The sequence below is a fragment of the Anoplopoma fimbria genome, chromosome 11 (assembly GCF_027596085.1).
Source record: "Anoplopoma fimbria isolate UVic2021 breed Golden Eagle Sablefish chromosome 11, Afim_UVic_2022, whole genome shotgun sequence".
In the NCBI taxonomy this organism is placed as follows: Eukaryota; Metazoa; Chordata; class Actinopteri; order Perciformes; family Anoplopomatidae; genus Anoplopoma; species Anoplopoma fimbria.
The window spans coordinates 23,470,384-23,541,421 of NC_072459.1; the positions used below are offsets into that span (position 1 = coordinate 23,470,384).

The window sequence follows — 71,038 nt, forward strand, 5'->3', positions numbered from 1 at the left end:
CTTTGTTCAGCATGTCTATTGAAATGGAGTGAGTTGTGTTTCTACTTCACTGTTACTTTGCCTCATTTCTGCCTTCTATTGACAAAAGTCCCGTACATTAAAAATAAAGAATTCATGACAAGGATTCAACATGACCATAAAGATTGAATTGGTTGCTTAGCCTGCTGTTGTTTAGTAATGTTTTCTTTGTAATGAAAAAGGAATCACTGATAGTTCAAAAGTTCAAATGTGCAGTGAATTCTTATCTCAAATGCTTTGTCTTGTGAGCTATGTTGTTGACTCTGTAATGCATTAAGAAAAGTGTGAGAGGGAGTGAACAGGAAGTTAATTTACAAGTTACAGTTCTCAGATATGAAACACGTATATGTGCTCACAGTCTGAAACTGTCAGACAATGTCTCGAACCAATAGTGACACGCTTATCACACATCACGATCAGATATCATTATTCATGACAGTTAGCTGTCATTGCAGTCAGATAGTCACTTGACTGTAAGTAGTGCAGAGACACACACACCCTCACCATAAAGACCTGGCAGGGTTTCCAGTGTTTTGCCACGTCGCAGCAGCAGATCCTTGTAAACTGAGTGAGTGCATGTTGTATTTTGGAGTCATACGTAATGGTCAGGGTGTACTGACCTCAACCACAGTTTGCTGGTTCCGTGCTGTAAAAGGCTCTCCGGTCCGGTAGAGGAAGCAACCTTAGAGGTGACCCACTGCGACACAGCCCTTTGTTTGTGTGCAAGTCCATGTACTAGCACACAGATGTGTCTCACTCTGAGCCACTGTGATTGAACGGCCCGTCAAATGTCAATGGTTCTGCAATTTGTGGCTCTGTGGTACCAGATGTTTGACTAACACATAAAATCTGCCTGCAACAAGGAGAGTGACAGAGAAGGGAACATGATGGTGTGTGTATGTGTGTGTTTGTGACAGAGAGAAAAACAGAGAGATAAAAGACTGAAGATTGAGAGCTGAAAATAGAAGTCTGGTAAAAAACAAAAAAGGAAAAAAACACATAAAGACATGAGGATAAAATGTGTTTCTCATCAGCGACCTCGGATCCTTTATTTGATGGCCATAATAGATGGTGTCCGTTCTGCTCTCCCCATTGCAAGCTGTTCCCATTTTACTTCACTACTGCAATCAGTCAAGCAGTTTACGCAAACGATTCAATTTACGGATAAATAACATGTTCAGCAGATCTAAACGTCTTTCTGTGTATCCTTAATGAGGCCAATTTTCTGAATGAAGTCCCCGGAGTGAACTTCTGCGCTGGCATTTACACTTAATCGTACATGAAGAGATCTGTGTTGAGCTGCGTCAACTGCTCACAAAGCCGTAAGGAAAGACGGAAAACCATATAAAAGGCTTATATGGCGGTAAAATAAATTGGCAGCTATAAAGGCAGGAGAAAACAAGTTAATTACACCATGAAAAGCTGTGAATTATGACAGACGATAGAGAAAAAAATGTATTAATGGATTTAGGAATGGACTTTTTATTTAAAGGTATACATCAATCTGGGAGCTAACATTTCTGATATGATTTGATTTTTTTCCAAACTCTGTGTTGACAGTGGCAGTGGAGGTTTGTCTCCTTCGCTAATGTTTATCTGCCTCTCACCTTCCCCCCGAGCCCAACAGGCACTAATCACTCCCTTAAGCTAAATGTTACTGAGCTGAAGGATCAGAAGCGGTCTGGCAATACAACCATTTATTCCCTCCTTTCCTATTTCTAACTGACAGACAGTGAATGATCCCTGGGATGGCCACCCCTGAACACTTGTACCGTTTGAAAAACTGGGATTAGTTGAAGATTAAGGGAAGGTAATCTGAGCCCAGGACAGTACCCAGTTAGAGTGGCACCATCACCTCGGCAGACTGGCCTGGCAGTAGTTCAGCTAGTAACTCCTGCGTCATTAATCCAACACGGACACATGTTTGTAGTTTAGCAGTGCTTGCCTTGCCCTGGAGTCATTTCTGCAGCAGACAGGAAGAAGGTGCTCAGAATGTATCCAGGAAAGACAGAAAGGCTGCTTAGAATACATTTCTGTATTTGGAGTAGTGGATTTCTGTTTTTTATATTGTGTATAAATCTGTTAGATAGACCTGACATAGATACAGCTCAGTGTGGTTGAACATGTGCAGACATGAGACTCTTGTTTTTATGTCACATCACATGTGATTTGTTTTCATTTTAATATTAATTCATTTTCATTTGTAAAATGTAATATAAAGAATTGGATTAAAATAAATATCACATTTGGAAGATCCATACTTTAGAATGTACACCAAATAGGGATTTGTTTCATGGCCATTTAGTCTGATATTTTAATTGATTCATTAGGTAGTCTATAAAACATCATGACATAGTGAAAAATGACATGGTCTTTAAATAGCATTTTCTATTCAACAATTAGTCCAAAACCAGATTATACATTTTTTTTAGAATTTGTTCTCTAAAGATAGAAAAATTGATTATCAAAATAGTTAAATATTTTCTTTTGATTGACTAATCGCTTTATTGCGTCAGTGCTAGAGTAAATAGAAATGTAAACTGTATAATGATAAAAAAAAAGGCACTGTTCACTCAGGAGATTAATGGAAAGTGCTTGTTTTGAAATTAATATTTATCATATGAGTCAGACATAGAAAGTACACAAAAGACTACTCTGCATTTATTTGTCAAGTTCAGTCCCTGGACAAATTCTTAGGAACCTGCTGACTCCTCATGCAACCGAGAGAGATAATTACATTCCCAGCACGCATTAGTCAATCCAAAGTTTTAGTTGCCTGATACATTTATGTGCGCCTGAACGCTTCTGCTGTAGTCTTTCATCACACTGACATTTCTCTCCTTTTCTCTCTGTCTGTTCTTCCAGCTGGCCCTAAGTGAACTGAATGAAAACCCAGAAGACCCCTAACTGGAAACCATCGGGGAACTAAGTGGATTGAAGAAGGCAGAGAGCAAGTGAGGGAGTCAAAGAAGGAGGGAAGACAGAAGGGATTAGCAGCTAATCCAGTGCATGGACAATCCTGGATGAGCCTTATTTTTTCCTCCTGAGTGCTGCAGGCAAAACAGTCACTGGATTACGGCACTCTAAATTTATTACCCTTTTCTAGAAATCATCACCCTTCTTTTTCATTTGCTCTGATTGTTTGCATTGCCGCTCAAAGGTCTGACGTCGCGGGTGCTGAGGGACCAGGGGAACGGAGGACAAACAAAGAAGCGGGGAGACAGGCCTGCTGAAAGGATGTCACATGGACAGTTTGGTGCCACACATGGATAAACGTCTTTAGTGGGAGCGACGGTGCATGGCAGTGGACTCCAAGCTCTCTCTGTCTGGACTTGAGACACACAAGATCCTCCCAAAAGTTGAGATGTATTGAAGACACATGGAAAAAGGACTCGCTGCCAGTAAGCTACCGAGTGGTGATACTGCGGTGTTGACATTTGGCTGGCTTTTTCTTCAAAAGTGCAGGATTACAGAGTAACACCTCAGACATACATTTATTTACTATACCTTGTAGGATAATCTGAAACCTAAATAATAGTGAGAAGGGAAGCAACATTCTGTTGGAAATGGGCCTATAAAGAGTAATTTATATTTGTATGCTGGTGCACGATGTTGTCCAGTGTCACTTTGGTTAAACAAGGCTTCCTGGTGAGTTGATCCTCTTAGTGTTGCGAGTAAGATGTAAGTTGAGACTGACAACAAGACAGTTCTCCAAATCCTAAAAGACATAAAATGAAGTGGACACAGTGTACAACATCAGTCTATTTCATTACTATTATCTCACAAACCAGCTGAGATGTTTGGCTGAAATCACGTCTCCATTTATTTGCAGTTGTGGCTGGATTCTGTGTTTCTTAACTGTCATCGCTAAACCAAATCTGAAGAAGAGGCCAGCCAGTCCCAAATTCTCCAACCACATGAACTGTGGTAACCAGAGGAAACAAACTTTGGTCTTGTCATTCATCTTCTGTGTTATTTTGTCATCTGCTGTGCAGTTGAAGTGAGGTGAGGGTTTGGCCATGTGCAGTACTAGCTGTGCTTAAGAGGGAGAGAGACTGGCATCGTTCATTGTCGATCCGAAAGGGAAACCGTAGGCCCTCAGTGGATGAATAGTTGGCTCTGGCCGTGTGGAGAATGGATTATACACACATTCTCTGCCGACTGAGCAACCACATATTTGTGTTTTCTGGTCTCACTGTCCTCACATTTAATTTCTTTTTTCCCTTTCTGGTTTTACAGTGGACTCTGAACTGAAACTTAAACTTCACTGACATGTGGTCAGAGCTCAGACACTCTCAATCAAAGTAAAGGGAAATTACACAACTTTCTGCCACCATGAGTCTGGGAAAACTGCCAGGGATTAAAGGCCTTGTGTCTGGCTCTCAGGGGAAACGCCGTTTCAAGAGTGAACTCTCTGTGGACATGATCAGTCCGCCGCTGGGCGACTTCCGACATACTATGCACGTTGGCCGTGGCGGGGAAGTGTTTGGGGACACTTCCTTCCTAAGCAACTACGGGGGCGTCAGGGAGCCAGGCAGTCCGGACTCGGCAAACAGCTCCAGGACAACAGGGTTTTTCACACGCACCTTTCGGCATGTGCGGAAAACCTCTGTGCCAAGACCGCGGGGGGGCTCCCGTGACCTGTCGTCCCAACCACCAGACGTCTCGCCCATCATCAAGAATGCCATCTCCCTGCCCCAGCTGAACGTGGACTCCCCTAATGGAGGCCTACAGAGGGTGCTATTCTCCAGCTCCATCAGCTCAACAGATGACTCACTCTGCACATATGGTGAGATATTATAGATAATCCCTTCCTGCATGAGACAAGGTTTACGGGAAGCCTTTGAGCAGCAAGATCATTTTCACTAAAAGAGAGTTTAGAAAAAAGTAATGGTCTCAGAAAGTGAAGCAAAGAGGGACCATACTCAAGTATAATGGTTTATTAAGTAGACAATAGGCCATGGTGTTATGAGTGTCACAGTGTGTGTGTGTGTGTGTGTGTGTGTGTGTGTGTGTGTGTGTGTGTGTGTGTGTGTGTGTGTGTGTGTGTGTGTGTGTGTGTGTGTGTGTGTGTGTGTGTGTGTGTGCCAATAATTAAGTATGAGGTAAAAGGGTTCTGTGATAGTTTTTTTGTGTGGACACAATTTTTAATTTGACAGCATACAAAATCTGTCTTGTATTATCATAAAGAGCATATAGCTAAACCAAGACTGACTCTATAGTATAATTTACTAGCAAAGTGTTAACACCAAGATCGCATGAGACAAAATTCCTTTGAAACAGCTAAAGACTGTATATATCAATGATTAGTATTGACAGGAGGGAGATGGAACAAAACAAATGTGTAAGTTAGGTCCAGTTTTTCCTCAATTTGTTTTTGGGATCAAAACCGACATTTGAACTCACTTATATATGTAGAATTTGCAAACGAGATAAAAAGCTTCAGAGAAACAATTCAAACAAGTGGTTTCTGGATGTTAATGTAAAAGTTATTTTTTTTTATGCAAAAAAAGAGATGAGATTTGGTAAGATCATAATCATTAGTAAGAAGCTCAGAACACCACTCTCACGTATGGAGCATTTGTGTCTGAATGATCAATGACCGATGGGCTGCAGCTGAATGGTAGACCAGCACTTCATTAGTTACCATGAATTAGGGGGGAAATGGTGGTGTATACATCATTACAGTTTCAGTTCTCACTCTTCACTCTCCAGCAGACTAAACAGCATAAAGAGCTGCTAAGCTGACTTGGTCCAAACAGGACTATAAATGTCAGTGAACACACCAACTGAGAGAGCGAGGTTGCCCTCCTTTCAACATCACTCCCACATTCTTTCAAGACAACCAGAAAACATGCAGCCTTCTTCTGAGTCATCTGGAATCACCAAGGCAACACCTGTACACAATTAGGTCTATAAACACAAAAACACACACAGCTGGTTTAGGAGAAGGAAAGATACTTGGTGGGCATTTACCTGTCGTCTCTGTGTGCATGTGTCACTGCCTCAGAATAAACACACCATTCATTATATCTGCTAACCAATCAAAGCTTATCAGGCAGCAGTGTTCAGAGCCTGGACTGGAAATCCCCTCTTCTGTCTCCAGATTACTTACCCAATTCATAAGGAATTTGCCCAAACTGAGTGATGTGGAGCTGGCATAGAGTCAGTGAACTGAAGGATGATGAGTGCTTTTTGTCATCAGCGTTTCTCAGTTTGCCTGCATATCATTATTTCCATCCATCTTTTTGTATTCACTCAGTTGTTTGTCACATATTTTGTCATTATCCACTGCTCTTTATTTCTTGAAAATAAAGTTCATCAATATTGAAAAATCAAATAGGAGTATTCCAAAGGAAGGTATACTGTATACCTATTGGGTATAAATTAGAGGAAAAGCTTTAATTTAGACCATGATGCTGCAAAGAAAATTTGTAAATTAAAGTAAGTATATGTATTGTACATGGGTTCATTTGGCATTTGTGTATAGATTGAAATACACATTTGTACCTAAAATGATGCACAAATCGCACACATTTGTCATTCTTATTTTTCATTTGTAGTTAATGTAAAAACACATTTGTGACCATTTCATTTCAATCATTTTTACTTTTTGGCAACAGCTCCAGCAACACTTAGTATATAGAACAACTTTATTATCATACATGTTACAGCTTTAGGCCTTCATCAGGGTCTTAAATGGACTCCCATCGTGAAACATCATGACAAGATTCCAGTTACTTCACATTCGTTTCTCTGTCCCTCTTGTTCTTCTCCCTTTCCGCTCTTTTCAGTGGCACCATACCTCGCTTACAGGTCCTCCTGTTTTCTACTCTCTGTTACATTTAGTCTGGCAAGGAGACAGAAACTCTGTCCTTGCAGGGAAGTTTCAGCATTGAGTTACTGGGTTGTCAAATACTGCCACCCTGTGGTGAAAGGATTTAATCCCTGGACATAGTTCTATTTAACTGTGTGTACTTAGTTAATTTCCTCTTGATTAGTTTCCTTTTTTGAATGTATTATGTCTCTGCTCAAAAATGATACGATTCAGTATGTTCAAAAGGAAAGTGTGATATTTGCAGTAACGGTCAAATTTGCGAAAATGCAGTTCCAAACATGAGTGAAGGTTGTAGATTTTCCATTCTTTTCAGTTTGAAAGAATACCTCCTTTTAACAGTCTTCCCACCTGGAGCTGCCCAATAAACAGTTTTGGCGTAATAACACTCACACAGACACAGTATGTTGAGTTTTTTGGGATTTGGGGACTTTTTAGATTTACACAGATAAAATTATTCTGAATGTAGCTTAAACCTCAAGGCAAATCTCTATGTGCCCATAGAGTCTTCATTATCTGATTTCCAACTCAAAGGTATTTGTGTTTTAAAAAATGTCAATTCAGTTTTAGATTGCATCAAATAATTTGCAAAGTTACACGATTTTTTTGCTCAAGGTTAAGAAAGTTTTCAAGATGTTTTCTGTGTGTTTTGTTTTTAGTTGAGATCATTTTAGTGACTTCAGTGTGTTTTCTTCTTCTGACTGTTTGCAGGTCTGCAGTCTGGATTTGTCACTCTGCCCCGCCTCTCTCGCCTTGACAGACAGTTTCAAGATGGAGACGTCCGGAAAGGATCTCTACCAGACAGCAGTGGCATCACACTGACACGCTCAGACTCCCTCACCTCGTTCACTGTAGACCTTGGCCCATCCCTTATGACTGAGGTACTGAGCTTGATTGACAACCCCAGCTGCCTTCACATGTCATATAACTGCCAGGCAGCAGGTGAGAAAGAGGAAGAGGATGAAGAGGATGACAGCTCTCTAACAGAAACGCCTGTGCAGACCCCTGGGGCGACTTCACCAAACCCCTCCATGGGCAGCGGGTCATTCAGCAAGAACGAGGGGCGTTCTTGTAGCAGGAACTGGACAGAGCAAGAGGAGGAGAGGAGGTCACCGAGAATACCAGACGAGTGCACTGGGTCTCCTCAGAGAGCCGAGCCTGCAATTGAGGCAGAAAGGTTCCAGAGGGCAGCTGACGTGCTGTCTCGTCATTATGGGGGAGGGTCCTTCACAAAGGACACCAGGGTGAGCAATGACACCACCTCTCCTGCATTTTCCCAAAGCCGCAAAACACCGCATGCCTTTTCTGAAGAGGAGGAAGAGATCAAAGTCTAGATGGAGAGACTATCTCTGAAAAGTGCTGTGACTTTATTGATCCAATAAACTATAGGAACCCTCCAGGGAACTGAGTTTTAGGTTCACTCCGAGTCAAAGAGGCTGAATGGTGTCTGGTATTCTGTTCTGTTCCTTCATAGAAACATTTTTCCTTTTCTCACATGCATCTACATGGAGGACAGAAACCAGATCATGGTACTGATGCTGATGTTGACCCTGGACCTTACCCTCTCTCTGCATTATGTTGCTGCCATGCTTTTATAGATTATTTCAACTAATCTAAAAATACAAGTCACTGATTGAGATTGATATCACAAAATGGATTATTTTTAACACAAACTATTAATAATTACTTTTTAAATTGTATCAGTAACAAGGATTTAAAAGTGACTTAAGTTTGTCCCACCTGCATATTATTATTATACTCAGAACAGCTGACTGATTATACTGGAGATCAATGAATTTTGAATGTATTTCTTTCTTTTTTTTTGCACTGTACATAACCACTCACTACATAATCATGATTATCCATATTAAAATGTATTATACATAAATAAAGATGTATGACTGAAGACTGTTTTATAACTACCACAATAAATCTTCTGTACATTGTCAATGAATATACTGAACTCGGGAATAGTGGAGTTATAAAAACTAAGATAGTTGTAAATTACAGCTGATGTTCCTCTTTAGTAAAAGTGATCACTACACCTGTAACATGTAGGCTATACGATTTCTTATCAAGCTTATATCAATTTAATTGGTTCTTAAATACTATAGCTGATGCAATAAAATGCCTGATTTGAAATTTCTGCTTTTTTATAAACAACCTTTCGAAACCCACATCAAAGACCCCCAACAGTTGTTAAATTGTGTAAATAGACAGTCCATGAGACCATGGACAGCACCATTTTTTTTCAAAGTTAAATGATCAGCATAAGAACACAGGTACGAGCAATTCTTCATTTTAACGGCATGTCACGATGGCAATTACATACTATCATGACAACATTATTTTAATGGGCTTTTTCCGGAGCTGTAAAGGTTCATACCCCAGAAAATCTAGACACAGGTGGCTGTGAAGGGTTAAAGAGCAATGGCTAAAGATCTGGATTTATGTGATGTGGAGCATGACTTCTGATGAGCTCATAAGAAGGTCCTATTGGGGTTAAGATACTAACTGGGGGTGAATGGGGTGGAGGAGAGCGTGGCTAACAAGCTGCCATTTAGACCACAGCAGTGTGAGTGACCCATTTTTTCAAACGGGAACGGTGTTTAGCCAAGTGAAAATGTCTCATCCAGCTTCAACATGTCTCTCTAACTGTGTGACAAAGTCTATTGGGCAAGGAAACTCTAAAATTCCAATCAGTCGAATATTATTTCCCTTCTAAGTCCAGTTTCATGAATCTTCCAGTTCTTGATGACTAAAGTAGTTTCCAAGCATGTTCCAATGCAATCAAGTCATTTTACTCACAAATATTGCCTTTCATGGAGGCAAGCACCACTTTAAGTCTTTCCAAGGGGAAATGTAAGCATGTTTGTCATGGTTAACATCAAGCCTGGGCAGATAATCTGGGTCAGGCAAGTGCAAGGCTACAAAGGGGCCTTTTACTAGAAGTCAAGCTTTTTTCAGTGTTACTGTTTTTGTGCTCACATTTGTATTTTGTTGACGCTTGAGGGCAGATCAAATATATACATTCTACATCTTTATGCAAACCCAAATACATCTGTGATACTGAATATAAAGTTATCTTACGCAAGATGAGGTAAAATAAGTCGTCCCACAGCGGGGAAATTTGCAGCATACATACAGTGTATAATACCATAGTCTTTCAATGACATTATAGCAGTCATCAACTGCCAGAGCTGGTCTTTGTCCCTCCAGTCCTTAAAGTCTCCCCTCCCTTGTCATTGGTTCTTTTCTAACCCCTTCAATTTTCCCATCCTGGATGACACATGGGCAAGAAAGCCAAAAAACACATCCACCTATCAGCATCAGTCATAAATAACATAATCTACCAAAAATCTATATGGAGTGTATTTTAATCTCTCTCTTCAAATTTCTGTTTAAATCCTGCCAACCCCCGGACCCAACATAGCTGCCTACATCTAAATGCATGCTCGACAGAACTGGCAACTGGCAAGTGGCTGAATGTTATCAAAAGAGCCTTAAATACTAACGATGCCACTTACTGTTGTGCATTTACTGCACCGTTGCAGAATTTAGTTTCTTAAGAGCAAAGGTCTTTCCAAAGGAGAGCAAAGTAAATGATCAAGCCTCAAGCTTTCAGTCTTAAGCTTTACTTTAAAACTGTCAACTGGAACTGTTTAAATCAAAACCGAAAACTTCAAGACTGGATCAGTGGCTCAGTCCTCCTCTGGACTAACCTCTTCTTATATGTGTTAAATATCTTGTGATCTCCTGGGAGATGGCATATTTTAATAATAAATTTAAAAAAACCTGTTGCAGCTGTTGCTCTGCAGCGTCAACAGCGCGGGTTGGGCAATGCTTATATAATGTGACCTTCAATGACTATCTTCTTTTTCCTCTAAGTCACATGGTTTAGGAGAAACAGAGCTCCCTTACTGTTAGGAACAGAAGGGATGGGTTTGTGAGGGGCAGACCTAGAATTCAACACTTTCGGTTCCGATCTCTCTATATAAAGGTCGGTGACGACACGTTTTCCTGCAAACCCACATTTCGTCGGAAGGGAGACACAGACCAAACGGTGTGTATAAAACTTAATCATGTTTTTATGTGTCAAATCTGAGCATGTACGCTTTATATAACAAATATTGAGCTTTTCAAACAACTTCAGTTTCATATTGTTTTTTTTCTCGTCTTCTCAGGGAACAGCTTTGAGATGCACTTATTCGGAGGTGCAAAAGTTAACACTTGGTGTTACCACACGATGGTGAGATGTATATCTGATGAGAAGGCTTGCCACCCTCAGGAATGAGCAGGTCTCATTCTATTCTCACTGTAACAGCAGAGCAATGAGTAATCCACAGCTGTGTGGGATGTTAGGAATGTGCAGAAAGTTTTAAACGAGCAGAAATCTAAATGAAGCACATGTCATTAAAATGATTTAATGTACCATTGTTATGAATTGGTGACACATACACATCCAAAGAGGTTACTTTCTCAAATTTAAGACAATTTTAGAAGAGGATGAAGTTAGTTATGCCTATGTAGGTTTGATAACATAAATACCTGAAGGCAATCCAGAATGATTGGGAGCCATAGCTGCATTACATTCCATTATATTTTGTCGTTTCCTTTACATTCTGGTGCATAAAAAAATTCACCTGAATGCAGAAAAGTATGTGTTTGTGTTTTTGTGTGTATGCTAAGATTGAGATAGAAATAGATTTTTTTTCATACATGACAGCCAATGGAAACTATCTATATATATATATATATTTATTATATATATTTATATGTATATGTGTGTGTGTATGTAGCGGTCTAGAACTCTCTCTCTGCGTTGTGTAATTTATTCTGGCACACACATTCCGTTTTGGCTCCAACCAGCCGTTTATTCATGGGAACAGCGTACAGCAGACACGGGAACAGCGTACAGCAGACACGGGAACAGTGTTTCCTCACAGCTCCTGGAAGACAGCGTACGGGCGCACCGCTCAAGGCTGCAGGGGCCCAGCAGAGGGCACTCGTACCACCCCCAGTGAGAAACTGATGGCCAGTGATGGCAAGTGGAATCAATTACTCCGCTACATATATATATATATATATATATATATATAGTCTATGCATGGTCTGAGGGTCTTGTCCTTCTCCCCCACGAAGAAGAACCCTGCCCCTGCAGGAGATGATGAGGGGCGTATGAGTCCAGCTGCGAGAGAGTCAATTATATATTTATCCGTCACCTCCCTTTCAGGTGTGGACAGGGAGAATAGACCACCCTTGGGAGGAAAAGTGCCAGGATGGAGGTCAATGGCGCAGTCATATGGACGGTGAGGAGGCAGGGACATAGCTTTGGATTTGTTAAATGCCTCCTTGAAGTTGTGGTACTCGGTCGGTAGTTCAGGCGTGGAGTTGACGGCTGCAGGAACTTGAGGTGCGGCGGCTTGCTTCAGGCAAACAAGGTGGCAGGAAGAGCTCCAGCCTCGGAAAGCCCCCGTAGCCCAGTCAATTTGGGGGTTGTGTCGACGTAACCATGGATACCCCAGGATGAGTGGAATCCGGGGAGACTGCAGGATGTGGAAGGAGATGGTCTCATGATGGTTGCCGGACAGAAGCATGTGGACTGGGACGGTTTGATGCGTGACGGTCCCCAGGAGATGACCGTCGAGGGCACTGGCAGGAACCGAGCGAGGAAGAGGTATCCGGTCGATCCCCAGCTGTAGAGCGAGTCCCTCGTCCATGATGGACGCATCCGCTCCGGAGTCCAGGAAGGTGTAGATAGTCTGGGAACCCCCGGGTAGGAGTAACTTGGAGTAGAAAAGGGGCCTCTGGCAGAAGGAGGGTCGGGAAACGGCTCGGCTCACCAGCATCTCCTTAACTACTGGCGAGCCTGGGCTTTTACCGGACAGTTCGGAACAAAATGGCCAGCCTGACCCCAGTACATGCACAGGTTGTGCCTGCGGCGCCGGTCACGCTCCTCGGTTGAGAGTCTGGTGCGTCCCACTTGCATGGGTTCGGTCTCCTGATGAGGCGGAATGGTCGGCGGATGATGCGGGTTTGTGGCGTGCATGAAGCCGGGGAATGAACCGTGGCTGGAACGACCCTGGCGTCTCACCAGCCGCCGGGCCTGGATGCGGCGGTCCAGTCGAGAGGTCACCTCGATCAGACCGTCCAAAGAGGTGGGCAGCTCGAAGGAGATAAGTTCATCCTTGATTATCGGACGATATCCGCCGCCTGGAGTCTCAATTCCGAAAAAGAGATCATCTGATCGACAGCTTCGTATCCGTAGCGGCTGCCAAGGCAAAGCATATTTCATATATGCAATCCTCCAGTCTTGCTGTCCAGGCAACCCGACCGTCAACCTCCGTAGTGTCTCAGCTGGTCTCGGACTCTGCGGCTACTCTACCCTGGCTGGCCTCTCTGCACACCGGCAGTCTACCGCTACCGAGGGCCCTGCCGCCGAAGAGTATAGCCAGTCCTCCGAACCTGAGCTGGGAGCAGATGCAGCAAGCTCCACTTGCACTGGACTTGGACGCCACTTCATCGCTGTCTAGGGTGACCATATTTTCATTTGGGAAAACCAGGACACCTTGTCGGGGGGTTGAAGGTGGGGCTCCGAACCTGAGCTGGGAGCAGATGCAGCAAGCTCCACTGCTGCACTGGACTTGGACGCCACTTCATCGCTGTCACCGCCAGAGGATCCAGGGATTCGCACTGGAGCCAGGCCCAAGGCCCCGGCCCATAGCTCCACTCCAAAACCAGCCATTTATTTAATGTGGTTTTACTACATCCTCTAACAGTTACGGACAGCTCTCCTGTCCGCTGCCGAGTTTTTAACTCTCCTGGACTCTGTTGCCCCCATGAAAACCAAAAGGTCGAATACAACACCCCAGCCATGGCTAAACGAGGTCACCAAAGACTTAAAGAGTTAAAGAAGCAAGAACTTCCTTCTTCTCTAATTTAATTACAGCAAACCACTCAAATCCAAGACTTTTATTCAAAATAATTGACTCAATGGTCACCCCCTCCCCCTGTCATTTCACTGATGCCTCACAAGAGCTGTGTGAGCAGTTTTTAAGTTTCTTTGCAAACAGAGTACAGGACATTAGGCAACAAATTTGTCCCCCAGACCGTGTTTTACATGTTAGTAGGGATATTCTAAGTTATTTTAGCAGTTTTAATCCTGTATCGCTTTCCTCTTTAGCAGAAACCATATCCCATATGAAATCAACCACGTGCAGCCTTGATTTTATACCGACTAAATTTCTCACAGTCGGGCCCAGTATTTTATTGATTATTAATAGCTCGTTAGCAACAGGAACTATTCCATCCAGTCTTAAACATGCTGAGGTCCAACCACTTTTAAAGAAACCGAATCTTGATCCCTCGGTTCTTAACAATTTCAGGCCTATTTCTAAATTTCCGTTTTTATCAAAAGTTTTAGAGAAAGTTGTTTCAACCCAACTTCTAGCTTTTATGTGTCTTAATGATGCGTTTGAGAAGTTTCAGTCAGGTTTTAGAGCTTTACACAGTACAGAAACGGCCCTCCTCAAGGTGTCCAATGACCTCCTTTTAGAAGCTGACAGGGGGGAGAGCTCGATTTTAATCCTTTTGGACCTAAGTGCAGCCTTTGACACGGTAGATCAGCCGTCTTAAGAGCTGGGTTGGCATCAAGGACTCTGCACTTAGTTGGTTTTATTCTTACCTCACTGACAGAACCCACTCGGTCACCATAGGTAATTACTCATCTTCTACTTCTAACATTACCTGTGGTGTACCGCAAGGTTCTATTTTAGGTCCAATTTTATTTAAGCACGTCTGGGTCTGGCCCCGACATACATAGGAGAAATGTTGACCCCGTATGAGCCAGCTCGCAGCCTTAGATCCTCAGGTGGGGCCCTTCTGGCTGTTCCAAAGTCAAGACTAAAAACCAAAGGCGACCGTGCTTTTGCCATAAGGGCCCCTCGGCTTTGGAATGACCTGCCGAAGGAGATAAGGCTTGCAGAATCAGTAATCTCTTTTAAATCACTTCTTAAAACACATTTTTACAGATTGGCTTTTATGTGATGTCATCGTTTTATTGTTTCATTTTCATTTGGTCTTGGTATTTTATCTTATATTTGTTTACTATATTTTACCAATATCACTTGATTTTATTTATTTTATTTTTTTATTTATTTTATTTAAATAGTTATGGTTAGCCTCTTCGATGGACAAGAACCGGGCCTGTGGCGAGGTGTCATATGCTGGATCCATGTCTTGGCCAGATCGTACTGTCACGGGTGTGGTGTGGACCCAAATGCAGTACGACCGGGAGACGTTTAAGAGCTTTATTCAAAGCGGAACACACAGCAGGCAAACAGGCAGGATAAGACTCCTACGACCGCCCTCATCTGTCTGAAATGCCATGACTTTAACTTCGTAGTATTACAACTTTTTTCTCAAAATATTCTGACTTTATTCTCAAAATCTGAGACCACATATATTTTTTTGAATGAGCAGAAATCCAGCTTCATCACAAAGCCTAAATGGGCTATTAAAGTCGAGGGGTTTATGGATAAATTAAAATGTATGAATTTATCATTTACGTGAATAGTTGCCACATGTAGGCTAGGCTACCTTTTTAAAGAGGTTCCTTCCCCAAACAAAGGACACAAAAGAGAATGTGTATGTTGACTCAGCTGGGATATCATTAAATGAGAAAAAGTTGATCTACTGTACAGGAGAGAACACATTTGAAAGCAGTACCGATTGCTTGAGAGCCTTATGCTTTATTTTCCATTATATCTTGTCACCTGGTGCCTGAAATTTGTGTTTATACATAAAGACATTTTACTTATAAGTTGCTGTAGACAATTTTATCTGTGATTTAGCTTTTATCTTCTCAAATAGTTTGCTCAATCACCTCTAATGGTGATGTGCGTTTGCGGGAATGGTTTATGGTTTACTTGTCTCAATTACTTTTTCATAGGCCTACAGCAGGACTCTGTAAAGATGAAGAGCAGATAAGATGGAGGAAGACAACTATAATAAGGCAGCAGGAGGAGGAAAGTCTGTACCATCTGCAGCCAATAAGAGAGGTAATATTTGGAACAAGATTTGATTGTATAGTTACATAGATTGTATAGATTATATCATACAGTTGAGTTTCAAAAGCTGTGAGGAAATAATAAAATGAATCATGTTAATATGATAATTAGTTTATTACCTTTTATTCTGTCATTGCATTTCTGCAAACTGTATAACTTTTGACAATGCAGTTTCAGCGATTACTGCAGTGTTACATAGTGATGTTACTCTGTGTTTATTTTGTTTCAGTGATGCCTGATCTCACACTAGTGTTAATTGGTGAAACAAATTCCATTGAGATTGGATCAAAAAACCTCTTAATTGACCATGACGAGCAAACAGATGTGGAACAGTTTTCAACCAAACTGTATGATTTGTGTGGTCGGCATATCTCTGTCATTAACATGCTTGGTCTAAAAGACATTGATAAATCCCCATTAAATCAGGATAATTGTGCCTTTCTCTTACTGTTACCAAATGGCCTGCATAACAGCCATTACAATTCAGGGGTGCAGTGGTTGGAAAGAGCTTTTGGGAAAAGTTTAATGGCCTATGTAATGACAGTTGTGACTCATGAGTCAGATGAAAAATGTGAAAGTGCACTGACAGACCTTAAAGCCAACAGCAGTTTTGTTGAAAAAAGATACCACACATGTAAAAGAAGTATGATGGAGGAAAGAGAGATAATGGCTCTGCTGGAAAAAATAGACGCCATGGTGTCTGAAAATGCGCAACACTGCTACAGTGGTCTGACGTGTGATGACAATAAAGGGCAGGAAGAACATCTGGACCACGAATCCCACAAAGAAGAAAGGATCAATACATCAGTGTTTCAGCAAAATCAAACAAGTAAGGTTTTAATATTGGCATTTACAGATTACAGCTACACTGCATCATAAAGATTATGCGGACATCATTTCAATTATTAATACATCAACGCTTTTGATTTTAAATCTTTGAAAGCATGTAGATATTTCAGCGCAAGAGTGTGTTAGATTCATGGTCAGAAATTACACACACTAATAGGTTTTAAATCAAATTCTTAATTTTCCTGTTAAATTAATAAAAATAAGCAATTCTGGGGAACAACTCTTTAATGCCTATCTGGTCATCAATCCTGCTGAACAGGGTGGTTACAAGGTTTGCTTACAATATTTGAAAGGTTAATGAGACCTGATCCATTATGAAAACCAAGTGTTCCTTTTTTAGCTTTATCTAAATGGTTTTGAGTGTCTTTATACAACCCATCGTGTAAGATTAATTAATTATGGTTTGAGAACCGTATACACATTATAAGCATCATCCTGCAAATGTCAAGTCTCTAATCGCACAGTAGAACCAAAATCCCACCACATAAAAAAATAACTATATTTTTAGATTATTTTAATATTTTCTCCGAGGTATTATAGTAAAACGTTAAGTTTTTTTTCCGGCCTGAAGGGTATCAATGCAAGCCTGATAAAGTCATCTTTAGAAATATGGAATTTATTACAGACAATTTGCAAATATAACTCTTGCAAGCAAATGCTAATTCGGTTCCTCCTCGCTCTTCAAAATCTTCCCTTTAATAGTCGTACCTACTACAGTCGTTGATCAAATCAACAAAGGACCCCTACTGCCCTGTCCTTTTATGATTTAATGCACAGCCTAATCTGGCACTCCATTACTAATTCTTTTCACCTTAGAGTCTGGCAAGTGGCTACTCAATTGCGGTGTCATCATCATGCCCCTTTATCTCCTTGCCTGGCATTTTTCTCCCGCCCTTTACTTCTGTCACACCTTCAGCATTGAAGCCACTAACAATGGTCGCCAATTAAAGGCATCTCAGAACACTCAAAAGAAATCATGGGCCACTGGTCCCCCTCAGCGTATCTTCGCTCAGATTTTAAATATCTCTACCCCGCCTAATCTAGTCTCAAGTAACTGGGGATCTTTTGGGATTAATCGTGCCCAGGTGCTGTAGTGAAAACCTTTGAAGCTTCCCAACAAAGCTTTCGTCAAAACAGACGAGCTACAAGCAGTTCAAGTCTTGCATCAATTGTGTTTTTCTTTAACCCATCTTTAAGACAAATCTTTTTGATGATGTGGTCCTTGCTAGTGAAATTATTTTTTTAATTGATTGTACAATGACACCAAACAGTGGAAGATAGAACAACATAAAAAAATTAAGCAAAGAACATAAGAACAATGAGTTTGTTTATCTGGTTTATTGTTGTCCTGCAGGTACCTTAGATATGGATATGAGTGTGAACAAAGATAAGGTAAGAAACTCCAATTTAAATTTTTAGCACTATTTACTTTACGTTGTATGACATTATCATTTTCTACATACATTATGTTTATTTACTTATTTTACAGCTGTCAGTGAAGATTTCTGAAGCGATGAAAACACTGCTTGGCAGACTTCATCTTCAAGGCAAACAGCAACAGAAATTTTCACCAGCAGATTTTCTCAAAGTAGGTCCACCTGTGAAACAGGAGCAGGACACATCTGAGAAAGATGTAGCACATACTTTTCTTCAGAGGTTGATGATGTTAGACCACAGAGCCAGATATATTCCTGTAAGACAAGACAGTCTCGAGGTTAGCCACTCAAACCCTGTTGAAGACAGTGCCAGTGATGACACAGATGACGATGACTCTGCTCTTTACACCACCAATGTAGACTTTGATCAATCAAAACTCAAGACTCACATTCATCCAATGGATGTTCAAATGGCAGTATATCACTGCTCAGACAGCTTTTTTAAGCAGAACATGGTTACAAAGCTATCACAATGTCAGTACGCCTTACCTTTGCTTGTTCCTGACCCAGTAACAATGGATATTGTCTGTCCTCTGTGGACATTCAGACAAATAAGAAAAACATGGAACATAACTGAAATGAAAGATGATTCAAACATTGTCACCATGAAGAATATGCCCATCTGCAAAGCTGAGACACCCATGGTGTCATTTATCCGCCTGGGTTCACCATCTCCGTCTAAATCTCAGCTGGTAAACACTTTGATCAACGATCGCCACGAAACCTTCTTCCACAAAAACTCCAAAGGTAGTACCAAGACTCGCCATCTGATGGATGGTGTGGCAGAGATTGCCTGGTACTTCCCTGCTGGAAACCCCAGTGATGCCTTCACTGAATGCATTGCCTTCTGTAATCTTCATGGTGATGCTCTGTCAATTGTAAATCAGCGTGACATTCTGACTGACAAATCTTCAGTCAATGTTGTACTTGTACCAACTCTTGAACAAGGTGACAAAAACAGTGCAGTTATCTCAGCCCTTTACAAGTCTCCAAAGCCTGTCATTGTTCTCATTGCTGAGAACGATGGTGGTGCTGTCCAGGTGAAAAAGGGAAAGTACAAAATGGGTTTAAAGGACAGAAGCCAGTCAGATGTCTCTGAAGAACTGAAAAAAATCATTGTAAATATTTTGTCTGGACCACATGAATCCTTCCAACTGGAATCCATGGCTGAAGTTCATGGAATCAAAGTGGATGAAAACGACAAAGTTTGCCAAAAAGGCAAATCTGCTGCAATGGAAATTGTGGACCTGCTTCAAGGGTTGGATGTTTCAAAGATCAAAGATACATATCTCCCTTGTCAAGGAAAACTGTGGCATGAATGGTGCAAAGTCAACAAAGAACTGTATCATCTCAAAGGAAACATTGAGTATGAGAAATGTAAAAAGCAACAGAAACTGATGGAAATACGACAAAATCAATTGACTCTTTCCTGTAGTAACCCAATTAAGTTGTTCATTGAAAGCCTTTCATCTTTGTCAGCAACAGACAGAGAGTATTTCTTGAAATGGACTCAGATCTTAATAGATGCTCTCTCCACAGACGATCTCTCTTCAATTCTCCAAGCCTACTTTAAAAAGTGGGCTGAGGTCTTGGACTTGAAGAAGAAGCATGACAAATCTGATCTACACAAAAGAAAGCAAACTGAGCTTGATGAAATATCAGCAAAACTACAATCAGCTACTTTTGGCTTGGAGCACATCTTCAGAGAAATGGGACAGATCTATGAAGCGCATGCATCTCTGCAGAGACCAACCACAATGGGACCGACTGACTGGTCTAAATACCCTGAGCTGGCTGCAGAGCTGATGATTTCAGGAAAACCAATGGAGCTGATGGATGGGGATGCAGGTCATGTACCTTTAACATGGATATCTGGACTTTTAGATGAAGTCATCAAGAAACTGGGTGACAAGAGAGTCTTTGTTTTGTCAGTGTTAGGCGTACAAAGCAGTGGAAAATCAACAATGCTGAATGCCATGTTTGGGCTACAGTTTGCAGTGAGTGCTGGCAGGTGCACCAAGGGTGCCTTCATGCAGCTTGTCGAAGTATCAGACGAGATCAAGAAAGACTTTCAGTTTGACTACTTGCTAGTGGTGGACACTGAAGGATTGCGTGCTAATGAGTTGGAAGGTAACACCACTCTTCATCACGACAATGAACTGGCCACATTTGTTATTGGTCTGGGACACATGACAGTGATCAACATCTACGGAGAGAATCCATCTGAGATGCAAGATGCTCTGCAGATTGTTGTTCAGGCTTTCATGAGGATGAAGAAAATTAAACTTTCTCCAAGTTGTGTGTTTGTTCACCAAAATGTCACGGATCTTGCTGCTGCAGAGAAAAACATGGATGGAAAAAGACGACTGCAAGACAAACTGGACAATATGGCCCAGCTAGCAGCCAAAGAGGAGGTTTGTGATGCCAAGTGCTTCAGTGACGTAATTTCATTTGATGTGCAGAAAGATGTGAAATACTTTGCCCAGCTTTGGGAGGGAAGTCCACCTATGGCTCCTCCAAATCCAGGTTATAGTCAGAGTGTCCAAGAGCTGAAGAAAATCATCCTGTCAAAAGCTTCAGAGTGTGAGGGGATTCCTCTCTCGCAGTTCAAAATCAAGATTCAGGACCTGTGGAATGCCCTGATGAATGAACACTTTGTTTTTAGTTTCAAAAACACACTTGAAATTGCAGTGTACAGAAAACTTGAGGTCCAGTATGGGAACTGGACCTGGACCCTGAGGAGCAACATGTTGACCATTGAGAACGGGCTTTATACCAAAATTGAAAATGGAAATCTTGACACGGTCGAGCTCAATCACCTTAATCAAGAATCGAACAAAACCTATGATGAGATCAAAAAAGCAGTGACAACATACTTTGATGATGACCGAGACAAAGAAATGTTGGTTCAGTGGCGAGGCAGATTTGAAAGCAAAATCAAAGAATTTCATGATGAACAAGTGACAGGAGTTAAAAGAAAACTTGATGAAGTCATCCAGCAGAAAAAAGCTTGTAAAAAGCTTGATAATAAGACGACAGAGTTTGAGAGCAAGCTGCTACAAAAGAGCAAAGAGCTCGCTCATCGGTTAAAGGACAAGGCAAAAGATGAAGAGGAACTTAAAAAGCAGTTCATGTCTATTTGGAGTGGCTTGGTTAGAGAACTAACTGAGAATACAAAACCTATTAAGGACATCAACTATGAAGAAGATCAATCAACTGTCCTCATGGAGCTTGGTATTGAATGGGCTCTCATAAATGAATCCAAAAGCAGTGGCAGATACAAAAACATAGCAGAGGTTGGTGATTACGCTCAATATGTGTCTCTGACCAAGCATCACCATCTGTGTCACACAGGCCAACAATTTCATGAAAATGAGATGGATTGTGACACAAGAGGAGAGAGAAAAAGTTCTACTACTGCTAACAGATTCTTTGGATTTCTTTCAGACAAAACTACAAAAGTAAGAAATTACCTTAAGGGGCATGTTCAGTGTGAAGAACAGCAGCAAATCAGATCCCTCATTGACAATGTTGAACAACAGTCCCTTAATACAATTATGAGCAAACCTGTAGCTACAAGAGGCTACAGTCCAACTTACTTGCAAGAAGTTGCCTACGATGTAAAACGAAAGGTGACAGAATTTGAATCAAAGAGGAAATATGCTCTAAAGAGGGAGTTCACGATTGATCTCTTACTGTATGTATTTCACAGAGCAGGGAGATGGCTTTCAGAGTCCCACAAGAAATTCAAAGGGAACAATGATGCACAGTCCTATGTAGAAAGTAAGAAAATGCAATATTACAACATTTTCAGGAGCTTCTGCAAAGGAAACTCATCTGCTGTTGTGCTTGGAGAACTTATCTGTGAGAAGCTAAAGAGTTCCACTGTTGAGGCAGTCTGTAACAAGACTGCCATTGATCTTGCTGGAGAGATGAAGTGCAATTTCCCAGCATTCAATGTGAACAGATTGCACTTTGAGAAACATCTGTTGAGGTCACTCGCAGAGAAAGAAGACTTTCATGGCTTTATCAACTACATCCGACAACCAAGGAATCAAGCAGAGACTTACATAAGAGAAGAAGTACAGAAATACATCTTCAGAGAACAAAGAGGGAAAGCACAGGATAAACTCAGGAAAAATGTTGAAGACATCAACGAGCTTGTTAGTCAAGCTTTATTTACTGCAACAGAGAAAGTCAAAGAGAAGCAGCAGGAAAAAATGCAGGGGAAAAAAGGAGACCCAGACATGTGGCTGGAGGAATTTTGCAGTTTGCTAAAAGATAAGCTTGCCTTCGACACAGTTTGTTGTCAAAACTTCAGTGACATAAACAATTTTGACTTTCTTAAAGAAGAGATACAGAAAGGTCTTGTGTTAGTCCTACAAGAAGTGAGCGAGCTCTCACTGGATAAGATCAAGGAGTTCAGGATGAAGCCTGATCAAATCCTAATCGATCAACTGTGTAACTGCTGCTGGGTTACTTGTCCATTCTGTGCAGCTGTTTGCACCAACACCATAAGTGATCACGAAGAGGACCACAGCGTGCCGTTTCATCGATCTTTGTCAGTTAATGGATGGCACATAAAAAACACCGTGGAACTGAGTATTGAGTTCTGCACAACAAGTATTGCAAGTGACAGAAGTTTTCACCCTACTTATGATTCAGAAGTGTGCATTCCCTTTAAAAAGTACCGAACTGCTGGCCCAAATTATGCTAACTGGGCAATTACCCCCGATGAGTCTAAGCTGAAATATTGGAAATGGTTTGTGTGTCGATTCGAGAAGGAACTGGAAGATCACTATGGATTAAAATTCCAGGACAATGGTCAAATTCCGAGCGAGTGGAACACATACTCTAAGGAAGAAGCTATTAAAAGTTTGGATGAAATGTGAGTGAGCCAATACAACCACAACCCTGCTGGAAATCATGATACTGGTTTTCACATGATTATACTTTAATCAGATTCCTTTAAAACAACATTCATTGACGTTTGATTATTTAACCGTTGACTGAGGAAGTTGTGTGAGCAATATATGTGGACAGTCAATGAATCATTACAAACTACACGTGATTAGACTTGTACATAGAAATCAGATTGCTTTATGCAAACTAACGCTTAAAACAAAAGAATGCACAAGAACAATAGTAAAGTTGCGACTTTTGTGAGCCATGAAAACGTTCTTAAAATATTCATATTCATTTCAAGTCAATGACTCATCTACAAAGTTGGTCTGTGAGGATTTCTGTAAATGTAAATTGGTTTCATAAAGAGAAGTAGAGGAAAGAGCTGTGAAAGGGTGAGACATTTTAGCAATAACTAATGGAATATTTTTTTGTTAACCTGCATAATTGATTTCTTAAAATTGCAACTGAAAATCCTGTAAAATGAGTAATGCATGTTTTTTTTTTTTTTGCATGGCAGACATCTTGTTATGTGAATTGTTTTGTTAAGATGCTCATGTGCTCATGTGCTTGTAGCTGCCAAAACATAATTAAGTATATACAGAGTGAAGTATAACCTAAAAGTGACAAGTATGTGTTTTGTTGTTTTTATTCAATCCTTGAGTGACACCATGATACTGCTGAAAATCCTAATACTTGTTTTTTGCATAATTATTCATTTATCATTAATCAGTATTTGAAGTGTAAAGTTGTGTTACGTTCTACTTTCAACCAATCTGTTATTATATCCACACAAGTATGAGTTTTGTTGTTTTTATTTTGAAAGTTAGAAACTGTATCCTACCATATTCTGATAAGTGTGATGTAAACAACCTAAGTCATTAAGAAGACATCTGTTGGGTTTAACATGTTATAATAAAAATAACTTCTTCATATCTACTGAAAGACCAGGTTTCTTTGTGTTTCTGATCAGATTACACCTTTTAAGTCTGCCAAAGACTACAGTGCGTTTATGTCTTATACTGTTGTGTATATTTTTAAGGTTTTAAAAGGTTTTAAGGTTTTATGGTTCCACGCCAGCCACAGTCATGGCCAGAGGCGTTATATTTCTGTACGTCCTGTCCTTTCTCGTGAACTTGTATATCCCAGGGACGCATAGAGGGAAGTCAAAATTTGGACTCAAGGATGAACTGATCAGATTTTGATGTCATTATGGTGGTCACAAACGCATTTTTGGCCTTAACTCAAGAATTCATAAGCTAAATATGACAATTTTACACAAATGTCTAGTAGGATAAAATAATGGAAGGGATGACATTTTGAACAGACAGAGATGTAAACTGCAACATGACTGGTTGGCAGAGGCATAGAACCAGGACGCGTTCATGTCTTGTATTTGTAGTATCATTAGATCTCAGAAAACAGCAAAAAATCAGCTAACATGGGTTTTCATCTTTGACTGTAGCAATATGAAATTATCATAATTAATAATTGTGTGATTGCTAGTTTAAAATTCATATTTTTATTGGAGCCCACCATGTTGCACCGCAAAGTTTCTACAGTAGCCCAGAAAGACAAACCAAACACTGGCTCAAGAGAGGGCTTTTAGTTTTCTTACTTTTAAGTGGCAGCTTGAATTGGGGGGCACAAACCTTTTCTACACGCTTGGAAAGGAAGGGTGGGCAGAGAGGTGTTCACTAGATTGCAATTTGCAACCTCATCGCTAGATTACACTAAATCCTACACACTGGTCCTATAAGACCTTGGCCCAACTATGTAAGGTACCTTTGAGCAGGTTGGATAGAGGAGAGATTGTTACCCTTTACCTTCCTCTGTTTGACCCGTTCAGACAAATCAGTAGCAGTACTAAAAAACAATTGTTACCGAACAAGGATTGTATGTCAAACATAATTATGTTACGATTTCTGATTCAGTCTCCCTTTATTTTAAACACAAACACACCTTTCCCTTCCGGGAGAAACGACACTTTTCTCATCTAGGGGTAACTTTTTAAATTGTGAATAGATTAAAGGGTTGTCTTTAAAAAACTGAAACCTTACCTTTTAACATCAGACAAAATGATACCTTTCTCTTTCAGCTGTTCTGAAACTCAAGCTCCTAAGAAAAACAAAAGTGCAGTTTCATGTAGGAGCAAGGTACAGCAGAAGAAACTGTAAGCTTGCACCTTGACGAGCTGTAGTGCTTGTCAAACACAATCGTCAGAGAGACAACTCTCAACATTTTAAGGAGTTTGGAATTGTAAATATGGTGACCCTGAAACACAAGTGAGTGACATCTAGGTGGTAAGTTGAGCCATGAGGTCATACACGAGCGTCCAGTAATGAAGTTTGCTGATGAAGTGAACTACAACTGAGACAGTCTTCAGAAGCCGACAGCATCCATGACAGTACACTGTCACTGGACCTTTGTCCTGAAGTTAACACGCAGATGTAACCTGTAGTCATTTTAAGTAGCTAACCCAAAATTAAGGGAACAATAGTAGTTTGTTTTTTTGTTGGTAACAAGGTGATATTGAAATAAAATAGCAAAAGATAAGTGATTCAAAAGGCTCTCCATCTTCTCTGAAAAGTCCTGATATTTGCTCAGTTATGGTAACGCTGTACCCTGTAATAGTAGTAATAGAATAGGTACAGTTGAATATAAACTACAGTAGAAATTCCCTCTAAGTTCCTCCCAAACGTGCAGGTTGTTTTGTTCGGTGGGTCATACATACCTTATAATTATAATACTATATTCTAATAATATGATAGGTACCCAGAAGTTAAGGGGAGACATCACAGATGAACAGCGTAAAGATTTTTACTGATAGATATCACCATGAAACCCCCACAGATGATTGCTTATATAAATCATCCGAACACTGGGTATTAGATTTCAACAATAACATTAACCTATTGTGGTCATAAACTTAAATCTTTTTGAAGTATTTGTTGTCTTGTGAAAATACAGATGAACGTGCCATGATGTGAAGTGATGAAATAAAGAGTCCATCGCAAAAATGAATAAGGACACACAGATAGAGAAATTGAAATACAGAAAAATGAAGTTGACCAAATAATAAAGAATTTTTGACAAGAGCAAAGATTTAGAGTAAGATCTTATTCAGAACGTATAGACGGAGCAAAAACTGAACTTTGTGAAACAGAACTACCTAAACAGAAATGGCATCCTGTCAGATTAAATGACTCCCAAAAATACACTCTTTGGAGATAAAGATTAAGCAGTAATAACTATAAAGACCCTTGTGTATTCTGTGATAAAAAGTGACACATCTGTCCTATTAAATGTTACTTTATGTGCACAAATCCAACTCAGGTCACTTATCTTGACTGTGTGTTTATTAATTCGGTCACAGAAAGCAGCACCAAGTCTAAAGACAGATGGTAAAAATTTTGAGGCGATTTGTTGTCTTTCTTGAGCTGCTGTCCTCTCACGAATAGACTGATACTGTATGTAAAGTTAGTGTAACTGTTTGTGGGAAAATGTTCAAAGCTCGGGATTATACCTCAACTCTTTAAAGATAAAAAACAAGATTAATTTAATTTAATCATTTTATATTCTTGTGCAAAACAGGACATTTTTAGATAAAGGTACATTTCCATTTCACTGAAGATATTCATGTCATAGTCATTAATATTTCTTACAATAGCTGATCAAGTCTCAAAGTCTCGTCTTTAACCAAACTGATAAACATACCATGCATGTGTAACAGCATTTGTGCTCTTAGGAGATCTTCAAGGAAGTCAGTTTGAAGTCCCCTGCAATTTTGATGTAGCTGATGATGTCCATGCCACCACGGTTGGGAAACTGGACTTCATGTCCATCAGGAAGCTCCACTTCAAACATGTCACCGGTCAGCTTCAACACCATCTAAAACAGAAAAGATACAGTAACACCTTTTAATTTTAGGCAGACATCTCAAAACTTCTCCAAACAAATGGACCTGCATGCCTGGATATCACCAAAGGGGAAAGCATTTTTTATTTTTTCCCCCCACAAAATACACACATTCTCCCTCCCTTCAGTCAGATTGCCTCACCTTGACATCGGTGCCCCTCTGTAGGTGGTTGTGTATTTCTCGTTTCTCATCGCCCCAACAACCAGCAGCCTTTGAGTTGCAAACAACAACAGTTCCATCTTTGTCATCATGGAAACGAGGGTTAAAGTGCAGAGCCAGGTCGTCTGCACCACAGCCGAGATTGATCTCAAATCTGAGTGGAGAGATTATTATTACCAGAGATTATTATTATCAGAGATCATTATTATGAGAGATTATTATCAGAGATTATTATTATCAGAGATGATACAATAGATGCAGAGCTTGAACGACATTTTATTTTATTCAGTAAAGATGCTATTATAAAACAAATATAATGAGTTTGGTTAGCTCACCTCTCAGCATCATGCAGAATTACCCCCTTTACTTTCAGCTGGTCTCCAGCTCTCATATTCACATTCTTCAATTCAAGTTGCTGAGAAACACAATTGTGCAGTTCAGGGTTACAAACCATTTAATTAGAAAATGAAAGATTACTGTTATAATGGTGCTCATATTTTTATTCTACAAATTACAGATGCAAAGTGAAATAGAATCAAGTACAAAGCAGTCAAACTTACCATGTTCATTTTGGGTGCTGGTGTTGGTGGACAGTCGTGGAGCTAATGGAAGATGTAAAGTCCTGTCACACAAGCAGTCTTCTGCCCTGGAAGACAAAAAGCAACTAGCCTGACTGTGAAGTTTGACCTCATTTATAATGTGAAGCACAAAGGATTCAGTGGAAGGACTTTTAAATGTTACAGTGTGACCTGTTGATCATCATGGAAATCAAGTAGCCCTTTCAATGCAGATGCACTGCTCTATTTAATCATTGCTGTTGAACTCATGTTGCAAAAAAGATTAATTGTCTCTTTAATCACAGAACAAGTTCTGAGTAACAGCTGCCACAGTGCCACTGCTAACTGTTTGAACAAACTGCTCTGCTCAGAGCTATTTACATATGTGTTGATTGGAGCCATTGTGTCTGCAACACATTTCTGATTACATTGGAGCAGAAACTGTGTGATCAGTGCTGATGGTGTCTTTACTTCCCTCCAGGTCACAGCATGTTCAAATAATCTCATTAGCGTCAATGCTGACAAATATCACTTCTGGTAAATACTTCCAAAATATAGTGACAAAAACTGTCACTAAGGATAATCTATTATCATATGCTATACTAGTTGTCTAGTTATTACAATGTAAAGCACAAACTCCTTATATTCGTCAGTGAGAATAACAGATATTCATAGGATCATCTGTACTGGAGGACATGGTTATCAATCATTAAACAATCCTGGCCTACATGTCAGTAAATGTCACGTCACATGACCCCGTCGCTCCTTGTAGTTTCCCTAACTTTAACTTTATGAACTGTTGCTAATGATTTCTCTTATATTGTTTCTAAATGCTTCAGTTTGGCAAAACTATTTTTGTGGTAGTATGCTGCCATTAATGTCGTACAGTTCCACATTGTGACCACAGGAGGGCGGTAGAACCCACGGTTCTGATCCAGAAATGGTTTATTGCCTATAGAGCGTTTACTGCTCTAATGTAACCTTTACCTCCTTAAACAAGTGGAGGTAAAGGTTACAGTCCAGTGTATTTGGAATCAAATGAATCATCATGGAATTTAGCATAGTTAGCAAGGGATTGAAAACTTATATATATATAAATATATTGTATAGCAAGGATATATATAAGGATATATATATGTATATATATCCTTGCTCGTTGCAGTTTCCTTTATGAACTTTATAAACTGTTGCTACGAAGACGATTGACTACTTGTAAAAAAATATTTCTATTCTATTATTTCAGTTTGGCCACCCTTTTTTTAAAGTATGTACCAGAAGTGGGAGTGTGCTGCACGTATGCAATGTTTTACTTTAATGTCCTGCAGTTCCACATTGTGACCACAGGGGGGCGTGAAAACCCACGATTTTAATGATGATTGATCACTTTCTTTTGAAAGTACTACCGGAAGTGCTGTCGTGTCTGCCTTGACGTCTGTTTTATAAAATGAATGAGTTGCATTTCCAGACTTGACTTTGGCCACTGGATATGGAGGGCAGTATAAATGAAAGAACGAATGAATGAATGAATAAACAAATACATACATCAATACATAATCAATAAACACTGCAGTGCTAGCACGGCGGTAAGGTGACAATCGCCTTTGGTCACTTTATTTTGAAAGTACTACCGGAAGTTGTTGTGTTGTTATGGCTAAATATTGACGCCATTTTGACGAAATTAAAATGCTGCTACTGTGACCACCGAGATCATCAAGATCATACCTTGAAGGTTTTCTTGGAAGGGATTACATTGAATAAATAATGCTATATGCCAAAGCAGAAACATATAGATACAGGGATAAATATTTGTGTTATTCTGACTAAATTGCTCTTTCTCTAAAACAACTTCCGCTCAGCTGCCGGAAGTGACGAAAGAAAGTAAACAGAAGACCTGCAGGTGGAAATCAGGAAATCAAGATAATTGCTACTAAAGGGATCGATTTAAAAAAGACATTGTGCTTTGTATGCAGACTAAGTGGGATCTGTATTCGAAACGGGTGCAAAGCACAACGAAGGTGAATTATTCAGTGTGTGTTGTTCATCGTTCAGTGTGTGTTGTTCATCGTTCAGTGTGTGTTGTTCATCGTTCAGTGTGTGTTGTTCATCGCTAGCAGCTGTCAGTGAGCCTCTTGTTCTGCTCTTCCGTCGCTACACAGACAGAAACCCGTCGTTGTTGTTGTTTACAGCATTGATCGTGATGTGAAGTTGACTTGTAACACGTGTTTAGACTCGTTTAACTGGCCGACACCGGGTAACGATAGTTAGTTTCCTCTGAAAGTAACCAGCTGTTCGTCCAGCTGTGACCAGACGAGGACCATCTGCTCCACGATGGCATCGTTCTGTTTCATACCAGTGTTATATGAGCTCACTATCAATCACCTGTTGTAGTGGTAGCCCATACTGAGAGAGCTAGTTGTTTCTGTCTTCATCTTAACAAACGTAAGGTACAGTCACACACTGTTTAACGCAATGGTGTTGTTGTGTTCTCTCACAGGTTCACAGGGACCGGATCCAAACGGTCCTCTAATGTTCACAGACATGGATTATGAGTTGGAGGAGGACAAACTGTGAGTCACAATTGTGTTTTCCCTTTTCGTGATCTGCGCCATTCAGTGTTTAAATCTTTGGTTTATACATGGGACATTTTTGAAGTCCTGATATGAACTTTGCACTCATTCCTCGAATTATTGAACTAATTGCACTTATTAGAATGCAAAAAAAGGATCAACTAAATGCTACAAATTTCAATATATCATGTCCTCTCCTCTACAGGGGGATACCAACGGTACCTGGCACTGTGTGTTTAAAGAAAGATGCTAATAACCTCATTGGGATCAGCATTGGTGGTGGGGCACAGTACTGCCCTTGTCTTTACATTGTCCAGGTATGTACAGAACAATTGATTTTGAACAATTCTGTAAAGTATAAATTGCAAGAACATACAGTGTTTCTGTGTCATTGGTACCTTTTTTAATGTGGCGTCTGTTGTCTTCCAGGTCTTTGATAACACCCCAGCAGCGTTGGATGGGACACTGGCAGCAGGTGATGAAATCACAGGCGTGAATGGGAAACCAGTGAAGGGAAAGACCAAAGTGGAGGTGGCAAAGATGATTCAAGCTGTGCTGGTACACAAGGAAATGCTCAGATGGCTTATTACTTACTTCTTCTACAATGTTTTTTATGTACAATTTATATATATAATAATATTTCCCCATCACTAATGACCACCTTTTCATGAGTTCAAAACTCAAATTGAAGCAAATATTAGATAGAATAGAAATATGCAAAAGGAATCAAAAATGACTTACATTTCTGCGTCCCACCTGGGCTGAAGATTTATCAGCAAATAGTCCAACAGTTCACTGACTACCGATGCAAACTCACCATCAAACTGGAAAAGAGGGACTTCACTGGCTTGGCAAGCTGTGCTGCAGAGGTCGGGACTATAGCCCATAGCGATAGGTATAACGTCACCAGTGCAGGGTGGCTGTGTTGTTTTTGGCATCCATTGTTTGCACCCAGAAAATTCCATGACTTGACATTACTGCATGCTGGATTAAAGACGAGGTGCAACGTGGGATTTAAAGGATTAGAATGTATTGCTGTTATCCATCCAGGGCAAATGAATGTGCATATGACTTTCACACTAGGCACAATTTAGCTGGAAAAGTTTGCACATTATGAATTTTGCCTCATGTAGTAGTATAACACATTGTATTTTATTGGTAAAATTTTAAAAGGTTAAATAAATGGCAGATGAAGTTTGTTTTCTAGAGATGGTCTACTACTTAAATGTTACCTTATTTGTTGTTCATGATTCAACTGTATATCTCCTGATTTTGCTCTCACAGGGAGAAGCAGTTATCCACTACAACAAACTGCAGGCAGACCCCAAACAGGGGAAGTCTCTGGATATAGGTATCTCCTCTATTAGTCGTGATTCATTGTTTGTTTATTTTACTGCATGTGGATTATGTATTGTAATGCTATGAATTGCTTTCTTCCTTTATCACAGTAACATTTATTCAGTGCTGTTTGTGTCCATTAAACACGCACGCTGTGTCTTTCAGTCCTGAAAAAAGTAAAACATCGCCTGGTAGAGAACATGAGCTCAGGCACAGCAGATGCTCTTGGACTCAGTAGAGCTATTCTATGCAACGGTGAGATTATTATTATTATTATTATTGTGAACATACTGATTGTATTAGTGCATTTATGTAGATGGTTATAAAGCTAAACTCACGTGGATTTACTTTACAGATGGACTGGTCAAAAGACTGGAGGAGCTGGAGAAAACAGCAGAGCTCTACAAAGGTAAAGAATAATCAAATTACAAAACTGGCCTTCAGTGAACTAAAGTGTTGCAGTGTGATCGGCAAGGTAACTGTTAATGTGATGTTTTAATCAGAAACACTGCATTGAGGTGAGTTTCTGTAAAGATTCACATGTTCCTGTTTGTTCAAACCATTGTCCCATTATTCTGTTTGCTCGTAGGGCTGATGGAGCACACAAAGAGACTGCTCAGAGCTTTCTTTGAGCTTTCTCAAACTCACAGAGGTGAGTTACTGTGATCAAAATCTGAAATTAAACTCATGTTCCTCCCTTAAAAACAACCAGCAAAGAGGAAAAGCACAAACCTTATCCTCTTAACAGATCTCAAGTTATCTGACCTGTAGTGTCTGATGTACTGACTGGTATTTAAAAATCTACCCCTCCAGCGTTTGGCGATGTCTTTTCTGTCATCGGGGTGAGAGAGCCTCAGGCTGCAGCCAGCGAAGCTTTTGTGAAGTTTGCTGATGCTCACCGCAACATTGAGAAATACGGTATTAAGCTCCTAAAGACAATCAAACCTGTGAGTACAGATCAAAGGTTAACTTTCAAACAATTGTGAACACTCGGACCAAACATGTCTTTTTATCGAACATTATGGAATGGAAGTACAAAGCACACACACACTTGTTTGGGAGGATCTGTGGAGTTAATCCAACACGACTTTGTTCTATTGTGCTTCTGTCATGTGTGGATCTCATGACATGACCGTATGATCCGTCTGACATCTCAACACAAATGGTATCTTGTTGTGCAGATGCTCCACGATCTGAACACGTACCTTCACAAAGCCATACCCGACACGAAGCTAACCATCCGCAAGTACCTGGATGTGAAGTTTGAATATCTGGTAAGGCAGCAGCAGCCGGTGCCTTTTGGTTTTTAGTGCGATCTGCAACGTAGTGTCATCACTTGTAAATCTGACTGATTTAGTTCACTATCAGTCTGCAGAGAAAATGATCAATTCCTTGTGTCTTTCAGTCGTACTGCCTGAAGGTGAAGGAAATGGATGATGAAGAATACAGCAGCATTGTGAGTTCTCATTTTCATTATAAATACAAGATTTTGGGGTTGCCAATGGAAAATTGTGTTGCTTTACATCTCTGAGGATTCTTGTTCTTGTATAATCTGAAGCTGTGATTAATATTCTTCGTCATACAGGCCATGGGAGAGCCGCTGTATCGTGTCAGCACTGGTAACTATGAATACCGCTTGGTGCTGCGGTGTCGGCAGGAGGCTCGCGCCCGCTTCGCCAAAATGAGGAAGGACGTTCTGGAGAAGATAGAGCTGCTGGATCAGAAACACGGTCTGTTGTTGATGTTGTTGGCCTTTTTCCCAGCAATTATTTTCCATTTACCCACTCAGTCAGTTGTAAACTGGCACAAGTGGTACAAGGCTACATCTGTCTGATCGGTTTCTCTCTATTCACAAGAAATGGGACAATGCCTGTCCCTCACTCCCCATGTGAAAAATATTTTAACAGTGTTAGTTTTTCACTTAAATTGGTGATTATTTGGAAAATTTCTATACAAGTCAAATTTTTGCCAAACTAATCTTGGATGCATTTGTTTCGATTAGAATAAATAGTCAGTAAATCATTTTTGGCATTTAGTCTGCAAAAATGCACAAAGAAAGACCAGAGAAATGTAAAGATATTGATCAGAAGAAAAACAACATAAAATCTGCCAGAGAAGAGCCATACCAACCATTTCAGGTTACGTGCTGATATTCAGCAATTTAATCTCATATAATCTGTCCCTAAATACCAGATAAGAAAACCACACAATAAACATTTCACCTGTTTGCCCCATCATTTTCTCACTCTTTTTGCTCCTCACATTCTTTATTTTGTTTTGTTTGTCAATATTTAACTTCCCTTACCCGTCTCTAAATTTAATAACCTAGATCATCCACTCTCTTCCCTCCCCTCTTCTTCACCTACAGTCCAGGACATTGTGTTCCAGCTGCAGCGCTTCGTCTCAGGCATGTCACATTACTATGACGAGTGCTACGCCGTCCTGAAGGAGGCGGATGTCTTCCCCATTGAAGTGGACCTCTCCCGCACCATGTTCAACTACGGCAGCCAGCCATTCTCCTACACCGGAGATGAGGAGGAGGAGGAGGAGGAGGAGGAGGGAGGAGGTGGAGAGGAAGGAAGGAGCAGCACAGAGAGACAAGCTGAAAATGGGGCTGAAAAATTGATTGATGACGAATGACAGTGAGTGAGTGAGTTAGCGAGTGTGTGTTTGTGTGCTTGTTTGTGTGTGTGATGAAGTCCACTCCTCCAACATAACTGTTTTTCACTTGCATTTAATGTCAATGCACTCACCATACAGCAATCTTTGCAGTGGATTGTAGTGGTTTAAATGGTGAAAACTACAAAAAAAATGCAGCTATAATGCTGTATGGTAGTCTTTTGGCTGTGTGTCCCTCTTGGGATAATCTCAAATCAACAGCTTTCTGATTATTTTACCATAGCAACTTCTGACTGTCAACTTTCTCTTAAAAAAAAAAAAAAAAAAAAAAAAAAGACTTTATGTGATCATGAGGTCCTGAGATGATGAGGTGTGCCTTCTAAGCTCTTAATGAAGCCTAATGGGTCTGGGCTGCATGTCAATGTGCAGATTGTGGATTGTTGAAGTTATATCTTGATATTAACGTTTTTTGGTTATTTTCTTTGCTACAAACTTGTCGTATTTTTACAGGGATTTATTTAGCTACCTAAAATTATATTTTGTGTAGTTTAACAAACACATGGCAAATTAAACTACTGGATACATATACAAAATCTAAAGGTATTGTTGAAGATAATGACTGAATGCAGTTTGTTACATGAAGCTGTTACATTAATTTGTCTTCAATTTTTTTTATTCTGCTAAGCACATTTTAAGTTGTTTCATAAGGGAGAGCCTGCAATTAGCAAAGTCTAGTTCTGAAAAGCTTTATAACCAAAGCCTATTTTTTATTTTATTCAATCTGTTTCACCTCTTTGTACTGCATGTTTCCAGTTAAAGTTTCTTTCTAACTCTCTTGTAACCCACCTGAACTGCTCTCTTCTCGTCAACAACATGTCTGTTTTCTTTCAGCCCGTGGTAGTGTTTCTGTTTAGAAGGAGAAAGGTAATTGACACAAAAAGCCTCACAGAGCTTTACCACTGTGTGGAAATCATTAATGATGAAAAACTACCAACACTATATGTAAATAACTGTGTACAGAGTGCTGTTGTTTTAATTTCTATTCTCATTCCCACTTTATTTATTCTTTTGTCAAAGTATATTTAAAAGCTTTTAATTAGAAAATTGGATTCTATTTTATAGTCAATATAATTATCCTATTCTATGTCTCCTTGTTGCTGCCTTCAAGGGGATAAGATGATTTTGTGCATTTTCATGTTTTACTTTTGGGAACACTAGGGGGAAGCATCAGATCACACTGTCTGCAATCATCAAGAGTTCACATGTGTTCAATTAAAGAAACATTTGGTTCGTGTATTGTTGTCTTTTACTAAATCAGAAGGAGCTGCTGTGTTGTCCCCTAACCTAACAGCATGTCTGTGTCACAGGGTCTGTCTCTACTGATGGTTCTATATGGGGAGGGTGTGAACAGGTTCGTGGTGTTATTGTCTTACAGGCAGTTCCCAGCAGCCTAATGGATCCAGGCCCTGCTTAAGATAAGATAAGATAAGATAAGATAAGAGCCAGGTGTTGTCTTGAGCCTACGGGGGAGAAATAACAAATAGGTTGAAACTTTATGTAACATTGTGCCATCTCTTAAGACACTTGGGGCTCAGTTTCGCTTCCATATTAAACAGCAATCCCTTTCAAACGACCTGTAGTGTTGTTCCCGTTCCTCCTCTCAGCAGCCAATCAGAAGACGCTCCGCTCCCACAGCTTTACTCGGACTTTCCCAGAATCTGAGTTTCTCTTCTGCTCGAGCCACGTTTGACCGATCCAGGTCTTTATTCTGCATAGATTAGCCTTAAACTGCATCCAGGTCTTTATTCTGCATAGATTAGCCTTAAACTGCATCCATAGAGCCATGCTTTCAGCTAAGAGGCTGTATGGCGTTCTGCTGTGTGTGGCGGCTGCGACCTTCGCCTCTGCTGACAGTAAGTAGTTCATATGAAATCACGGGTTGTGGGTTCAGGATCTAACACAGTGGTTGGCTGTAAGCATGCATACATACATACATACATACATACATGCATACATACATACATACATACATACATACATACATACATACATACATACATACATACATACATACATACATACATACATACATACATACATACATACATACATACATACATACATACATACATACACAGGACTGACACTCTCTGTCTGCTCTTATGATTCAAGGTGTGTCGGAAAGGTTCGCTTGACCTGAATAGCCTGTTGTCTATTTAAAGTTACTGTACAGGGTAATCCCCCACAATCACGAGGGCTCCTTCCACTGAAATGTTTCGTTTAAACCTTCATTTTGTTTATATATTGAAATACATTTTAAAATGATCAACTGTAGAAACATTCAGACATGAATGGTGGGATATTTTTAATGAATGTTACACAAGCTAAAACACATTAAAAATGCAATGCAAGGTATAGATGCACTGATATACTGCCATACAAACAATAAAGGCCAGCATAAGCTCAATATCATTTTAATGGTAGAGTTACTTCGCATAGGACTTTACTTGTATTCTAGGAATGAAAGTCTACATGACTGTTGTGACCTTATACATGACTGTTGTGACCTTATACATGACTGTTGTGACCTTATACATGACTGTTGTGACCTTATACATGACTGTTGTGACCTTATACATGACTGTTGTGACCTTATACATGACTGTTGTGACCTTATACATGACTGTTGTGACCTTATACATGACTGTTGTGACCTTATACATGACTGTTGTGACCTTATACATGACTGTTGTGACCTTATACATGACTGTTGTGACCTTATACAGCCATTTCGTTAAGTTATTTTCCTCTTACTACAATGGTGTGTGATTTCTCCTCAGAGATGACAGCAGCCACAGTGTACTGGGACCCCCAACACAAGCTTGTCCTGCTGAAGGAAGGGGTGCTGGAGACCAAAGGGGATGCATACGGTTATCTGAATGATACCCTGTCAAGTACAGGCTGGAGTGTCCTAGAGATCCGTGCCGGGTATGGGCAGACCCCTGAACCTGATGAGGTGACTTTCTTCCTGGCTGGCTACCTCGAAGGCTTCCTCACTGCCCAGTAAGTGTGATGAATGTGCTGTCATGCTCGCTTTTCCTATAGAGTCCTCATCATGCCTCCATCTCAACATCTGATAATCAAAAAAAAACATTATCAGTAATCAAATTGGTGATTGTTGTTGAACAGTATGCGTCTGATGAGAAACTTGGAGATAAGAAACTTAAATGAGCTTTGACCTTTGTCCCCTTCTGTAACAATTAAACGATTGCCAGCACCCACCAGCCTCCCACGCAATGAAGTAAAAATACAAAATCATTAGGATAATAAACTACTGACTAATCAAACATTATCAAACACGTTGTTTAAACATTGTAAATACTGTATTTTTTTCATTCTGATTACATTCATTTAGTATTCATACATACTCTTTCTCCCCAGGCAGATGATTGACCACTATGCGAACATGTATCCGCAGCTGATCCATGACCCAAAGATCCTCGACCCGGTTCAGAGTTTCATGGCGTGAGTCTGTTCTGTTTTTCTTTAAAAATGAAAACCACAGCAGCAGCACCGTTCAGTTTAGCTCAGACTGTGACCAGATATTTAAGCTCTGTAAGTGTTCTGTAATGGCATTGGCCTGCCCCTTACCAGTTTATTGAGTTTATTCCTGAAAAGGATTACATTGTAACATTCAGCAGGAAGAGGAAAACAGAGAGAATATTATTGTTTGATTAAGTAACTTTGGATTGTTTTGAGAATGAAATGTTTGTCCTCTGTTCAAGTGAGTTTATTAACATGTATCCATTGGACTACATGTTTGCCAAGCTTCTGGTCATGAGCTCAGTGTTTGGTTCTTTACTTTTAAGTAGTTCATAGTAAATAATTATAATGAATAATGTCACTCTTGGGCTTGTAGGAAGCAGGACGCATGGACCAGAGAGCAAGTAAAACTGAACAAGAGCTCTGATCCTCTTTGGGAACACGCAGGCTTCATCGTGGCTCAGATGGATGGACTGCAGGCAGGAGTCGCACACTGGGCAAAGAAACAAGGAAAAAAGGTAAGAAGGGCACAATTAATGTTATCTTATCATTGCAATTTAACTTGTGTTGAAACAGGCTTTTTTATGAGCATAGAAGCCTTTGGGGGATATCTTTTTTCTGCATCAGTAAAGAACATTTTTCAGACAAAAACAATAAAAAACACACATTAAAGGTATAAAACAATGTGAATATGCAAAATAATCAACTGCAACTCTCAAATCACGGTTTCAAGTGTATGCATATGTAAAGATAAAACAAAGAAGTGCATATTAAGAATATGTCTATATAAATAGAATAATCTGAATCTTATGGAAACTAGAAATTCCACTTCAGGATTCTGACAGGTGCATGGCTTTAAATACTGCCTTGACAAGTTCCTATTCAAAATGAGGAACCTCCAACTCTGACATTTTGTCACTCTAAAGTCTAAAGGGACATGTGATTGAATGCCTTATGTATGTGTTGTTGATCAAAAGTAGTAATGTATTTTCCAAAGGTTAGTTTATGATCAACACTGAGTACAAGACAACACCACTTATTGTGCCAATATTGTTATGTTACAAACAATGAAACTGCCTTTATTACTGACTCAATTATTTACCATTTCTAAATTGCATCTATATCTCACCTACCATAGATTTATTTGCATTTAGAACCAGTTTAAGTTTAATAATAGATCGTTGTTGGGTCATAAAGTTAAACTGCTGCTTGGATAGTGCAGATTTGGTATGACATGTCTCCTAATAGCTCATGATTTCAGTAATTTTAAGCTTATCACTTGTTTTAAGTAAGTAAGATATTTATTTTTCGATTGGTGGCGGTCTCACTATGGAAGCAGGACTACTACTCATTTTCATTTGCTCACAAGCAGCTGTTTATCTGGCCTTCTTCCCATAGCCACTGTCCCTGTTTGCCGTCCAGTTCCTGAATGCGGTAGGAGACCTGCTGGATCTGATCCCAGCCTTGGTCCCCACCTCCAACTCTCCGCTCAGAAACTTCAAACTTCCGGGGATGGGACACTGCTCTGCTCTCATCAAGGTCAGAGGTCAAAACATGTACAGTAAGGGGTGCTCCTCAAAGCTCCTGTGCACAATATGTTTAAAATCAGTAAAACATCAGCTGTAATCAGATGATTTACTTAAATGTGTTAAATCAATTAAAAAAATAAAGCAACTACTTTTAAAAAATAATTTCCTAAACAAATGCCCTGGTGCCTTGGCAAAATGAGAGAATATTATTTTTCATCCTGCGTACTTATTTAAAGGATAGAGAGCCTCCCATCTTCTTTTAAAGCTCTCTCTTTTTAGCATTAGTGAAACATTTAGTCTATAAAAGTGCTATATCCTCCTTTGTGACCACAACCACACCAGAAAAAACGAGGCATATTGTTCCCAAAGACGCAGTAGTGTATTTGTGTTTAGTGAAAGTTTAATTTGCTACATAAACAAAGAACTCCCACTGTAGAATGTTCACCATGCAGGTCTGCATGGTGAAAATGGCAAGCAAAGATTGTGCCAGCCTTATCTGCCCTGCAACTACCGACAATAAATCAGTCTAAATGGATTCTCTCATGGTGTATCATTGTGTCTGACCGCACAACCATAGTGTTCATCAAAACCCTGGTAATCAGCACACCCTCATGCAGTCCTGCATGGTGAAAATTATACAGTGGGAGTTCTTTGTATTAGTATTAGCAGATTTCTCTGTCATAAAAAAGATTTAGTAACACTAATAGCAGAAATATGGATCCCTCATGTGCATTTGAGATATTTTAAGGAGTGCAGTATTGTTCGTTGTTTAACTTATAATCACACCTTTCATTTTTACAAACTATTTGTTCTCCATGAATTGTTTACTTACTTACTTTCGTCACTTTCATCACTTGTGCCATGTATGTTTTTTTGTTTTTTTAATTTGTGAAGCTCACATCACATCACACATACTTGAATTACAATAATTATGTAACTGTACCAACATAGTAATTCATTCATTGAAGTCAAGAATATCCTAAATTCCTTTTTTTTGCTACTGTTGAGCACTGCCACATTTACGTTCTGTACCAGCTTTGCATGAAAACATTTACATTGAAATCCAAGATGACATTTGGTTATGGTGTATGACATACGTCAAATAGAAAACTACACATGTTTTTTCTATTGTTTTATTCATATATTTCTGTTATTTAGACACTGAATTTTTTGTCTTTGGAAACATTGGCAATCACCAAACAGCCCATTGGGTGAAAGAGCTTAAAGATGACGCCCTGCCTCATTACCTTTTAACCTAAATTGAGTCATTGCATGAAGTAAGGCGCTTAGGACCTGTGATAAAATCTGATTCACACTGACACAAATCCCAGTAATTTTCTGCTGACACAGGAATACCGTATTGACTGTTGAGTCTAACTCCACACTTGAATGTTTTCTGTCCCCCCCCCCCCCCCAGATGCTGCCCGGTTTTGAGAACCTTTTGTTTGCCCACTCCAGCTGGTACACATACGCTGCTACGATGCGGATCTACAAACACTGGGATTTCCACATCACTGAGCCCCACACAGCCACCGGGAAAGTGTCCTTCAGCAGCTACCCTGGTATGAAGGCCCCAGGAATTCTCCATAACAAGAATTCTTCAAAGATTACAAGGACATCTGTGGAACTGTAGTGATTTGCGATCCGTTTTTCACACAACTGTGGCTTGTTTGTGAAGTATGTCAGTAATGGTCTCAGCTTAATCTTCCTCTTCAGGTTTTCTTGTGTCTCTGGATGACTTCTACCTTATGGGCAGTGGTCTGATGATGACCCAGACCACCAACAATGTCTTTAACACCTCCCTTTTTGACACAATCACCCCAAACAGCCTCCTGGCATGGCAGAGGGTGAGGCTGGCTAACAGTTTGGCACATACCGGAGAAGAGTGGGCCAAAACCTTCTCCAATCACAACTCTGGTAAGGGATTATATATTTTGCACTAAGCACAGTCACCATTTTTATCTAAAGCAAATAATTAAAACTAATTGAAATTAATGTATACTTACACTACTGCTAACCTTTAGTTTTCCAAAGCATACCAGTGTATTTGATCTTAATTCATTCATTTTACCTTGCAGGCAGCCATTGGAATACATTTATTTCAGCACAAAATTGAAATCAACCTGCATTGACTTGATACTTAAAGGGGAACTCCACCTATTTTACACACCAAAGTCTGTTTACAGGTGTCGTGGGGTAATATTGCACGTAAAGCCTTTTGTGTCTCCAGAGGAAGGTCCATGATATCTGATAAATTGCCTTAAGTGATGTCAGCAAAGGTTTGGTCTGAGGACTACAAGTTTGAAAAATAACTCTGAGGATGTGGAGTTAGAAAGAAGCAAACTCACCAGACCTCTTCAGCCTGGTCCTCATCTTTGCTAGAGGCTCAAGGCTACATTAGCAGCTAAAATACACTACCTCTGGCTCTGTTTGTGTAGGCACCTACAACAACCAGTACATGGTGTTGGACAGGAGCAAAGTGAAGCTGGGCCACAGTGTTGATAACGGCGCTCTGACTGTGGTGGAGCAGATCCCTGGGCTGGTGGAGTACTCTGACCAGACACAGGCTCTGCGCAGAGGTAACAACAGATCTATTTACTCTGTTTTTCTACAGCCTTTGTTTCATTTGAACGTTTTAGAGATTGTATTTCCTTCTGCCTCCGTTAACCTAAGGTTACTGGCCGTCCTACAACGTTCCTTTCCACCACAAGATCTACACGCTGAGTGGTTATGGAGAAATGTGGGAAGAGTATGGAGAAGACTTCTCCTACGATCTTTGTCCCAGAGCCAAGATCTTCCGCCGTGACCAGGCTGATGTCAAGGACCTGGACTCCTTGAAGCACATTATGAGGTTTAATGGTGTGTGGCTCTGTCTTCTTTTGGTAATTTCTGACTCACATTCAGCTGGTTCTCCATATCAAATTGAATCTGCTTTTCTTATGTTTTCATAAGTCTCAATGATCAAACAAACACAGTGACATCTTTGTTAACTGAGGTAATCATGAATCATAGTCAGTCATAGTATTGTTAGTCCCACATTTTGAATAAAGATTTCCTTATAGGCCCAGAAGAGGAATTGTTCCCACACATTTATTGTTGTTTTTCAGACTACAAGAAGGATCCATACTCCAAGGGTGACCCCTGCAAGACCATCTGCTGCCGTGGCGACCTGAGAGCGGAGAAGGCTACCCCAGGAGGTTGCTATGACACTAAGGTAGTGCCCTGTCACCACAGTGATATTGTACTGTAGTAATAGAGGTCACTTGTAAAATCAAATGCCTTTTAGCTCAGATTTTCTCTGGCTCCTGTGTTGTTCTCCGTCCAGGTGACAGATTTCCACATGGCTGAGGACTTCCGTGCGGAGGCGGTGAACGGGCCAACGACACAGGACGGACTCCCGCCGTTCTTTTGGGATAAATTCAGCAGCATCAGCCACCAGGGTCTGCCGCAGTATTACAACTTTACCTTCATCAAGATGCAGCCTCTTCTTTTTGAGCCATGAGGTGTGTTTGTGTTTGTGTGAGTTAAACAGAGAGAGAGATTCTGTCTGTCTGATACTTTCAGAACAGGGAATGATGAGAGTCAAAGGCACAATCTAATGTTTCTCTTGGGGTACACTTCTGTTTACATACTGATGTTTTTTTTCAAATTATTGCTCAAAGTGACAATCTCTAATTTCTCAAATTCGTTCTCTTTGACGGCAACCATGGCAATAAGCGGTGATTGCAAGGCAGGGTTTTGGATCTAATTTCCCAGAGATACAAACAGTGTGCGCCGTTTATGAGTTTTCTTGGGAATGTCACACACAAACGCCCAGTTTGTAAGTAAGTGCAAGGGCTTTTATCACTCGTCCATAGGCTCATTCCCTATTGTGTAACCTCATTTGGTGATAGATAGTGACTTAAAGACATTTATTTAAATGAAAATCTCCACCAAGAAATGCTTCTTACATTTTTTTACTTTTTACATGCTGTGACCAACAGTACCTCCTTCCACCTGATAAAATGCAGGATGTCACACTGCCAGTCAGATTTGAACGAGTATATGTCTCATATGTGTTATTTAATTTGGAATTCAGTAGAAACCAGTAGTTTTTTTTTTTATACTTGCCATTTGTGCCTTGAACACTGAGAGCACCATCATTTTATAATATGCAGAATTAATGCACTAAATCAGTGAAAATATTTAATCTTTCTTTAAATGCTTGAATGTCTTCATACATGCAAACACCATCATTTTCGATGATAAAATGAATCAATCAATGCAATGTCATACTCAGGACTGTGATCTTGTTATTTATATGCATCTATTTCTTATACTTTGGAAAGTTAAAACAGCTCAGGTTTATATATTTATAATAAGCCTGTGTTTCTTATGTAATAGTATGTGTAATACTTCACATCTGTATCATGCCATCAGTCCTTGTGTTAATTGTTTATTAAAGTTTTACAGTTCTACCAGCACAGTCCTGACTTTAATGTTGTGCTTACATAAATATATATAAAGTCTCAAAATCAGGTAAGTACATACTTTGGGTAAGTATGTAACAGTACAAGTTTGAAATATTTAGATCACATGAAAAATCCCACTTTTATCAATGGTCAAATGAGTAAAAAAAACCACATTATGTTTATTAAATATCTTCCATATGGAATATTTCTAAAATGCATATGTGCATATATTTGATATTCAACTTGTTGTGAGTTTATATGTACCAAATGGTCAGTAGTTAACTCAAAAAAGCAAGATCTGATGTTTAATAATAGAAGCAAACCGATATACTTCCTCAAAATGCATTGAAACCCCTTGAAACTAATGGAGAATGGCTTATCAAGCAAATGTTTTCACCTGCTCTATGACTAATAATAGTTATTTGAAACTTTTATTTATATGGAATATGTAGATATGAGCCCCTTTGTGTGTTTACTGACAATAATGAAAATCCACACATTTTTATTCTAGGGTATTTACATATATAGAAAAAGAAATGTCCTGTAGGCCCAATGACTATATATCGTATGATAAGTAAAAACTTTAAAGCCAAAAGGTTTTAATTATTTTTGTGATTCCTTTAGAGTTCTACTTAGATCTAGAGAATCTCTTCCACCAAAGGAAAGTCAAAACTTGGAATGGTCCGCCAAAAATGGAAAGCCGTTCACAGGAGCGCATAGTACACAGACAGTTTACAGTTTTACTGCTTTTGTCTGAATTCGCTTTTGACGTGCAAATACTTTTATATACATTTTTATGTCCATGGCGATAGCAAAGGTATGTCTTTATGAAATGTTCTTGTAACCAAATAATAACAATTGTGGTCAAGTGTTTGCAGTTTAATAAACAGGCATGATATTTACATGATATAGGCAATACTATAGTTTCCAGTCATATGTTTGGTATGCCTAATATTACGGGGGAGAGGAAGACCCAGAAACACTTGGAGAAGGAGCACAGAGCAAGAGTTAAAGCTGAACGGACTGACGTGGCAACGGCTGGAATAAATAGCCCAAGACAGACAAGGGTGGAAACTATTCATCAATGGCCTATGTTCTGCAAGAAATACAAAGGCTTAAGTAAGTAAGCCTGATATTCTTCTTCATAATTGGAAACTAGACTGAAAATAAAATGACTTATAGATGGCTTATAGAAATTATCTCTTTTGCATCTTGACCTATTATTTTAGCCATAAAATGTAGTTTTCCACTTGCCAAAAAAGTATTACACAGTGGTAGTCACTGTGTCACTGAAAGGTTTTCCAAAAACAACTTGATGTCCTTCATGAAAGTTATCTTTGACAGATTATAGCCCACCCAGCCCTTTTTTTTATTATACCAAAATACCCTTCAAAGGGCAACTACAGCCCCAAACATGCATTTTTCCACTTGCCAAAAAGTGATTACAGCTCCTACTGTGTCACAGAAAGGTTATTTATATCTCAAAAGGACTTGATTTTGTTAAGAAAAATAGTTTTATTTCTCACACACTTGTAGACATGCAGCCTCAGAGGATGACATCTGGGAGGAAGAGGAATGTTATACAGACATTTTTTATGGCCTTTTTCCACATTTTTGACTTCTTTTTTTTACATATGTTATGACTTCTTAAGGAATTTTTACGACATACTATACTATGACTTTTTAGACACGCAATACTTTTTTTATGACCATTTTTGTACAGACTTTATTATATGATTTTTTTTGACTTGCTATACTATAACTCTATTAAATGACTTTTTTTGAGACACTTTATTATGACTTTTTACAACATGTCATAGTATGACATTACGAATATTAAACTACGACTTTTGTAAAAAAGTTTACGACATGTTATACGATGACTTTTTACAACCTGCTATACTATGATTGTTTTATGACTTTTCTACATACTATGGTATGCTATACTATGACCTTTTTTGACATATTATACAATTTTTATAACCTTTGTTGACATTTTATACTATGACTCTTTCATGACTTTTATTTGCATACTATACTATGACTTTTTAGTCATGCTTTTCTATGTATTTTTCTTGACTTTTTTGACATGCTATACTATGATTTTTTATGACTTTTCTCGACATACTATACCAAGGCTTTTTTCGACGAACTACCTTTTAATTTTTTAAAGAATCTTTTCGACATGCTATACTATGACTCTTTAATCACTTTATTCACATACAATACTCTGATTCTTTTTGTCATGATATACTATGTCTTTTAAATTGCTTTTCTTGACGTGCTATACTATGACTCTTTATGATTTTTCTCAACATACTATACAAAGGCTTTTTACGACTCACTATACTTTGTCCTTTTGATGACTTTTTCGACATGCTATGGTATGACATGTTTACTAATAAGAGACTTGGGATGTACCAGTTAGTGAACATAAACCACTATGTCAGTAGTGTTGTGTTATAATGTTTCCATGGTTTAGTCGGATGTATATTGTGTCGCTAGTTTGCGGTTGTTTGCTTAGGGACGAAAGTAGTTTCGCTGCCTGCACGCTGTGTATGTTCGAAAGTGAAACTAACTGTTTAATGTTCAAGCAGTAAGTCATCAGCAAGTTATTGTGTCGATGTTGTCTGCAGCATGTAGACCACGTTTACTGTTTATTCTGTGTTGTGTTGTACTGTGCATCTGTACTGACATGCAAAGTTGCTCTGTAGAGTTGTAATGTAAATCAACCTGTTGAATCATTATGTAGAGGTTTACTAATTATATCAAATTAATTTTAAAGACCAACTAAATGTGATTTTTTTTTTCAATATAGTGTACTATTTTAGGATTCTCTTTTCAACGATTTGACAAGTGTAGCATTTTTTGGAGAACACATATTGAGACATTCTTTGATAGACTTTAACAATTGGAGGGAGGTCTCAGGTGCCCCGGGTTCTGATATCCTAACCACTTAACCATGGAGGGAGTATATAACATAAGACATTTTGGAGGTCATTTATTAGGCCTTATTTTTTAACATACTTTTATGTTTCGACACACTATACTATGACTTTTTTCACTTTTTACAACATACTATACTGTGACGTTTTTGGACATACTATAATATGACTCTTTTCGCCATGTAATATGATTTTTCCCCCCTTTTTTCAACATACATTCTATGACTTTTTGGTACATACTATACTATGACTTTTTACGACTTTTTTCGACATAGTATACTATTACTTTTTTTCTACTTTTTTGACGTTCTATACTATGCCTTTTTTTCGGCATTCTATACTATGACTTTTTTTCAACTGTTTTTGACATACAATAGTATGACTTTATTTCGGCATACTATACTATGACTTTTTTCGACATAGTATACTATGCCTTTTTTTCAATATACTATGCCTTGACTTTTTTTGACATACTATACTATGATTTTTTTTCAATATACTGTACCGTGACTTTTTCCGACATACTATGCTATGACTTTTTTCAACATACTATACTATGACTTTTTTGATTTTTTTCCTCCGCTGACTATTTTAGTGCAGGAGCGTGTGGTGTATTCTTTGAGTTTTATTTCATTGTTTTTATTTAAAAGTGTGAACGCTGTATGCCACTTACCTAAAGTGCCTCCCTGTTCGAAAGTTTGTTGTGGCTCCTCTTTAGGTCAATTAACAGTTCCCCAATTTTGAAGATTGTTTATATTCTGTTTAAAAATGTTCATGTGTCTAAGTGCTTGGCATTAGTATTTTAAGTATTTAAGTTTTCACATCTCTGTTCTAATGTGGATTTGCCTGTTTAAGTGGGACACCCCTGGTTTGAGAAGTTAAAAAGGAAATTATGGTTTGGGTGAAAGTCCCATGGTGCAGTAAAAAAAAAAGTTATCTGATGCCTCGTCTGGCCCGGTTACACTTGTTAAGGGGTACAAAAACATGTGTAATCCTCAGGGACAAAAGGCACCTGGACCACATTAACGGGTTGTTGGTAATAGAGTCCAAGACATACGACTTAACTGTGGTCTTCGGATGAGGCGAGTGAGGCAAAGAGAAGATGGGGATTTCACCTGGATTCTTTTATGGGCAGTGATCCAAGCCTACCTGGGACAGTGGCCAAATTTTTTGGTTAGAGAAAAACACAGCAACTTCTCTCCTTCAGATGAAGCATTTTTTTCAAAACAGGCATGACTTTCCAAACAAGAGGGGGCTGACATTCTTTTATGCTATGTTAGGTATATTGAAGTGTGGTTTTTGAGATCTGCATTAAAGAATAGTAATAACAATAATAATAGCAAATCGGGACTTCAACATGGAATATCAACTACAGCAATAAAAGGTCATACCACATGGGGTCAAATTATGTACATTAATGAAACATTCCTAAGGCACTGGCTACACAAGTAGCAGGTCACATGACCAAGCTAGACTGTCTGTGGTTGTTTCAGTATGCTACTCAGTTCAATGATTCCTTGCGCATGCTTAGCAGCGTGGCAGTTATTTCAACTCGAGAAACAGTCTATTATAAACAGGCAGTAAAATAAAGCTAACAACTTGTAGCACATACACTGGGCCACAAAGTAGCTCATTGACTAAGCTGAGCATATCATGAGGTAAGCTCACAGCTTCCTAATTATCATCTCAATTTATTAACACTACATCATTGATAATTAGTATCATAGTGCCAAGAGGACATAATGTCAGACATTATTTATGATAACCAATTTGTCACCAACACACACTGTTGTAACAAACATCTATGTTCGATCTGCACATACAATTTAGGCTATAGGCTCCCATGAATAACACAGAAGAGGTAGATTAAACCATGTGGACAAACTGTAAAACGATTACCTGTCAAGCAATATTTAATCCAAACTAAAGAGCTTGAAGGTCAGGGCCTCTTTGTTTTTGAAACAGAGACACAGTAAGGTCTCTCTCACTCCACCCCCGGGGACACTGTAGTGATTCACCATTTCCTCTGAAATGGAGGAACTGAAACGTCTGTTAGGCTCTCTGCATTCATTTCACAAATGCTCCCTTTGCATTCCTCCTCTGTGTCTCACAGATCTCTGTTTTCAGCTACTTTTTCAGTTTGTGTCACACACGCACTAGTTTAGGGGAGAGTAACAAAGCAGCAGGTCATTACATTTCTCACCCTGCTTCAGCCATGGCCAAGGACTGTCCTGCTGGCAGAAAGTGGGACAGTCTCGTTGGCATATGTATGTTAAACGATCCTCAAACCACACCTGAACCAGGACCCTCAACAGGTGAGTTTCACTGAATGTCTCTGATGTCTCAGTCTTTTTTTTTTCTGAAGAAGAAATCCTCTAGATATTTATATCTACCTCCTGACCAGAGTTGCTATGTCATATTCTAGTCTCAAAACCTCTTCTCTAGTTTGACTTGACATCTCTTGGTGACCCAATTTTGATTCTTCCTGGCCATCTCAAATTTGAGTGATGTGTTGTTTTCAACTTGACTGTAACGCAAAGCAATCAGGTGATTAAATACCTAATTTATTTATTTATCTTAAAAAGGAAGGCACAGATTTTTACAATAAAATACATCTGTTGAACTTAAATAAACATTTTAGGGTATCAATTGATTCAAATGTGTCCAGCTCCTTTAGGAACTACACAAACAATCAATGCTGATAAATCCCAGTGTGTGCTGATATTCTAAATAATAACTTGGGTTTTACAGCTGTTGAGAATGTAAACTGTTTTTTATATTGAGGAAGGTGATCAGTCTGTTCCCCTCAGAGCTGCCTGTGGTTACTCTGGTCCAGCTGAGATCTACGGACTCCACTGCCCAGGCCCACTCTGTGATGTTGCTGATGTGGATATTTGTAGTGCTGGCCACACTGGGGTCCATCTTGGCTCTAGCTCTCTGGTTTATCATATACAAACGACAGACCAGGCACAACAGCACCTCAGGTAAGGACAAATGGCATTGATGATTCATAGGATATATTTTATCTTATACTTTAGGAAATGAATTCTTCAATTGAAGGCCAACATATCCAAGGATCCTCAGAAGCTGAAAAAGAGTATTTCTTCAGCATCCTTTTAGTCTTTAGTCGTTTGTTTATCACATAATGGTTGGATTTCTGTTTCAGAGGCTACAGTGTTATTCTTGGGAAGACACCAAAAAGTTGATAATGTTTGCATTAAATATTTTTAATTAATATAATAGTAAAATATTGCCTCAAAAATCTGTTACTTTATTTTAAAAATGTAAATGTCACTATTGTTGTTAAACTCTTAAACTGGTCTTCCTCATAGAAGCAGCTCCTGAAATAGAATTATTTGTCATATTAGATACTCAAATGTATCAGGCAAAGAACTGTACAATTTAAGCTGCAGAGGTCAAATTCAGAGATAATACTTGATCCATCATATACTGGGTTAAATCCTCCTTGGAGATGTATTTTATCAGAGCCGTTTGTCAAGTATTCGTCCAGTGGCGGCCATTAGTTTTACTATAAGCCGGGGATCTAACATGCAGAGCAAGCATCTGTAGTGCATGAAATAGAGCATTAGAAGTGTGGAGGAAGAGGGGTTGCAGGCGGGCAGGTGATGAAGTGTGACAATCATTACAGTAGAAACTCTGCAGTTTCTGTTCTCCTCTTCTTAGGAGTCCCTTGGGTCAGCACTGTTCGTTCACCAGCTATTCTGGTTTCAACACACATCCTTTGGTTAGGCAGGACAAATTGGGTCTCACACAACCTTGAAAACACATATACTGACAAAAAGACATGCAGAACGGCACTAACAGCAGAATAGCTTTCACTCTGTTACATACCAATGTTATGAAAGAATGTGCCCAGTGGACAGAGAGACATTATATTGAATCCATAAAGCCAGATATTTGAAAGCTGCTAATGTCTGTGTGCATTAATTCTGTAAAACATGCTGATTAAAACTCTTACATTTCAAATATATGTGACAGGGACAGTCGTATGCTCAGCCTACGTTTATTAACAGTCCTTTGAATGGCTCTGGTGCAGATGAAGGCTTGGAGCAGCCTGAGCTTGGTAACCTTTGTGCTTTATATGATAAATATGCCAACATGAGCATGACCATTATTTTAATCCTCTGGAATGCAGCTCCTGTAGAGTCTTAACCCAGTAAAAATAAAAAATCTCAGGACCGAGGTAGAACAAGTTTTAATTTATCAATAGCATGCTTTTGTCCTCATTGCGTACATTTCTGTCAATAGACCTTTATCCACAGAACAACCAAGAATGTAAATAACATCAGCAGCATGGAGGTATTCAGCTTTGCCCATTTCCTTGTTGTGAAACACGCCATTGTTGTTTAACACGTGATTTAATGCAGAGGTCTGATGCTTGGCTTGTAATGTTAAGAAGTGTTGTTTACGCTAGTCGACTTAATATAGGAATATCGTGTTTTACAGATGTGAGAATACCATTAATTTACTGCGGCACGGTGGTGCAGTGGTTAGCACTGTCATCTCACAGCAAGACGTTTCCGGCCATATGTATTGTTCCGGGTTGAAATTGGCAAAGACTCGTCTGTGAGGAGTTTGAATGTTCTCCCTGTGTTCGCATGGGTTTCCTCAGGCTGCTCGGTTTCCTCCCGTCAGTGAAAACATAAATCTCCCCTACCTGGCGCTGTGAATGGGAGTGTTTCCTCGGGAAGGGCATGCGGCGTAAAAAACCTATGCAAAGTCCAATAATGGGATCACAAAGTCAGATTTCCATACCGGATGGTGTCTTAATTAAAAATCTATAATGAATGGAACGAAATAAAAATCCTCCTCTGCACATTGCTGTCCAAATTAAGTCTTTTTGGCCCTCTTACAACACTTGTTGGAAATATATACAAGCATGTGTATGAATGTCATGAAAACTAATTGAAGGTTTAAATACACATTTTATTTATATTTATACTCCTAAACTTAGATTTTCCATTTGCAACGTTGTGCAGTTAGGCTACTTGTTAGAACAGACAATGCACAGTGATGTACTATGATGTTTGCTTGATTTTGTTGTTGTTTGTTTTTAGAAGCTCTGGGATATTATATACGTATGGGGGATATTGTTATATGACAGTGTGTGGTTGCTTGGTATTTGGTCATATTATGTGTTTTCTTTATTATGGGACCATTAGGCTTCATTTACTCTCTTAGCCACTGTATATAGAATGGTTCACTAGACTTAAAGTAAATGGTGTCTGCAATTTTGTTCAGTAATCAATTTCAGTCCACACACGCTTCAGGGAGCTCCTGTCACACATTATATTCAATTCAGTCTGGATATTCAGTGACATTAAAATATTCAGTGACATACTCATGTTTCAGTTGCCTGTGTTGCAGAGGAAGCAGGACTGCAACAGGAGCCTCTTCGGAAAACAGAGCCACCTGCCAAAAGCTATCCGCCGTCTTCAGAAAGAAACTGTCAGGCAGAGAGGTTGCAGAGGGCAGCGTGGGCCCCTTCACCCTGCCCTCACCTGCAGCCCGGTGCCCTTACAGGCAGAAAGTGGGAGGAGGGCTTTACCGTTTGCAGGGACCCTGCAGAGCATGCTTTGTCAGAGGATGTCAGAGGGCTGCCTACATGCAGCTCATCAAGGGAACACAGGATTCCACTTCCTGCCACAGAGCTGGGTGGCACTGTCTTAGTTACAACTAAAACTGTGTAGGACTTTCGCCACTGCTCTGCTCAGTATGGGGACTTTGGTTAAATCCAAATTTCGGATACTTTTCTTTTCTACCTCTACCTTTTCTTTCTTCTGTGTTTTTGATATACATTTTTACTACTGTTGTTTCATTTCACTGCAACACAAGTGTTATTTTGTAGATTGGTGTCCAATTATACCATGTAAGACTGTTTTTAGTTTCTTGTACTTTATTGCAAACAAAAAAAACTGCTCTGATCCATATTTCAAACATCATTTAATAAAAGCAAGACCAAAATCATTACAGAAATATTTCTTATGTTCTGAAAACAAGGTAGTATCGTTGTGGTGTGAAAGAGAAATATTCTCAGATCTCAGCTATATTATTACAAGTACAGTTTGGAAATAGTTTAACTGTCTTTCCAGCAGGAAAGGGTATTTACACGGTAAATAATTTTGTCAAACTTTCTCAATCAATAAGCTTCCTGCAGGCAATATCTAAACATAAACCGAGAACTGGTCAAAGTAAAGTTAAGAAGAGCACAGTCAATGTCGTTATTTGGATTCCTTTTGAAGAAAGCTGACCATGTGTTTTTAATAGCTCTAAAAGGAGAACTCCCACAATAAGATGTGACTAATCATTGTCCACAGGGCAGGAGAAGGTGATGTTTGTGTGTTAGAAATTACAAGAAGCACAAGCCCATGCTGTTTTTATTTTAAACATTATATAAGATAAATCCTCCCAAAACAGTTCTAGTTTAAAAAAGTGTAAAACATTGGCGCCCTCAAGTGACACTATCAAAATCAACACTGGCAGATTTTGCCGATGTGTTTGCGATTCTTTAGGGCCAGTTTATTTATTTCTAACTTTCATGGATAAAAGTGCAAATGTGATGACATAGCTACATTGATGTTGAGTTTAAATGTTTCAGTTCCACTCAATAAAAAAGGAGGAGGCTTATTATACCACTTCATCCACCACAACAAAAACTTGACAAACATCTTGAAAAATACAGAGAAAATCTGAGGGTGGATTTTTCCTTTTAACAAAAGGTTGACTTATAAACAGTTCATTTTGTGTAAGAGAGATGGTGTTGAGAGAGGGAAGCGTCAAAGGGTAAAGAGACAACTGAGACTCTGATGCTGGACCGTTTATCATTACATCAACACACAAGTCTCACTTTCAACACGCCTGCTTGTCCCACAGCTGCTCCGCTTCACTCAAACAAACCCAGCGGTGCTGATTCAGACAGGTGCAGGCTATGACATATTTCTATGACGTCTACTTCTTGGCCAGTTTTGTACGGAAGCTCCCCTCATCACAGGTAGGTACTGGGGTTGTCAGTGACAGCCAGGTGGAAGTACTCTGGCAGGCTGTTCCCCTGCAGGATGCTGTTGGTCTCTCTCAGACGGACTTTGGTGGACAGGGTCTTCCTGTTTTTAAAGCCCTCGCTCCCAACTCTACGGTTCTCCAGACTGGACACGATCATCTCTGCCAGATCCTGCTGGAGCCGCTGGAAGTTCTCCCTGTAACATGAGGATTATTTTGGACAATGGATGCAAATGTAAGACTATGCAAAAATGGCTGAAATTATGTTAATATACTACAAGTGCTAAAGCTCTGTCAAGCTTGAACAATTTCTGCTTCTGCTACATTAGGGTGGGTTATAACTGCAAGCCTTTTAGCTTCATTAAATGCTGATAATAATTACATTCATTTATTCATTGCATTATAATGGATTGTGTCCCAAATTCCTAATACGCTCATTGTTGTTTTGTAACTGAACACAGTTAATCAATAGTGAGCTGGAAGGAAAAGTTGGGATTGGGTTTATCTTTCAGCATGGAGTTATTTATATGAGATAGTGTTTTACTCACGCTGTTGGTGGTGTCGGCAGGTTGTATTTCCCCCCAGTCACTCCTGTTAACCAGTATGTCATCTCTTTGCCTTTACCCTGAGGGTGAGGTACAAATGGTCACAGACACAAAGGAAATGAGAGTAGTAGCCATTATCTGTACAGTTTACATTTGATGAAAACAACTGGATTGATGAGTATATAAAAAGCCAAAGCAAACCCAGCTTACCTTCAGGTATGTCTCTCCTCTTTCTTCATACTCAAACTTGCAGTCTGTCCTCTGCAAGATGTTGATGGTAGACTGACTGACATGAATTCTCAGAGCTGGAAAGACAACATTAGGGAGAATCATAAGGGTCAAACCTTTAGCTCTTTAAAGCTTAGAAGCTTCCCCTAAACCACCAATATTGTGACTGTGTTAAAATGTTGGTTGTCTCTTACGCAGGCCCGTGGACTCCATGCGTGATGCAGTGTTGACTGTATCTCCGAAAAGACAGTAGCGAGGCATCTTGTTCCCTACCACTCCTGCTGCACAGGGCCCTAAACACAAATACAGACAAACAAGCAAAGATATCTTACTTTTCATTTTCATTCAGTTAAATGGATCAAAACTATTTGAAAAAATGTACTCTCTCATGTTTATCTCGGTGCCTCCATTTTTCAATTCCTCACTCTTATTTTCTCAGTTATCACAGATTTGTTGACACTATCTATTTCCCATGTTCTGAACAAAACATGTGATTATTTATAACATCTGTGATAAGGAGAAAGGGGGTTTTGGTTGTGTCTTAGTGAAACATTTTTAAAGTAGTAATAAAATGTAGTCTTTTATAATATTTTATTAGCTGCTGTTTAAATAATCTTCTCTATTTGGGTATTTGTTTATACGTTTGAATCATCTAAGTAAATTAGGATAAGTATATTTAGGTTTGTATTACTGCATGGAGCTGCTCTTATAAATACTCTGTTCTTCATCACTAAATGGTTGCTTTTAAAAACATATATTTGTTTATAAATGATAAAAATCAATAATGAAAAACACAGACATCAGACAGCATCAGCCATTTCTTCTGTCCTCCTGTCTGCTTTGTCTCAGCCAGTAGAGAAGTTTACAAGAACAAACTAAGATAAAACAGTAAACTACAGACAGAGAACTTAATTTTAGCTTGTTTGTAAAATAAAAAAAAGATGAGAGACTGAGGACAAGGTCGATTGAATAAGGTTTCACTTATGTTTGCTTGTTGTTGACTTCCTGTTACCTGAATGCACACCAATCCGAATCCACAGAGGGATGCCAGGCAGATGCTGCAACTCAAATGTCCCTACAAATGCCAGGATGTCCAGGGCCATATGGGCAATATCCACTGCATGCCTGTCACCATTGCGTTTTGGCAAACCTGATGCAACCATGTACGCATCTCCTATTGTTTCAACCTGAGAGACAAAACATGAATAGCTTTATTAATATTTTTTTTGAATTCATTAGCTGTATTCAGTAAACATGAAAAACTAACTCTAACTTGAACCTCAAAGTTTTAAATTATTGTTGAACGAGTCCAAATCTAAGTTCTATCTCACAAGATAGTTATTAGAAATACTAAAATAAATACAACCAGAAAAACATAAGAAACATCCTGCCTTACACCTTAACTTTGAGCTTAACTTTCACCACTCTGCTGCCTGCTCTTTGACTGACTGGTTGCATGAATTCAGACTGTCACACTTAAATACCTTGTAGACATCATGGTGGTCAAGGATGCTGTCAAAGTTCTTGTAGATGTCGTTGAGCATGTCTACCACCTCCATGGGGGTGCTGTAGTGGCAGAGTGTGGTGAATCCCACAATGTCACTGAAATAGATGGATACCTCCTCAAACAGCTCTGGTTCCACTCTGCCCGTCTCCTTCAGTGAACGCACCACAGGGCTGAGGACAGAAAGGGAAAAATAATGATGTTAATTTCTGTCAGTTACATTTAGGGTAAGGGAATATGACATGTACATGCAAATAACGCTTTGCCTTGAGCGGTAGGTCATCAGGCACTTGTTGCCTCCACGTGGCGGGAAAGACAAAGACTATTACTACCAAAGGGGAACGAAAATTAGGAAAGTAAATGTTTTTAATCACAGTATAAATAAGTTCATATTGTATGAAATTTTTGTTGAAAAACTGGAAACATTTCCAAACAACCCCTTGCAAAAAGTCCCCTGCTTCCAGGATTTATGAAATGCGATTAAAAAAAAACACGATACAATAGAGGGGAAAAAAAGAAAAAAGAAAAAAAAAAGAGATGAATCAAAAAGTCCTAAATAGAAGGCTATTCAGTGTTTTATACTATTTACACATCCAGCAGATAAACAGCAACATTAGCATTCATGTTCAGTTGTGTTTCAAGCTACAGGACAATTTAAGTTCAAAATTCACACTACTTTATGCTCTGTTATGTCTCCACCAACTCTTAAAGCACATATCTTTAGCCACTGTGTTAGCCCTGTCTATAGTTTGGTGCTGGGCAGGTAGAGCATAGTGGATTTATTAGCATTTTTCAATAAAATTCACCTGATACAACACATGTGCCTTGTCCCTCTGCTTGAGGGAACGGAAGTTGACTTAACTTTGTTTTTGTGGGCCATAATACCAAAACCAACAAACCTATAAAGACTAAAATGCTCTGAGGGGAACTGCAGAGTCAGGTGATAATTGCTTATTCGTTTGTCGGTTTGAGCCTTTTAAACAATTAACATTTGATCCTTTGTAAAAAAAGACCTGTGCAGCATGTTTTCTGTCACCCTCTGTAACAGATCAGCAGATACAGTACAAGCCTACCCAGGAAGTAGCATAAAGTTGAGGCGATCAGCTCTGTCCCTCTCAGCTTTGTACAAAGAGGTTCTCTCCTCCACCAGATGCTCCAGAGTCCTGGAGTACATCTGCAGGCGACGGATCAGGTTGTCCATGTATGTCTCACTGGCTTGGTTGTGCAGGTTACTGTGTCAAAGGAAAAAACATTCAACATTACAAACACCATTTGTGCTACCTAATGAAATAATCATATTATAGGTATAGTTCAGTAGGAACAATCTCAATAAACAGGATTACATACACAGAAATGTCCACAAGTATGTGGACATTCCCATTCCTCATAGTTTTGGCACTTTAGTTCCAATTATTGGAAACTTTAATTCCACAGCATATAGTGATATTTTTCACCACTACAGTTGAGTACAGTAATTTGTATAGCCTCAAATCACAAATTAAGACAAAATTGTGCTTTTGGTGTGGAATAACTTGACCGGCCTGTACTACACGTATGGGTGTAATGCTCTGGTTTCCACATATTTTTTTCCTTGTGTCCACTTATATTTGACTATGAAGTGTGTTAGTGAAATAATTGAAAGTCTGCCTAAATGAATGTGTGGTGTTTACGTACCTGAAAATCTTACCCAGAGTTAACTCTATTCTCTTAAAATCTGGCCTTCTTTCGGGGTCTTCATCCCAGCAGTTTTTTATCAGTGTGAAAAGCTGAATACACACAAACACACGGACAAGGAGAGAAATAGAGGGATTAGTGTATGGCTTTTTTTTTGTTACTTACTTCCAAGCAGCTTTATTTTATAATCCACCATGCTAAGAGTGTGTGACTGTAACAGCAAACCTTTGTGTTTGGTTGCTCTCTTACCTCGACTTCTCTTTCTGATGCGCCGTCAAAGTTGAGGTCAGGTCTGAAGATGTTCATCTCACTGGGATAATGCACTCTGTAGATCTTCTCTGAGGGTTTGGATGATATTAAGATAATTAATGCGAGCAGGTCTGTAAACTGTCTTGCACTGACAGAGTATGTTTTGTTATGTTGTTAATTGCAGTGTAATGGTGTGCCAAATTATCCAGGCCTACCTGTAGGATCAGAGCAGTACTGTGTGTAGAACGGGCTCCGCCTCATGACGATCTCATGAGCAATGATGGCATAGCTGTAGACATCGCCTTTTTGAGACACCCCATCTTTACGAAGATGCTCCGGGGCCGTCCACACGTCTGAGGGAGAAGAGAGGAGAGGAGAGGAGAGGAGAGGAGAGGAGAGGAGAGGAGAGGGAGGAGAGGAGGGGAGGAGAGGAGAGGAGGGAGAGGAGGGAGGGAGAGGAGAGAGAGGAGAGGGAGAGGAGAGGAGAGGAGAGGAGAGAGGAGAGAGAGGGGAGGAGAGGGAGGGGAGGGAGAGGGAGAGGAGGGAGAGGGAGAGGAGAAGAGGGGGAGGAGAGAGGAGAGGGAGAGGAGAGGGGAGGAGAGGAGAGGAGGAGAGAGGGGGGAGAGGAGAGGAGAGGGGAGAGGCTGACTCTATTTCAGTGTTGTAATGAAAAATCAACCTTTGTGATGTTGAAAAACTCTCTCACCTCTGCCTGGCCTCAGGATGGTGTGACAGCCAAAATCAGTGATCTTGACCACCATGCGGTTGTCGACCACACAGTTGGTGGACTTGAGGCGACCGTGGACCTCAATGTTACTAGAGTGGAGATATGACATGCCCTGTATATAGACAAAACGGGAGGACAGTAGTGACTAGGATGGTTATACAGAGTTGTTGTGAACATGAATACCTATGTTGAATAGACTTATTGTACGTCGCTTTGGATAAAAGCGTCTGCTAAATGACTGTAATGTAATGTAATGTATAATATCCCCCAACACTTTTTGAAATGCATTGTAAATGAGGTTGAGTAAAACACACTGAGCAAACTGATTATCTTTGAAAACCTTTAAAAAATTATGGCCATGTCAATTAGGAAAATGCTGCTGAATTTGAATAAATATCCCTGAAGGAAAATTAATCCTAGAGTGATAGATAATGATGTGGAATTCATATTGATACTATTTGATTAAGTGCATAAATAAATGACATACCCACAAAAAAAAAACCTTTAGTAGAAAATACCTTTGCTATGTCATACATGACTGATATCTTGAACTCCATGTCCATGAAGGTTTCATCTGGGTATGAGATCCGGTCATTCAGAATGTACTGGGCGAAAAAAACAGGTTAAACAAGTTAATATTTTTCACTTTTACTATTCTGCGTACATGCTTTAATCAGTTAAGGGAACTGTGAAACGTTGGTGTTTGTGTGTGTGTGTGTGTGTGTGTGTGTGTGTGTGTGTGTGTGTGTGTGTGTGTGTGTGTTTGGGTGTGTGTGACTACGTGCATTTATACACACACTATTAGTGATCTTTAAACTCTGTGTCTAAGACTTATCAAATGAACAGTGAAGTCATTGTGAACAGTGAAAAAAGGGCCATTGAGCACTGTCATAAACAAGTTTGTCCGTACTGTAGTCATGTAATATAAGGTTAAATCATCATTGCACCAGAGTATACAACACAGTTGAATGATTCACAAAGGAGGTTTAAAGAGCTTTAAAATGCATTTAAAAGATAATACAAGCAGATGTTTATTAAAATACTGAAGGAGATAAGAGGGAGATGATAAAAGCAAAAAATATGGGGAACAAAAAACAGTTACTATGAGAAAAAGCAAGGTCTCTAATGTAAGCATTTCAGTCAGCCAAACAGCTAGACAAAACGATTTTAACTATAAATCACAATATTCTTAGAATATTTATGTTAACTGAATAAATATGATCTTTTTTTATTGATTGAAGACTATCTTGGGATACATGATACAGGTATTTAGTTTAAGTAAGCATAGTAGTCAATGACAAAATAGTGAAAAGATCAAAAAGGTCCTCTCTCGCAATGTTGATCAAATTTGTGGATCTGAATATAAAATTATTGACTTCCAGCACGCTCTGATATTGAAGGGAAGGAGCCAGACAACGGGACCGTGTGAGTGAAGTTCTTACCCTGAGGGAGCCCCTCTGACAGAGCTCAAACACCCCAAACACCCCGTACTCAAACTTGACTGTGCCGTAGAACTTTGTCAGGTTGTAGTAATCTATACGCAGCAGCTGAAACATGGAGGCAGTGACAGGAAGGGACAGGGAAGTTGGACAGAAAGGGTTAAACCACACTTTCCTGCTATGACATCAGAAATGACAAATACATGTTATCTAAAGCCAGAGACATGAATGTATTAAAAAGAAACTTGTCAATCATATTATGTTAAAGAGTAAAATGCTCTTTTATTCAATATATTTTAATCTTATCACTATGACCAAGCAAAATATCTAATTGATAAGCAGGAATATTCATGTCTTCATGTGCTAACAAAGCTAGAAATAACTTCCATGGCTTGGAACATCCTAAACTGACAGAAATCACCATCTATTTTCATTGAAAAGTATGTTGGGAAAGAATTGTGTAAATGTAACATGAACGATTTCTTAATGTGTTACATATAAAGTTAAAAAAAGAGGCATAATACAGTGGTTTCTTACAGTGTTCAGCTCAATCCTCTGGTCCTCTGTGAAGTCTCCGTCTGTCTGTTTCAACTCTTTCAAGATTACGGGCTGAAGAATATGGAGAAATAAGACAGATATAAACAGTGAGTGAAAATACATCATCATCTCTTTTTGTGTTCTTTTTATGACTAAATATTGATTTTTGGAAGCTGGAATATTGGTACCTTTTTGTCATAGCGGCCTCGATGATTGAAGAATGTGCTGTCCTTCCTCTTATCTTCATCAATCTGTTACACACACATGCACACACACTTATCTGATTTCATATCCTGATCTTGCTCGATATGATTTCATGAAAATTTGAGTATACATCATGTAAAAGAAAGTATTGAACTCAGTAAACCTCCAAAGACTGCTGGATGACAGATGTGGTCAATGTCAGGACAAGGTCTATAACCAAACTTTGCATTTTCAATAAACTGATAACGTACTTGAGTTTAATACTCATGGTGGATGCTATGTCCCCATAAAAAAACGCTGATTGTCAGGAAGTCACAGAACGGTTGTGAATTGTGAATGAGCAACTAAGCAAAGGGATCCTATGCAAATAATAGGCCTACAACTGTATAATTATATTACAAAAAAGGTCAAACTTCCAACAATAGGGTAACTAACTAAATTGCATGTGCGTTAACAAATGCTGACGGCACACCGGTTGTCTTCATCTTATTAAAGTGACACTCATCATAGGAAAGCTTGCCAACCCATGCATGGAACATGTAGGAAACAGTTGTTTGAAGCGACTGTTTACCTTCAGTGAGACCTCCTTCTCATCCAGCGGACCAATCAGATGCGGGTTGATGTGAGACCACTTCTTCTGCATAAGACGCTCTTTCCTGTTCTGCCTAACATTATTCACACACACACACACACACACAATAAAAACATATTATATATATATAACATATTGAGCACAAGGGATATTTGTGGGATAACTGTTTCGTTTTCACAATGCATCCAGTCACACTACATGTATACGCCTCAATGAACAAAACATAAACGTGGAGGAAGCACTAATTCTTCTGGTTCTTCAGTTTCCTGAGTTTAAATTTAAACCAAATTTTGTTGCTCCAACATCCAAAACATTTTGAACTAAAAATGTAACTAACAAAATCAGCTTTATGCCTAGTGATGCTAAAGTTCTACATGTAGTGTGATACAGCTGCCGTTTACCTGTAGAAGATGAGAGCGATGGCTGTCACCACAACAACACTGAGACTGAGAACGATCACAATCACGTCCTGCATATCTAAGTCTGGAAACACACATTACATTACATTACATTACATTACAGTCATTTAGCAGACGCTTTTATCCAAAGCGACTTACAGTCAGTAGTATGTTACATATCATTCACCCATTCACACACTGATGACAGGCTACCATCAAGGTGCCACCATCAGACTCTAACTAACATTCATCATCCAGTCCACACCGATGGCCTTCAGGAGCAAACACACACACACACACACACACACACACACAGTGGCATTGAGAAAAGGTTTTACAGTTGTACCGGGAATAGAAACAATGACATAAGACTATATCTATAAATCATGTCTTCAGATTTTAAAGAGGTTTTTTGTGCCCTGTGTGTTAAAGCTTTTCAGACTTGCAGCAGGGACCCTACATGGGAAATCTCAAACACGCATGCACGCAAAAACTATGCTGTGAGTTCATGAAATGAATAGGATCTAATATTAGAGTTACAGACCAGAGAGAAACTGTGCTGTATGGAGTTAGCAATCTTCAGACTCAGTGTGTTTGTGTGTGTTACCATTTGGATTTTTTGGCACGTCAGGAGGTAGGTGACCATTCCAGTACAGGGCGGGGTTTGCCTCCACCATTATGGTGTCATTTTGCGATGTGTCAAATACCAACAGGGTTTCGTACTGGAAAGAGACCAAGGCAAAGTATTAAAAACAAATGTTTACATTGACTCTGCCAACTGCTGAATGGACAAAAGTCTCACCTTGCCAGTGACGGTTGATGTGTAAATCATTGAGAAGTTAACATCTCTGTCACCGTACTCATCAAGCACATAGTGTCCTCCCATGCCTGCTTGAAGCACACACACATAAATCAACACACACACGCGCGTACACACACGAACAACAAACAAAGCATTTTGAATTCCCTGGACATGGCATAATTTCAATTTAAATGTATGATTGTATGTTATTGAATCAGCTGCAAAATGTTTTATGGCGGAATTTGTCAAAAAAATCTGAAAACGTAATGAGTGGCATTAGCATTTGCTTTGTATTTGTTTATCATGAAAAAGCTCATATTAATGAAACAAGTCATAAAATACGACAAGTATGCTATTAACATTTCTTTTCATTCACAATTATTTTTCTTGATTAATCAATTAATTGTTCAAAGAGTCCAAGGTGACCTTCTCATATAGCTTTTTATACCTGACAGACATTACATACCTTCAAGGATTTTAGTTTACTATATTGTAAAACAAGGAAAAGAGCAGTAAATCCTTACATTTGAGATGCTGGGTCCACATCACATGTTTGCCATTTTTGCTTGAAAAATTATACTTTAATTATACCTGATTATGAAAACTGTTGCCAATCCAATCAATTAAATGTCTAATCTAACATCAAGCATCGCAATAATTTTACAGTATTGCATTTTCAAGACACTCAGATGGTGCCTTGATGGACATCAGAGTTGCCTTCCAAAATAACAAACATTATGCAATTCTGGATACAATGAAAATGGCCGTGTCAATTTGGTTGGGTCTTGCTTAATTAAAGGGTAATTTTGTTATTTTTCAACCTGGAGCCTATGTTTTTGTCTTTAAGTGACTTATCAGGACAATGTTTTGAAATTGGTCCAGTAGTGAGGGAGGACACTGAAGACAGCAGACGTTGAATGGGTTGCAATGTTATCACTTGGAGAAACTCCTATCTTTCAATGAGTGTACTTCCTCTAAAAAAATGTATTTGTGCCACTGACAGGCTCAGATTTTTATTATAAGTGTCCGAAACATTATGAAAATGACCTTACAGAGAAATAAATTGTTAATCTCGCCCTGAGAAGTAAGAAGAACATTTAATTTCTCTTGTCACTCACTTACAATAACATCCTAAGTCTGTTGGGGAAAAACAAGCACTTTTAGTGAACACACATTTATGTTGAGTGTTCCCCCGAGCTATTACATAGCAGCACATTTAATGTCTGCCAGCTGAAGCACTCTCCCTTAGTACTTGACCAATTTTTTAAAATGTTGTCCCCATTTGTCACTCAGACACAAAAACATGGGAATATAGGTTGAAAAATATCAAAGTTACCCTCCAAATGTACTTTTCATCTAATCTCACATTGCAAGACATGCACAGCATCACACTGATGAAGTCAACCGTGGCAAATTTCAAGGGTTGGTTCATCCTTGTACACATGGTACAGAACAGTTTTCTAATCATCTCACGACTGCATTGCCAGGCAACAATATACTAGCCATAGAGCAAGGAACGTAGTTTATCAAATTTGTTTATTTTGCATTGTTATTTTTCCTCCCATAGTATTGCTAACCTTGAGTTGTCACTGATCATACGCACCGTCAAAGGAGACATTAACAAAAGGGTTGTCACCCGGAGGCACATCATAGGATCCATTTTGTCGCTTGCTGAGCATCTGCTCTCTGAGCACTTTGCCAAATAGCAGAGTCCCATCATGATACCCGGCCACATAGTCATTTCTCTGCCCATTAGATAGAAAGATAGACCAAACAGTCAAAGCCGGATGCAAGAACCATTACCATACACCGTTTTTTGTAAGATGTTGCTCACCGTGTCGTTGTAAGTTGAGTTTGATCCATAGATGTAGTCCCTCTGTGGCAGAGTGATCACCAGTACATCCTGCATGTCCTTACCGGATGTTGTGTTGATATAATACTCAGGACTGGAGGAAGATAAATGGTGTAACTGTGAACAGTCTTACTTCTATACATTCAAAATGTCCCATCTCTAGATATTTTACAGTTTATTCTGATTTCTTGTTTTACACTGAAATGCCTCATGAAACTCCATGGTCACAGTGTATGGGCAAAATGGTGAAATCATAGACCAGCTTACTTGTAAATATCAAGGAGAATGAACATGATTTCCTCATCAATCTGGCCCACCATCCCCTTTATTGAAACAATGTCATCAGGGCTCCCACATAAGATGAAAACTGGAATAGAGCATTTTAGAACAACTTAAAAACACTTGAAGTAATGCTACTTTCATAAATTGTAACATTACATCTTGTTTTGACGCACACACACTCACACAGCCTGCCCCAACCTTCTCAGTATTTCACATTTTGTTACCTTTGTCTTGATCATTAATCCAAAACTAAATAAAAATAAAATCAGGCAAACAGGGACGAGTAGCTATATTGCCTAGACTCTGGGAGTAATATCTATAGATAGAATTATGTAGCCCAAATAAAAATGATTGCATAGTTGCAGTTAGGCTGTGGGTGTGCTACCCTAGCTTAAAAAAAATGTAACGCTAGTTATGATGCTAGTCATCTCAACTAACAACTATCAACTAATGTTAATTCTCATAATATAGTGAACAGTGCCTCAACTGCAGAGTACTGTTGCCAGCTTTATTTGAATGAGACGTATATTAGAGACAGGCCTTTAGCTACAGTTTCTTTCTTCTCGTTTACCCTGTTGAAGTTTTGTTAGGGCTGTAACAATTTGGCCACATTTTAGCCCACTAACTGTACTAGATTTGGAGCTAAACTGGTTTCCTGTTCAACCCCATCCACACTAATGTTGTGACTGTTCAGATTAAATAGTTTACACCCCCACAGATGTAGATATTAGATGATGTTTTTCATATCAACATAAACCTTTTGAGTTTAAGCTTTGTTTAACGAATGACAGCTCAGGAAGAAATGCTTGATGTGTTCAAATAAAACTCAAATAGACAACAAAACACTCACTGTTGCTGAGTCTTTTCTTATTGGTGAATGCATTCTTAAGTTCAACCTCCCCACGCAACATCTCTCTGTTTGTGTTTGTGGCAAAGTTGGCAGAGGCTGCTTCCAATGCGTTGATGTACCTGTGGAAAAGGCAAGTAGAAGAAACAAAAAACAACACATGCTTTAGTTCTGAACAAAGCTGCAGAGGTCAATCGTGTGAACTGCAGCCTGTGTTGTCTCACCAAAAGCAGTCCTCAGTTACGTTGCTGGACTTCTTGTAGACGTAGACCTGCTTCCATACATCCTTAAATGGCAAATCTTTTAACATAAAGTTGAATAATAAGTCTGAGATCTTGCGTGCTGGAGGTAGAATTCGGGTCAGTTTGGGTTTATAGTCACACGAGAGGCCAAAACTCCCAGCAGAGATGATGGGAATGCTCAGGTTCAGGCCAATTTCATCACTGAGGTGGATAATGGGGGTCAAAAAGTCACAAATCAGTCAGTTGTTTTGTTGTAGATAATCAAACAGAAACTGAGTCATACTCACTCCACTAACTGGAAGGTGGCATATGTGCAGGAAGGCCCCAGCATGACGCATCCAACCTCATCCTTACTCTGCAGAAAGATACAACGCATGTAGATATTCTGTCATCACAGAGACATTATTAGTGTGTCACTTATTGTGTGAAACCACAGCGCTACCACTGCCCGGGTATAGATAAGGTAACTACACTTAGAAGTGGAGATATTTGCATCTCTGCCATCTACTACTATAATTGCCACCCCTGCAAACGTGATAATGTTTGATGCAAAATGGTCAGTCTGCAGAGACTTGGTTTATCATTGACCTGTTAGGCGCTGACAGCAAAATAAAATGACTTCTAATGTTGGAGTTTTGATGATTGACATTTGGGCCTTTGTAACTGCCCTGGATATAGTTTGAAGAAATGACTCATTTATAATTAAATATTTAACTGAGCCAGGATATCCACTCTGTCATGGAGCAGTTGACATGCAACTGTGCCAGCTAAAGAGTCATCTAGGGATGATAAACCAAAAAAAAGGAACATACAGCGTTATAACTGTGCACTTAACCACACAATAAAGTTGAATCCCTTGAATCTAATCATGATTAACAATAGCTCACTTATTTCTCTAAGCTTCTCAGTGCCTCTTTCCCAAAAACATTTCTACCACAACACCCTTGATTGATTTGACCTAAATGTATGCACTAAAAGAAACACTCTAAACACTCTTTAGGTATCTCATCTTTTGACATCTTTTGGCCACACTCACATGCAGCATCTTGAGTATTGCCGCTCCCTCACAGGTGCTGCTCCCACAGCCCTGGCGGTTGTACATGGTTGTGTCAAAGCCGTTGTAGTTCGCCGTCAACTTGAAGTCTAAACCTTGCGTCATGGAAAGAAGATAAGAGTAATTAATATAAAAAATTAGCTCATTAATCTCTTTGGGCTGGTAAGATTAGATTAGACTGACTTTATCGCCCACTGGTGTAAATGCAGGCTTTAATTTTACAGCAGTGGCAAGAAAAATGCTGAATATTATAAAGAGGAATTTTGTGTTAGAAAGTTTGTGCTAGTGGTTCCCAACTGAAGGTCAGGACTCCCAAAGCCGTCTAAAGTACGAAGACCTAGCATTTAGGTGGCAGCATAAACCACTGGTTTATGCTGCATTTAGCTGTAATTAGCTTTCTTGTTGTGTGAAAAGTACACATCTAAAGAGATCAATAACTTATTTCAGCTACTTTCAGATTTTAAATGAAATGCTTCTTTGCTGTACAGACTTATATAGATGACAAGTTGTACAGTTTCCGTGTGTTCAGGAGAGAGATTTGTGTCCCACAATTTTTTGTCTATAGCTGAGTACAAACACTAAGGGTAGGTATAGAAACAGTTAACTTCTGCCAAACTAGGAAAATATGCCATAAACAGCTTAAAAAATGACATGTATCTTTTTAGCTCGTGAGCCGGCTGACATCTATCGAATAATCTCGAAGAGTTAGGAAAGCCCAGCTGTTAATTGTCAGTTTGGTACATTTGGATGTTTTCTATCTCTACACATGTTAGGATACAAAAGACATAATGTAACAAGGAGACTGTGTTGGATTCTTTTAAGTGTATTAAACATGTTTTTTGTTGAATGCATCTACAACAAGATCAATCACTGTATATGCACATACAGTACAGTATGCACCTTTAGGGTTTAGTATCAAACCAAACCCCAATACTTTTTTGTACCAACTAGAACGCGTCCATAGTTCATCAAATACTGTCAAGAACTGACTTACATTGAATGTCAGGTCTTTTTTACTTATTCTTTGATCCTTAAGTTGTATTTAACTTAGCATTAAAGTTATTTCTTGGCCTTTAAAACTGCAGTGTCTATTGTTAAGGCAAAGTTATTGTACGGCTACTTGTGTTAAGAGTTTATAATTCTGTTCAAAGTTTATATTTCTGAAAGTTCTGTACTGAAAAAGGTTTTGTTTGGTATTGGTACCAAAATCAGCACTACTACTGAAATATATCAAAGGACACCCAACCCAAAAGTCCCTGTCTAGACCCCCAATATTTGAGAAACACGCTGTAGGCATGTTTTTAAAGTGTTAATAAAATTTAGATAAATTAATTTGAAATTCAGTTCTAAAGCCTAATCATTTTGTAAATCTATTAAAAAAAGTTATTTATCTGTAAAAAGCTTTATCCAACAAAGTCTTAAATAACCTCTTAATCCAAATGAGATCTCATATTCCATGAACAAACTAAACAACATCTTTGGCAGATTTGGTTTATAAATTACATTTTAATTCTTTATCATCCTCCAAATTATTTTATCATTTACATAATTGTGAAGTAACTTACTCAACAGGATGCAGAGAAAAAGTGCATACATATTTTGAACCCTCTTGACCTTGTATTTCTGTAGTTTAATGGTTTTCTAGAAGCTTCTATTACTTCACTTTCAGCTTTTCAAACAGTCTAACATTGGCTCTTTGTGACTGTTAGGATTGATCCTTAAATTCTTAATTTCAGTTTTCTTAGTTTCTTGTTTTCATTTTTAAAACCATTTGTTTTTTTATTGGCTGCTGTAAAGTCATTTCTTTGCAGATCACATCAGATTATATTTGTCTGTAAGGTCTTATTTGTGAACTATCAGTCCTTACCATGGTTTTTATTCTCCTGCTCGTCCTTTTCAATTGCTTTTTCCACGGCTGCCTGAACAAACGGTCGACTCCACCCATAAGTGTTGTCCTCCAGCAGCACAACATTCATGGTGTATGTATGGTTCGATGACAAACAGTCTTCCAGCATTGTGTTGGCGACCACTGCCACTATTAACACTCCGAGGTAAGGCAAACTGCGTGAGCTGTACATGTTGTTCTGTGAGATTTTCCTGTTTCCCTCAGAATTTTGTGTCTTTTCCAAAGTTTCTACATGTCAAAAAATACAAAAACCTGTCCTGACAAACAGAAGGCTGAAGGCAGGTGTTTACATTCGAGCACCTGAACAGATCCCCTCAATTGACGAAAATGGGCCAAATAACAAGAGCGAACAGGACTCTTCAGTGAATAAGCAGAAGTCTCACTGTCTCTTGATTCAGTGTCCAGCATCCAGTCACGAGAAGATAAAAAAACCTTTTTCTGAGATCTGCCACACAACCACTTTAGTAAATACAAAAGAATAAATGGCAGGTTACACAGCAGTTGTTCCTTTAGTGCGTGCCTGAGATCAATAATCCTCCACCTTGGTGCGGTCTGGTTTGCCTGTCCTCCATACGTTAATGAACAACAGTCAAGTGACAGTCGGTGCACCATTCAGACGGAGGGCAGGGCAGGAAAAAGACTCCCACACTCCATCTGGACTGACACCTCACTTAGACTTATTAAGACCATAATTCATCCTGTTTGTAAACATTAAGCTAAGGCCTGCCTCCACATTACATCTCCTGTCTGAATAACATCAAAGATTATTCACATTATCCCTTTTCTTTTTTGTCTGTCATTACCTGCTGTAAGTGTAAGAATAAAACATCAGTATCTTTGTTGGCTCTTTATTTGACAATAGTAGATTCATTGTACTCATCACTTGTAGACTGGCAACAATAAAACATAAACGTAGACAGTGGAATCAGTTCAAATAATATTTTGCCTTTGTTTTACACAATCTGGTGTGTTCTAAAGATTCTTTGTTCGAAGAAGAGGCGGGGAAAGCTTTCATAGTGAGAGGGGCAAAGGTCATTGGAGGCAATAAAAGTGAAGGCTTGTGTGGAGCTGATAAATATTGTCTGCTATAAAAGCAGGGTGGATTAAGCCTATAAAAGTCTTGGCCAAACTGCTCATAAACCAGTGTCAACTCATTTTGAGGAAAGCAGCTTTAATCTTTACAAAACAAATGAAAAGTGTTAGTGTGCAATCAGTGCCTTTTACTTTTGTTTGTTTGGGTAGAGGAGAGCCTCTAAAGTTTGGTTAAATGCATCAAAAATATTTTATGGTATATTCAAAATTGCACCTGCTTGTGAAAATACAGGCTAATACAAGTTAAAACAGTCTGTACTCTTAGCTTAAACACATCATTAAAGCGTTTACATATGCATGCTAATAATGGCATTACAACATGATAAAGTAATTATTACGATGATCATAATTATCACACCTGGTTTATCATAGCAGTGTTCTGATTAACAGGTTTTGCTTAAATGATAGTGATCTTATATATTTTCTATTATCAACAAATCTCCTGAATAGACCAAAACCAACTATGAATGTATCCGACTAACAAGCATTGTCTGCATAGCCAAAGCCTGATGTAGCTTATTCCTATCTGGGCCAGATCATTTATTAATATCCAAGAAGTATTAAAACTAATAAGTGAGTAGCACCATTGTACTGGGTGACATGTTCCTTACAAACCAATGAACATGGGCACTTTAGTTTATTTGGAGTCAATCCCTCACACACCGTCCTGCTGCCATTAAATACACACTAATTCACCAAATCAGCACCACTATTTACGTCTGTTTGAAAAATGTTTGCTTAACAACTTGCTGTTATAGGAAATCAACTTTGCCTTTTTTGAGTAAATTATACATTTATTCGCTGTTTTCTTTACCACGCTAACATCATGGCTCTATGGGTGGCCCCCACTGTCAGTCTACCACTTTTTCAAGACTGAAATATACATAACAAATACTGATTGGATTGCCATGTTATTTTGTACAGACATTCATGGTCCCCAGATGATCAAACTTAATGGATTTGATGATCCTTGCCTTAAGCTGTAGCACCATCAGTCACTCAAGGATTTCAGTTATTCTGAGAAATATCCATATTTGACTTATTGGTACAACATTCATGGAGCCCACTGATATCATGCGATAGCATGTTCTTTCCACATATTCTACTTGTTT

General features: G+C 39.2%; 6 protein-coding genes across 8 annotated transcripts; 4 read left to right on the top strand and 2 right to left on the bottom strand.

Moving 5' to 3' along the window:
- Positions 1-4,350: 4,350 nt before the first annotated feature.
- cdc42ep1b (CDC42 effector protein (Rho GTPase binding) 1b) lies at positions 4,351-8,692 on the top strand. Its single transcript, XM_054608226.1, has 2 exons — positions 4,351-4,807; positions 7,565-8,692. The coding sequence occupies exons 1-2, from the start codon at positions 4,354-4,356 to the stop codon at positions 8,185-8,187; spliced, it is 1,077 nt and encodes a 358-aa protein (XP_054464201.1). The 5' UTR covers positions 4,351-4,353; the 3' UTR covers positions 8,188-8,692.
- A 7,988-nt stretch (positions 8,693-16,680) lies between these two features.
- Positions 16,681-23,665, top strand: LOC129099048 (interferon-induced very large GTPase 1-like). The gene is made up of 3 exons (XM_054608211.1): positions 16,681-16,750; positions 18,125-18,162; positions 18,260-23,665. Exons 2-3 carry the CDS (start codon positions 18,136-18,138, stop codon positions 23,096-23,098), a joined length of 4,866 nt encoding a protein of 1,621 aa, XP_054464186.1. The 5' UTR covers positions 16,681-16,750; positions 18,125-18,135; the 3' UTR covers positions 23,099-23,665.
- Positions 23,666-26,852: 3,187 nt separating this feature from the next.
- Positions 26,853-27,946, bottom strand: LOC129099106 (galectin-2-like). Its single transcript, XM_054608273.1, is given in 5 exon segments — positions 26,853-26,999; positions 27,169-27,340; positions 27,522-27,601; positions 27,747-27,832; positions 27,928-27,946. Coding segments are annotated over 5 exon segments (504 nt in total).
- Positions 27,947-29,599: 1,653 nt separating this feature from the next.
- pick1 (protein interacting with prkca 1) lies at positions 29,600-34,590 on the top strand. Of its 2 annotated transcripts, none has more exons than XM_054607625.1 (13): positions 29,600-29,758; positions 30,238-30,310; positions 30,516-30,627; positions 30,740-30,875; positions 31,593-31,661; positions 31,814-31,903; positions 32,004-32,057; positions 32,238-32,300; positions 32,462-32,595; positions 32,830-32,922; positions 33,054-33,104; positions 33,234-33,378; positions 34,017-34,590. In XM_054607625.1, exons 2-13 carry the CDS (start codon positions 30,270-30,272, stop codon positions 34,286-34,288), a joined length of 1,260 nt encoding a protein of 419 aa, XP_054463600.1. In that variant the 5' UTR covers positions 29,600-29,758; positions 30,238-30,269; the 3' UTR covers positions 34,289-34,590. The 2 variants fall into 2 exon arrangements, with proteins under 2 accessions (XP_054463600.1, XP_054463601.1); XM_054607626.1 differs by having other exon boundaries at positions 30,740-30,868; positions 31,595-31,661.
- Positions 34,591-35,978: 1,388 nt separating this feature from the next.
- plbd1a (phospholipase B domain containing 1a) lies at positions 35,979-43,798 on the top strand. 2 transcript variants are annotated; one of them, XM_054607767.1, is made up of 12 exons: positions 35,979-36,026; positions 36,066-36,180; positions 37,108-37,330; positions 37,709-37,792; positions 38,187-38,328; positions 39,209-39,349; positions 40,757-40,901; positions 41,056-41,256; positions 41,778-41,918; positions 42,013-42,198; positions 42,447-42,553; positions 42,665-43,798. In XM_054607767.1, the coding sequence occupies exons 2-12, from the start codon at positions 36,111-36,113 to the stop codon at positions 42,839-42,841; spliced, it is 1,617 nt and encodes a 538-aa protein (XP_054463742.1). In that variant the 5' UTR covers positions 35,979-36,026; positions 36,066-36,110; the 3' UTR covers positions 42,842-43,798. The 2 variants fall into 2 exon arrangements, with proteins under 2 accessions (XP_054463742.1, XP_054463740.1); XM_054607765.1 differs by having other exon boundaries at positions 35,986-36,180.
- Positions 43,799-53,577: 9,779 nt separating this feature from the next.
- On the bottom strand, positions 53,578-69,006 carry gucy2ca (guanylate cyclase 2Ca). The gene is made up of 27 exons (XM_054607813.1): positions 68,796-69,006; positions 66,911-67,023; positions 66,162-66,229; positions 65,857-66,075; positions 65,636-65,754; positions 64,771-64,870; positions 64,486-64,597; positions 64,255-64,396; positions 62,652-62,737; positions 62,457-62,571; positions 61,853-61,934; positions 61,431-61,524; positions 60,844-60,906; positions 60,656-60,727; positions 60,122-60,226; positions 59,198-59,284; positions 58,659-58,791; positions 58,168-58,305; positions 57,953-58,041; positions 57,704-57,795; positions 57,103-57,261; positions 56,010-56,202; positions 55,538-55,712; positions 54,720-54,818; positions 54,508-54,602; positions 54,301-54,377; positions 53,578-53,949 (listed from the first exon to the last, which is right to left on the bottom strand). Exons 1-27 carry the CDS (start codon positions 69,004-69,006, stop codon positions 53,742-53,744), a joined length of 3,246 nt encoding a protein of 1,081 aa, XP_054463788.1. The 3' UTR covers positions 53,578-53,741.
- Between the last annotated feature and the right edge of the window lie 2,032 nt (positions 69,007-71,038).

What these genes read in the sequence shown, in the direction of transcription:
- cdc42ep1b (XM_054608226.1), top strand. Translation starts at nt 4,354, where the DNA reads ATGAGTCTGGGAAAACTGCCAGGGATTAAAGGCCTTGTGTCTGGCTCT. An exon ending in TGACTCACTCTGCACATATG is followed by an intron (nt 4,808 to 7,564) that starts GTGAGATATTAT and finishes GACTGTTTGCAG; the next exon opens with GTCTGCAGTCTGGATTTGTC.
- LOC129099048 (XM_054608211.1), top strand. Translation starts at nt 18,136, where the DNA reads ATGGATATGAGTGTGAACAAAGATAAG. An exon ending in TGAGTGTGAACAAAGATAAG is followed by an intron (nt 18,163 to 18,259) that starts GTAAGAAACTCC and finishes CTTATTTTACAG; the next exon opens with CTGTCAGTGAAGATTTCTGA.
- pick1 (XM_054607625.1), top strand. Translation starts at nt 30,270, where the DNA reads ATGTTCACAGACATGGATTATGAGTTGGAGGAGGACAAACT. An exon ending in CTTGTCTTTACATTGTCCAG is followed by an intron (nt 30,628 to 30,739) that starts GTATGTACAGAA and finishes GTTGTCTTCCAG; the next exon opens with GTCTTTGATAACACCCCAGC. An exon ending in TAGAGCTATTCTATGCAACG is followed by an intron (nt 31,904 to 32,003) that starts GTGAGATTATTA and finishes TTTACTTTACAG; the next exon opens with ATGGACTGGTCAAAAGACTG.
- plbd1a (XM_054607767.1), top strand. Translation starts at nt 36,111, where the DNA reads ATGCTTTCAGCTAAGAGGCTGTATGGCGTTCTGCTGTGTGTGGCGGCT. An exon ending in CCGGTTCAGAGTTTCATGGC is followed by an intron (nt 37,793 to 38,186) that starts GTGAGTCTGTTC and finishes TTGGGCTTGTAG; the next exon opens with GAAGCAGGACGCATGGACCA. An exon ending in ACTGCTCTGCTCTCATCAAG is followed by an intron (nt 39,350 to 40,756) that starts GTCAGAGGTCAA and finishes CCCCCCCCCCAG; the next exon opens with ATGCTGCCCGGTTTTGAGAA.
- gucy2ca (XM_054607813.1), bottom strand. Translation starts at nt 69,006, where the DNA reads ATGTACAGCTCACGCAGTTTGCCTTACCTCGGAGTGTTAATAGTGGCA. An exon ending in GAGGCCGCTATGACAAAAAG is followed by an intron (nt 60,728 to 60,843) that starts GTACCAATATTC and finishes CATATTCTTCAG; the next exon opens with CCCGTAATCTTGAAAGAGTT. An exon ending in TCGGATTGGTGTGCATTCAG is followed by an intron (nt 54,819 to 55,537) that starts GTAACAGGAAGT and finishes ATTTGTGTTTAG; the next exon opens with GGCCCTGTGCAGCAGGAGTG.